Source organism: Argopecten irradians, chromosome 13, assembly GCF_041381155.1.
Source record: "Argopecten irradians isolate NY chromosome 13, Ai_NY, whole genome shotgun sequence".
Lineage (NCBI taxonomy): Eukaryota > Metazoa > Mollusca > Bivalvia > Pectinida > Pectinidae > Argopecten > Argopecten irradians.
In genome coordinates this window covers 14,900,932-14,965,778 of record NC_091146.1, presented here as the reverse complement: position 1 = coordinate 14,965,778, position 64,847 = coordinate 14,900,932, and the positions used below count along the sequence as shown (strand labels likewise).

General features: G+C 34.6%; 3 protein-coding genes across 6 annotated transcripts; 2 read left to right on the top strand and 1 right to left on the bottom strand.

Moving 5' to 3' along the window:
• Positions 1 to 9,268: 9,268 nt before the first annotated feature.
• On the bottom strand, positions 9,269 to 16,150 carry LOC138306228 (SAC3 domain-containing protein 1-like). Its single transcript, XM_069246625.1, has 8 exons — positions 15,989 to 16,150; positions 15,392 to 15,448; positions 14,908 to 15,036; positions 14,583 to 14,744; positions 13,308 to 13,511; positions 12,345 to 12,497; positions 11,659 to 11,848; positions 9,269 to 10,757 (listed from the first exon to the last, which is right to left on the bottom strand). The coding sequence occupies exons 1-8, from the start codon at positions 16,063 to 16,065 to the stop codon at positions 10,641 to 10,643; spliced, it is 1,089 nt and encodes a 362-aa protein (XP_069102726.1). The 5' UTR covers positions 16,066 to 16,150; the 3' UTR covers positions 9,269 to 10,640.
• A 4,398-nt stretch (positions 16,151 to 20,548) lies between these two features.
• LOC138306754 (uncharacterized) lies at positions 20,549 to 51,266 on the top strand. Of its 2 annotated transcripts, none has more exons than XM_069247226.1 (4): positions 20,549 to 20,689; positions 44,407 to 44,596; positions 44,978 to 45,293; positions 46,968 to 51,266. In XM_069247226.1, exons 1-4 carry the CDS (start codon positions 20,671 to 20,673, stop codon positions 46,977 to 46,979), a joined length of 537 nt encoding a protein of 178 aa, XP_069103327.1. In that variant the 5' UTR covers positions 20,549 to 20,670; the 3' UTR covers positions 46,980 to 51,266. The 2 variants fall into 2 exon arrangements, with proteins under 2 accessions (XP_069103327.1, XP_069103328.1); XM_069247227.1 differs by lacking the exon at positions 20,549 to 20,689 and adding an exon at positions 34,733 to 35,597.
• A 4,876-nt stretch (positions 51,267 to 56,142) lies between these two features.
• On the top strand, positions 56,143 to 62,448 carry LOC138306753 (uncharacterized). 3 transcript variants are annotated; one of them, XM_069247225.1, is made up of 2 exons: positions 56,143 to 56,273; positions 57,088 to 62,448. In XM_069247225.1, the coding sequence occupies exon 2, from the start codon at positions 57,088 to 57,090 to the stop codon at positions 58,408 to 58,410; it is 1,323 nt and encodes a 440-aa protein (XP_069103326.1). In that variant the 5' UTR covers positions 56,143 to 56,273; the 3' UTR covers positions 58,411 to 62,448. The 3 variants fall into 3 exon arrangements, with proteins under 3 accessions (XP_069103326.1, XP_069103324.1, XP_069103325.1); XM_069247223.1 differs by having other exon boundaries at positions 56,219 to 56,358; XM_069247224.1 differs by having other exon boundaries at positions 56,224 to 56,363.
• Positions 62,449 to 64,847: the final 2,399 nt, after the last annotated feature.

Sequence of the window (64,847 nt, the reverse complement as noted above, 5' to 3'; positions counted from 1 at the left end):
AACACCAAAAAAAAAAAAATAATATAAAATCATTTGTTCTGCTTTTGGTGCATTCGCAATCAGTACTTCATGCCATATAGAACATAGTGCCACAGAATTTTTTCTTGATGCAATTCATTTTTTTTTTATGTTTTTAAATTGAAATAAAAGTAGAAGCTCAAACTCTTCAGTGTGGTAATGGTGTAAGTAAGTAATTTTTGTAACTGATGGAGACTACTAATTTGTCTGCTCTTGACTTTTATTGAGAAAAAATACCATTTGTCAGTGGTGGAGCATCTTTCAACATATATAGAGTATATCGACAAAAGTCAGGCTGAGTGTGTACGCATGGGTTATATCATACTGAGAGCAGAGTGTGAAGTATTGTGCACATTCAAATTAATATATATTTATACTTTGATGTACTCGGAATGAGGGTTTCTTTCTTTTCTACATCATTTATTTATTGAAATCATTCCAAGATATTGCATCTAGATCTATTTTATAAATTAATAACTTTCTACAGAAGGGTAACATGTTTTTGGTCTATAACTCACATTCATTGACTGCGTTCTATATTTTTCATAAGAATCATTTTCTTCATTCCATAGGAGACGGACAATATATATAATGTTTTCATGTGTTGTGTTATAAAAAGGGGAAAAAATGAAAAAAAAATGTATTTTTGATGATCAAAATCAGATGCCTCTCCCGAATAATTCATTCCTTAGTATGTTATTACAAATATACAAATATAATTTAATTAAATTTTTAGTTGATTTGGTTTTGATGAATTACCTCCCTTGCTCTATGTCTTTTTCAACTGGGAGAATCCTGCCTAGTCATATACTGAGAAAAGAATAGCTATTTGTTGTTCAAACAATTTATGATTTAGGAATTAGTTTGTCAATAACTGAAACCAAGAGGAGATAACTCCACAAAACAGAAACAATAAATTTTGCATTCTGTATTTACGTGTCACAGAGTTATCTACCCTTGTTGGTTTTGCTCTTATTTTGCAAGTGTAATGTCATGTTTTCCAGGGAAATTATCGTATTTTTCTCTAATAAGAACAATGATGTCACAAGCAATACCTATCTACAAGGGCAGATAACTCTGTAACATGCAAAGACAGCATTGTCTTTCTTGAACCTTATTTACAATGTTATTGTTTCACTCTGTCTGTCCGTCCATTGGTTTAATTAAAGAGAGATTATCTTCTAATCAAGAAATTGATTTCAACGCTACAAGCATAAAAGATTGTTTCATTTTAATCTGCTTTTGTAGATTAAATTTAATTCAGTTACACATGTTGTGTGTTATTTCAGCAAAACACATGAATCAGAACAATTTCTTTACTATTCTTGATAACATTTGCGACACATTTAAGAAAATTAAATAATTTTATGTATATACATTTCCAATAGAAACTTGTATCAGGTAGAGCCATCTTTAATATACAGTATACTGTACTAGCAGAAAAAATTACTTAAAGTATTTTTTCATCATATGTTGCTATATTTATCCATCAAATGGTGAAATCCAGCAGAGTTGATCTATTACATTTTAATTGCTCAGATTGTTTGCTGTGGTATTGTAATATAGACTTAAGGGTGTATGCTACCTGACTGACTTGAGGTGAATGCTACCTGACTGACTTAAGGGTGTATGCTACCTGATTGATTTAATGGTGTATGCTACCTGATTGAGTAAGGGTGTATGCTACCTGATTGAGTTAACGGGTGTATGCTTCCTGAACTGGTTAAGGGTGTATGCTGATTGACCTGATGGTTGTATTGCTAAGGGTGTATGCTACCTGATTGAGTTAAGGGTGTATGCTACCTGACTGATTAAGGGTGTATGCTACCTGATGAGTTAAGGGTGTATGCTACCTGACTGACTAAGGGTGTATGCTACCTGATTGAGTTAAGGGTGTATGCTACCTGACTGACTTAAGGTAATGCTACCTGACTGACTTAAGGGTGTTGCTACCTGATTGATTATGGTGTATGCTACCTGATTTAGTTAAGGCTGCTACCTGATGATTAAGGTGTATGCTACCTGATTGATTTAAGGTGTATGCTACCTGATTTAGTTAAGGCTGTATGCTACTGATTGAGTTAAGGCTGTATGCTACCTGATTGAGTTAAGGGTGTATGCTACCTGATTAGTTAAGGGTGTATGCTACCTGATGATTAAGGTGTATGCTACCTGATTAGTTAAGGGTGTATGCTACCTGACTGATTTAAGGGTGTATGTACTGAAGGTGATATGCTACCTGATGATTAAGGTGTATGCTACCTGACTGAGTTAAGGGTGTATGCTACCTGACTGAGTTAAGGGTGTATGCTACCTGATTGAGTTAAGGGTGTATGCTACCTGATTGAGTTAAGGGTGTATGCTACCTGACTGACTTAGGTGATGCTACCTGATGACTTAAGGGTGTATGCTACCTGATTGATTTAATGGTGTATGCTACCTGATGACTTAAGGGTGTATGCTACCTGATTGAGTTTAAGGGTGTATGCTACCTGATGAGTTAAGGTGTATGCTACCTGATTGATTAAGGTGTATGCTACCTGATTGAGTTAAGGTGTATGCTACCTGATTGAGTTAAGGCTGTATGCTACCTGATTGAGTTAAGGGTATGTACCTGATGATATGTACCTGATTGGTTAAGTGTATGCTACTGATTGAGTTAAGGTGTATGCTACCTGATTGAGTTAAGGGTGTATGCTACCTGACTGGTGTATGCTACCTGATTGAGTTAAGGGTGTATGCTACCTGATGATTAAGGGTGTATGCTACCTGATTGAGTTAAGGGTGTATGCTACCTGATTGAGTTAAGGGTGTATGCTACCTGATTGAGTTAAGGGTGTATGCTACCTGACTGACTTAAGGCTGTATGCTACCTGATTGAGTTAAGGGTGTATGCTACCTGACTGACTTAAGGCTGTATGCTACCTGATTGAGTTAAGGGTGTATGCTACCTGATTGAGTTAAGGCTGTATGCTACCTGACTGACTTAAGGCTGTATGCTACCTGATTGAGTTAAGGGTGTATGCTACCTGATTGATTAAGGGTGATGCTACCTGATTGAGTTAAGGGTGTATGCTACCTGATTGAGTTAAGGGTGTATGCTACCTGATTGAGTTAAGGCTGTATGCTACCTGATTGAGTTAAGGGTGTATGCTACCTGATTGAGTTAGGGTGTATGCTACCTGATTGAGTTAAGGGTGTATGCTACCTGATGATTAAGGTGTATGCTACCTGATTGAGTTAAGGTGTATGCTACCTATTGAGTAGGGTATGCTACCTGATTGAGTTAAGGGTGTATGCACCTATGATTAAGGTGTATCTACCTGATTGAGTTAAGGGTGTATGCTACCTGACTGACTTAAGGCTGTATGCTACCTGATTGAGTTAAGGGTGTATGCTACCTGATTGATTAAGGCTGTATGCTACCTGATTGAGTTAAGGGTGTATGCTACCTGATGATGTTGAGGGTGTATGCTACCTGACGAGTTAAGGCTGTATGCTACCTGATTGAGTTAAGGGTGTATGCTACCTGATTGAGTTAAGGGTGTATGCTACCTTGATTGAGTTAAGGGTGTATGCTACCCTGATTGAGTTAAGGGTGTACGATGAGTTAAGGGATGCTACCTGATTGAGTTAAGGGTGTATGCTACCTGAGTTAAGGGTGTAAGACTGACTTAAGCTGTATGCTACCTGATTGAGTTAAGGGTGTATGCTACCTGATTGAGTTAAGGTGTATGCTACCTGATTGATTAGGTGATGATTAAGGGTGTATGCTACCTGATTGAGTTAAGGTGAATGCTACCTGACTGATTAAGGCTGTATGCTACCTTATTGAGTTAAGGGTGTATGCTACCTGATTGAGTTAAGGGTGTATGCTACCTGATTGAGTTAAGGCTGTATGCTACCTGATTGAGTTAAGGGTGTATGCTACCTGATTGAGTTAAGGGTGTATGCTACCTGATTGACTTAAGGCTGTATGCTACCTGATTTAGTTAAGGGTGTATGCTACCTGACTGATTAAGGGTGTATGCTACCTGACTGATTTAAGGGTGTATGCTACCTATGAGTTAAGGGTGTTGCTCCTGACTGATTAAGGCTGTATGCTACCTTATTGATTGAAGGGTTATGCTACCTGCTGACTTAAGGGTGTATGTATGCTACCTAAGGGTTGCTGATTGAGTTAAGGGTATGCTACCTGCTACTGATTGAGTTAAGGTGTATGCTACCTGATTGAGTTAAGGCTGTATATGCTACCTGATTGAGTTAAGGGTGTATGCTACCTGACTGACTTAAGGCTGTATGCTACCTGATTGAGTTAAGGGTGTATGCTACCTGACTGACTTAAGGCTGTATGCTACCTGATTGAGTTAAGGATGTATGCTACCTGACTGACTTAAGGATGTATGCCACCTGTGATAAAAAGAGCGAAAGTGATAGACCATACAACTTGAATGTAACAAACAATTTAACTAAGATTGTATGATTGTTAACTTTACTGAAAGTGTGATACAGTAATGAAATCCAGGATTGTGTTGTTGAGTTATAAAATGTTATGTCTGTTTATTAGAATCTGTTATATTGTTAATATTTCACTATTCAATTTCTGCTCTCCTTATGGTACCATTAACTGTCATATCTTCCGTGATTGTAGCTAGTTGTTAACTACACAATTCACTATAATAATTCATATTATGTGTGCTGTATTTTACTGCCAAGTTATGTATGAAAATGCCATATAATGATATCAGAGTTATGTCCCTTGTTCAATATTTACATTGTTTTATCTTTTGCCAAATCATATTATCCTGAAATGAAATCCTTTGTGGATCTTGAATTCCTTTAGTATGCATTTCTGTTTCTTCCATTAGTTTCTTTGCTAGCAGTATTCAGATCTCAGTATTTTGAAAATCAGAGTTGTTTCCCTTTGGTATTGTGATTTCTGCAAGTGGAAAGCTATGTGTCAGAATGCCTGTCTGAAGTGTTCCTGACTGTTACACTTACCCTGTTAATTATATCAATAAGGAAGAAGACATAACAATTTTGTTATTCAATCTTGAGTGTATAGACATAACAATTAAGGGTAGATAACTCTGTGACACGTTTATTTATAGGTTGTATCATGGTTCCATCAGATTTTGGGAGAGTTAAAACTTTGAGGGTCAAAGCATGACTCTTTGTAATCATTAGAAAATGTTGTAAACCAACTTATTTTTGTGTGCAATTAATTTTCAAGGATGAAAGAAAATCCTCCAAAAAGAAATCACTGCGAAATTGACTCAAACACAAGTACGGTAAGATGATACGAGAAAAATTAAAATACCATGGATAATTAAGTCATTCAGCATAAATTACAAATCAAAATTAGGTCGCTGTGCAAATAATTTACTGTTACAGTAATATGAAGATAATAATGAAAGTTTGTTTATACGTACCGTAGTTGGTTTATAAGCAGAAGGGATGGGGAATAGATGAGATTGAATGTGTTAAATTATTTTTCATTTGTCTTAATATAAACACTGCTTGAGTCTTATAGATATCATAAGTTAGTATGTTTTTAAAAGAACTTAGAAAACTTATGTATGACTTGCCAATATTTGCATATTCATGACTTTACTATATTTTCATATTCATGACTTGCATTGACTATATTTGCATATTCATGATTCTGTTCCACTGCATTATATATTGACATGTAAAAAAAAGTATGATTATTTATTGTACAAAGTTAAAAGTAATATTGTACAGATCAATGTATAAATCTAATAATTATTGTATATTATTGCAAAAAAAAAATCGTTTTATTTCCTATCTCCAAAAAAAAATTATATTTACATGTATATTATTATTTATATTTACTTGTCATGAAGAGGCTTTTTCTAAACATTACAAACATATGTTATGTATCCAAAGTATATTTATCCAAATTTTGTTATATTTACATATTTCAAACTTTAATTTTAATAATTATCAGGTATATAATCTTGTTCAATTTCCAACCCTTTTACAATAAAACGACATTGTTCTTAAGGATACTGTACAGTTATTATTTGAAACACAGATCCTTGAAATCATCCTTTTTCATAGAGGATCATTTCCTGTGCTTAAAAAAGGGAAATGGGAAATGGGGAAGGTGTAAATGCAAATACTTCATATGGTATTCATTATTTCAAATAATATCAATTTTAGGCCCCAAAAAGGGTCATGGATCTTAAAGGGACAACATAGCAATAGGCTGAGTTATGTTGGTGGTAAACAGACCATACCGTGGACCCCATTATGTATAGTAAATTGTACTAGGTAATGGTGTATACAGAAATTGGTTTGATGTATCAGAGGATGAAGAATATTAGATCATCACATTGCCAAGATTTTGATGTGACTTCTTCTCTGTTAATTATGTACAATTACAGGTTATAACTTTCCAAATAAAATGTATTTATTTTTTAATTGATGTTGGGTTTTTATTTCACCAGGCTGGACACTTGCCATGATGCAGCATCATCTTTTTTCATTTCTCAGATTGAACATTGACCTTTATTCAAGGTCAAAAAGGACTAGTTTGATCATTTCTAAAGCAACTTCTTCTCACCAGACATACACATGTATACAAATATATGTAATTACCGTATTCGACCAAATAAGTGCCCAGGGGGTTTAAAAAATTGAAAAGGTGCTAATGCTAATAAGACATAATTATTGCAAATCTAGACATTTTTGGGTTTTTTTGTGTCTTTATTTTCGCGTGGGCAATTGAAATCGAGGCCTCAAAAAGCATGAGGAGCGTTTATAGGGACATGGGCGCAAACTGGGTCGAATATGGTATTGCTAATACTGTAGACAATATGATTTATCTTTACTATTCCTTCAAACAACTTTTTCTCACTTATCTACAAATCAATCAAGATGAAAACTTTACAGATAAAGAGAAAGTGCTAGTACATATATATTTTCTCATGAAAGAGAAAATATAAAGTAAATACACACATTCAAAATTTAATATAATTTTTAATTCCATTAAAATTGTTAATTTATAATGAATCACAAAGCATTTTAAAGGTGATAAAAACAGATTTTAAATATGCTATTTTTGTGTTGATATTTGTTTATTGTGGTGCACTTTATGATTTCCAACAAAAAATACAGGTTGTATTTGACGTAATTTCCATAAAATGTGCTTGAAACGAAGTCCACAACGACCCTTGTCTAGAACGATCGCATCGCTTATCGCCCCTGATATCACCAGGTGGCCGTAGATTCGTGACGTCATCTGAGACCAACAGCTGTGACAAGAGCCGGGAAACTCAATGGGGCAGTGTTGCGGAATTGGCGATTATAGATATTTAAAACAGTCGCGCTACGTGTAGTTGCTATATTGAATAGTGGAAATGAATCCGTATATAATATATAATCTATAACATACAATGATATAATAAAAACGATAGCTTACTCATTCTTATCGTCATATTCTGGGCTATAAAATTGTTATGTTCAATATGTTAAAGATGCTCCACCGCTGACAAATGGTAAATTTTAACTATCAAAAACAGGAGCAGACGATTTAGTATTTTTCTTCAGTTACAAAAGTTACTTACTTTACACCATTACCACCATTGAACAGTTTGTGAGCTTCTAATTTTACTTCAAGCTAAAAACATGAAATATAATTAATTGCATCCCGAAAAAAATCTGTGTTACTATATCCTATATGGAATGAAGTACTGATTGCGCATGCACCAAATGCGAAATAAATTATTCTATATTATTGTTTGTGTTAATTAGACATATATATACACGATCAATTATTGTTCAAATGATGAATATCATTTATGCTCTGTCGGCGGTGGAGCATCTTTAAAAGCCATTTGAAACCGTGTACGTGTGTGTCACTGACTCAGGTTCAAGGGGGTTGCGCTTGACTTTTGTCTGTAACTTAAAACTCAAAACATAGACTTTAAAGTTAAACCAACAAGAAGAAATATAACTTTACAAGAAAATGGACCCAAATTACAATGAGACTACATACTACATGCACATACATGTACATATCGCCACCCTTCATACCCTTTCCAAAACCCTATCATACCGCGATAAACGTGCCCCTATCCCGCCTTATGTACGTACTGCACACCTCTATATTTCCTATTTAAAGCTTAATCCTTCAGAACACCGCACAGAAAGGGCTAGACTTATTTGTTTTCTTAAAGTTCTATAATGAGTTTTACGGATTTGAACGAAATAGAATAACATGTACAGTAGTAACAATACACGCACGGCCGATAAAAAAGACGGGACACAAAACACAGATACTAGATACAATGACCTAATATGGATGACATGTACTCGTGGACAAGATACACATGTAATAGTTCAACTAACACAGGACCATGATACAACATACATTTCTTATAAAACACAAATCATTTACAAGACCGCTTCATTATATTTTCTAACCGTGCGGAGTTTTGGAAATAAGAAACCTGTCGACCTTAGTAAATTTTAAAAGTATACGCACAGACCACAGCACACTAGATAGCCTATTGACCATTATGAGACGATCTAGGGGTCTAAATGAAAAAAAAATCGGTAAAAATTCGCATTCTACATATATAAACGCAAGTGTACTATGTAGAATATAACAGGAAATTAATGAGTACTAAAATTGGCCAAATTTGCGAGCATTGTGGTGTTTTGGGGGTTCGGGGGAGACCCCGATAAAGATATTACAATTTAGAATGACTGAGATATGAGTTTCACGATGTATTTTAATGATTTTGCGAGGGCTTAAGGCGAGAGATTTTGTTTTTTGGGGGTAGGAAAAATATTACTAAATGTATTTACGATTGCTGAGATGAGTTTTACGATGTATTTTGATGACTTTAGAGCGTTCTTAACATGGTAATTTTTCGAATTTAAATTCCTGCAATTAAATAATGATAACTGTGAATGTCGTCATATCATTATGCAACCCTGCTCGATCTGAACTAGTCCGCTAAACCTGCCTATATTATTAGGCTTTTTTTTTCTTTTCTTTTTTTTGCCTATATATTAGGCAAAAAAAAAGATAAATTAAAAAAGCCTAATAATATAGGCAGGTTTAGCGGACTAGATCTGAACATGCCGGTTTCACACCACCGGCACATTGTTGTGTAACCCAAAATAAATATGAAAATCCCTAAAATGAAAAATGTGCAGAAGAACATTTTACCAGTCGGCGAAAATGGGGGGGGGGGAAAAAGACACAACTTATAAATTATTGAATTTTTTCTTTTAATCTGCATGTATTTTTCATGTGTCCGTATGTTTGTAACAGATGATTTTTCTATTAAAACGTAGGTCTAAAGAGGTGGGCCCCAATAATTGTCCATTTTCGCTACGATCTTATTTCGCACATGAAATTACCAGTAGATTCTATGTATATCAAAACTCCTCGCTTAATTTTATGTGTAAACTATAAATTACGTACATGCACAGTCGTATTACTCCAGGGTGGACTGAATAGGAAAGAACTACTTATTCGTTCGTGGTTTAACCCCTGGCACACCATACGCCACATGACATATGTACCCGCGACATTAATGACATCATTATTTACATGTAGTGACGTCATTTCATAGGTTATGACGTCAATAATGTGTCATTATGTAGGGGATAAATCACGCTACCCAATAAGTCGAAATATAATACATTTTTCCGTAAGTACTAAGACATGTGGCTAAAATACACATGCATGTTGACAGTTCCGCGATCGGCACACCGGCTTCCGGTAGTTGATTGTCTCAGATGACGTCACAACTCATCGGAACTCAAGGGAGGTAAGTCATAGAAAAAAATCTGTCGTCGAAAAAATGTGAAGATTGCTTTCATTAATTTTACTATTTAGAGACAAAATATAAGCAAATATCAAACTGGTATATGTTTAGATAGGCATTACAAATGTTTCTAGCGTATTATCTCATTTTCCATGTCCCTTCTGTTTTTATCACAAAGCATTTTAAAAATTACAATATTCCCTGAAAAAACAACAACACTATTTTCTCAACTAAGATTTCTTTTGTAAAAAACCTTAAATTATTAAAACTGAAAGTACGTTGGCATCACCTGTCTTGTAATAAAATTTTGAATACCCAGGTTTTTAAAACAGAACACATGTGTTACACATTTTGTAGCTGTTTGAATTTCCTGCACAAAAATATTCAGTATCGATACTCAATCTATTCATTAGAGAAGGATAAAAAATCTATTATCATGACCATTTAAAAAAAATTGTTACGGAAACAAAATAAAAACAACACATTTTCAGCAACTTGCTATCATTAAAATTCATCTAAAACTCCCTTAAAAATAAAAATCACAATTATTTTTTTAAATCAAATATCATAATTTGAACAGTTTGGGCTTAAAACATATCGAAATTCATGCATTTTAAAATAACATCACAATGAGACCAATAGAACTAAAATATTCGATGGTTAAAGACATGACTTTAAAACATGATATTAATTAAAACTGAGACACAAATCTGACAATTAGAATTTTTTCTCACTGGAAGGACCTGGAGTTACTTCCCCTTGTAAAAAAAAGATGTCAGTTTTAACAATCACAGGCATACCACAATTATTTGCTTAAGTTATTCCGTTTTGTCTGTCGGACCCTGGAGTTACTTCCCCCTGAAGAAAGACATCGGCTAAGGAAATTGTTGACAGGATGTCATCAATCGTTGGATGATGGCTGTGTAATACCTACAAATGAATGAAATTACTGATCATTTCATAACGTAACTTGATAATAGGAGAACTGTGTTTCTGGGTCCTTTGATTGTTATCAATTACATGCTGTGTATGTGATAGATTTGCATGTCTTTATGAAATTCTTTAACTAACTGTTACAATGTATACCTATTTTTTACGAAAAAAAACCTTTATTTCTCAAGAATGTCAATATTTGTAGTGTGCAAAGGTTGGGGTCTTGGGGTCAGCCATCCAGAATATAAACATACAAAAGATGCGACTTTTATTCATTTCTCATGTTCCATTACTAGCGGAATGGTGCTGACATAAGTTTAGTGTTTTGCTCCTCGTGGGATTCCGCCATTTTGTTACTAACAAACGTTCAGCTGCATTGACTAAGGGAGATAATCCAGTGTTCATTTTTTATTTTTAGGTATCGCGATACTAATAAATTACACACGATGCTTCGATGCACCACCAAACGATGCTATACATCAATGCATCAGTGAATTGTTACACCTCTATAAGACACATGTGTAAAAACACTATTATGACGTCACATGTAGTTTTGACGTCATAATCTATATATGACGTAGCATGATTGTTTCAGTAGACGAAAACTTCATATCCAAGCTGGATTTGATAAATTTGATAAATTCTATATCACATAGTCACTCATGTAAGATATATACTTTGGAGACAAATGAAAAGTGAAGTTAACCTTTTAATGAATTCAATCAATATTTCATCCTTTTTTTTCTTTTAAATGGAAATGTTATGCTCAAAGTAAAAAAAAAAGGCAAATGTGAAAGTTTTGTTTCCAAATACATGTACGCATGTGATTTCGCAAAAATTAAAACTTATTTTGTGACCTGTTACCTAAGTAACTACCCAGTACTGTGATATCTCTAACCTTATCTGGATAATGAAAAGCTGATTTTTGGAATAACACAGCTGAGTTCTCCGTCACAGTCAGTCCATGTCGCCGACAGCACTCTGATGCTTGACTTGTGTCAGCATACCGGAGAAGTCTCGTCAGTTTCTCCAGTGGGTAGGTAAAGGATTTCGAGTTAAATCCAGCACTAAATACATGTAGAGATTTACTGTAAAGACAAGGAATTGTATATCAAAATACTTTTACATTTGTGTGATTTCATTAAAATTAGGGTGTTTTTGTTTCATTTGTTTTATCAATGCTTTCGATTTATGCACAATTCCATAATCTAAATCTAAAATTGGAAAATAGTTCAAATTATCTTAAAGTTGTCAGCTCATAAATGTAAAGAGATACTTTCTATTATGAAACCTGCTCAATAACACCACTTTCTCAGTGTCCCAAATGGTCAATTTCACAGTAGTTTTATCAGTATAAAGACTGTTTGTTCTTGTTCCCTAGGGTGGTCTTTATAGACATATTTTACTGTATTTAATAAAACCATATGGCCTACAAGGTAATTAACAAACAAGTACAGTAGTTATATCCATTAACACTTTTGCAAATAATGATACAATTTAGATTTTGTGAAGTTCCTTCATCAATATTAATCAAGTCTGTGAAAATCAGTGCTGAATTTTATGTTTTACTAAAAAGGTTCCCACCTTTGGATGTTGCTAAGGTGTCTGTGTGCTGCACATGCAAACAGAGGATAATGTTTGGAATGTTCAGGTTCCATGAGGCTCAGACATCTGATGGTGTTTGTAAGGATATAAGCCAGACTGGTTCTGTAAGCTCGCTGTACCAGGGGTAACTCCCTAGATAAACACAGATTATATTTTGGTAATTTCATATGTTACACTCATTTCTATTGGTTAGAACTCTGAGGTTATTTTTGCATAGACTGAAAGATTTACACATCGAGTATTATGATGTCATACACGAACAACGTTTTTCGGTAAATTTTAAAAGGGTCACTGGCCAAACTCTAATATGGGCTAAGATATCAATGCACCAAATCTGAATTTGTTTTATTGTAAAAATAAGAAAATAAATGCCTAATTAGTATCACTGAGTTATTCAAATTAAATAATGAACATTACTTTCAATATCTTTTGATTTTGCACCTATGAAGAATGTCCTTTCTTTTTAATGTCTATGACTTCATAAACCAAAACAATATTGAGAATAATGCTTAAATAACAAACTTTAATTCTAAGCTATTTCATTAATGAACAACAACATGTGAATAACTGAGATACTCTACACTTCATAGACTCAAGTATTTAAATTTTTAAATGAACTGATTTTCATGCATTTGAAACCCAGTTTGGAATAAGTTATTTTTTAATTTAAGTCTTTGAATATACTTGTACCTAAATCCTTTTTCAAATGGAATAACTTTTATTATCATAATAGACTCACACTGCACTTGAACCGTTTATATCCACAGATAACCTGCAGGCAATCTGCCAGTATAGGTTATCGGTATATGGAATTTATTTTACAAAATCATAGCCTGACTTTTCCTCATGTGGGCTATACCATATTGCGGGTAATACACAGGAAATTAGGTAGACATCAAAAATATTTTAACATAATAATAAATCTTCATCAGACATCTTTACCTGATGTGTTTAGGGAGGTCATAAAAATGCATCAAAGCATCTGTCTGACCCAGATTAAACATGAGATAGAGGCTCTCAAACTCCTCCTGATGTGGATGATGAGGGGGGACGACTCTATACAGTGAAATAAGCCTCTTGAGGCATTCTTGAGTGTGCTGGTCGTTGATTTTTTGGTCGAAGACTGACATTGGACGGGTACATAGTCTGAAAAAAATAGAAAATTAGAAATAGACTGAATGTACAGTTCTAAACACAATGAATACAAACAATAACACTGAAGAGGTAATATTATTGAAGAATTGAGAGGTTTGTTTTATGGGGGAGTTTTTTTTTTTTTTTTTTTTTTTTTTTTTTTGGGGGGGGGGGGGGGTTCTCATGTCTTACTAGATATGAATGCAGAATCTTGGAGAAGCATTTGATAGAAATTCTAATGTAAATAATCATTATCTTTATTGGATGTACATGTGTATAACAAACAACTCTTTTATGTAGTCAATCATGCATTGAGAATACCTAACAAGATTTGACATAAAACTTTAATAACATAGATTCCGTAAATAAATCCCATCAAATGTAAAATTTCATGCAACACATTAGTTGATTTTTTCAAAGTTTAGAGAAGAATGACAATTACCTCCTTTCTGACATACTGTCTGACCTAACTAGGCCTATGTCCTCTTCATGAAAGAAGACAAGTTTAGTTATGACACAGATCCTCATTTAAGAGAAAATATGAGTATTACACAAGTAACAGAGCACAGGATTTTATAATCACTGTCTTGGCTAGGGATAAAACCTAGTACCTCTGGATTATTAGTCTGGCATTCAACGGATCAAGCTAAAGAGAATTCCTCTACTTTTCTCTATACTTTAGTATAGTTCCCGTGTTCTGGTAGAGTCTGCCGTAGTCGAGAAGGACAGGGAACTGTCACAAACTAGACCATGGCTGTTATCCAATCGCATTCCTAGTAATTATCATATGATGTACTAAAGGTATATACACTGCCCTCCAAAAGTTGTGTTACACATGAAATTTACAGATATACATAAAATATATAAATATGTAAGCCTTGTTAATGAAGCCATCAGTATACATTATTTATCAACTGATTTATACTCATTAATGTATATTTCAAGAGTTTTCTCTGAAATAAAATGTCAGCAAATTGTAACATGTGTAACAGAACTTTCGGATGGCAGTGTGTTGTGGCTAGTTTTGACCATGGTTACAACAATAAACAAACTATCAAATTAGACAATACAAGAGTATCATACCTGTAGCCAGCATAAATATGAAAACGGACAATTTTTTCTAGAAGTTCAATTCCATCCTGACCGCCAATACTCTGTATAACCATGTCTTGTCTGACTGCCCGCAGTCGGTCAAACACAAAATCATACAAATCAGACCAACTGTAGTCAATTCTAACAGCAACCCTGTAACAGATATATGAAATGTGAAACCATTACATATGCTTACTATTATATATTCATTAAAGGAAAGATGGAATAGAACTACAGAAATTTTGTTGTAAAATGTTCCATTTCTATGTCATTTTGCATGAAAGAGTTCAAATGTTGATAAAAGAAATAAACTAACTTTCCTAACAGGTAATCAACAGTCTTTTTAAGTATATGCGGAGGTCGTAGGTCACTTGGCTGTGGGTCTTCCTTCCCCGCTGCTGGGCGACTGTACTCTTTTACCACTCTGGACCGCACACATATGAACCTAGAAAGGAGATCATAAAATATCAATGATCTATGTGACCTAAAATTGTACTTTATTCCACATAAACATTATAATACATAGTATTCACTTCTCCATTTGAAATGAATCAATAGATAAATATACCAGATTTGTAAAGGTTTTTTTAAAAGCAACTGTAGCAGGTTTAGGTGTAAATAGTGATGTGGTTGCCTTCTACCTTCACACCAAGGTAGAATTTCTCATTAGCCGGTAGAGAGACGGACCAGTATTTAGTCTATGCAGGTCAAAACGGAGTCGAGGCAGGGTATGATTATTCGTTTGAGAGACCTTCTGGTGGCACACTTATTCTCGCAGCCTGTGAGAAAAAAAAACCTACCTTCCTCCTTCATCTTTAACGCCTTCTAAAGGATGTAAAAGTTCCTCTTTCTCCCTCCTGAAACATTTTAAGTTAACATAATTTGTCACAAAGTTCTTGGTAATGTATTGGAACATGTCATACCTTCCTATAAATTTGTAAGTACGTAGATAAAGTTACCTGGTTTATGACACCAGTCTTCTAACTTCAGATAGACATCAGTTGTAGAACTATATATATAAGCCCATAACGTTTAGTTTTATTTTACTTTGAAAAGCAATCATTGGGCTGAAGTTTTTTTAATATAATTTGCTTTACTCCTACACGTATATGAGGTCATATTCCGACCTGATTACATTGGTTGGATAACTCCCGTAACATTAGTTGACTGGTCAGACGTTTGTTTTTGTTCGTTGTTGTTTTTATCGGGCGTTATTTTGTTGACTGTCGACACGACGTAATGTTTCAAAAGTGTCTCGTCATGTTAACCTCATCCTCGATATTCCAGGGGTTTCGATCACTTACGATTTCTGGACTTTTTCTTAGTAAAACTGGAGGCAACAGAATAGAACAGGTAATTTAGTCATTTGATGTTAAAAACAAGCAGTTGATACTTACAAATCAATTTCTTTTTCCGGACACATAAATCTACAAGTTCCCTGTATAGAGTTCCCAAATAAGCCTGCATCTTCCATTCTTTTCTGACAGTCGGAGCAGGTGCCCGTGTCCCTCTGACAGCTCGGGGTCAAATTTACGCTTGTATTCTGTACAGTACATAACCTATAAAATCAAACGCATTTGTACTGTAGACACATGAGGGTTAATATTCACCAAAGCAAGCGTGGAATACAAATTCCGGAAATTACATATCCTTTTTCTGATTATTTAGGGAAAACGATTGAGTCCAGTATTCAAGCGTTTATTTAAACCAGAGACTTAGGTTATACATCGCTGTTTAAACTGGTAAATTTTAGAGATTTAAATAGTATACAATAATTTACTACATGTACATAGATATGAATATTTGTAGTCTGTATCATAAATTGATTAAAAACAATGTGCTTTGTTAATTATTACCAATGAAAATTTATCAACTAACCATCAAGATTATACTCGTTTATTCTGATCGTTTTAAAATTATCTTAATTAATTTTCATAATCTCGTTTGCGCTAGATCGTTGATCAGTGCCTTTTAGTGGAATTTTATATTAAAATGTGACGATAGTGTTTTTTTCATTATTTTATGTTAGAATAAAAAATGCATATTTTGATAAAAAAAAGATATCATCTAATTGAGTCATCTATGAATCATAGAATAATGTTCGGTCCAACGAACTCATTATTTTTCATGGGGTGTTACTTTGCAAACGTTATGAAACACATAACAACAAGGCCTATTTCCAGTTATTTCAAACGGTATTTTATTAAAATTTCGATATTTGGAATTGGAAAACAAACTCAAAACTTATATAAATTACTTTCCAAGATACCTCAAAACAAACTAATCGTTGGTACTGGAAACACATTTAATAAATTATTATAAAGAAACTTCTACAGAGAAAAAAAAATACTAAAAATGAAAATTACTGCACCAAAATTTTGAATTTTTGAGGCATATGAAATTGGATGACATGACGCAGTTACTTTTCTAGGGAATGTACAGAAGAACCAATCAAATGAATGAACTATGTGAAAGACAATTTTTATATACATACGGTGACGGATTAGTGCATTTTCGTCTGGCTTTCCTTCGAAATGAAAAACGCAAAAAGAATTATATCGATAATTACCTAAAGTTTTACAAGGTATTTATCCAAAAATTATATAAATGTACATGTATATTGTTTTCTCTTTTATTTAAACTCGTACGTATGAGAGTTGATGTTAAGTTTAAACAGTTTGATTAAATTTGGACGTTAAAGAAACGCTTTTGTATTTTGTTCTTCTTTTGATAGAAACGTGCAGGAAAAGTTCTCGACGTGAAGTAATTTCCTATTTTTTTTCTTCTTCTTGGCGTACTTATTGTGAGAGAGTACGACAATGTTCAATAATTATTCACCATAGTGTTTAGTAAAATAACTATCTGTAAAAGATCCGCGCTGACTAATATGTGCCCTTTATCATTTTTGGCTGCAGCCTGACATCCCGTGACTCAGATCATACTATGTATTTAGCCCCCTCCCCATCACTTCCCTCTTCTAATCCCACATCCGATCATTTTTCAAACAATATTTTTATCCCCGATTCACGGGATTTATCTTGACCCTAGATTACAGACCCTTCATAGGATCAACTCAAGTACTTCCGTAATTCGGTGACACGAGCGGGATGGTGCACGTGTGCCCCTAGCAACGGACCACGCGACTGAAATTGACATGGTGACACGTGACAAATTATAACAATACTGTCTTTATCAGTTCGGAATAAATTACATCCGACATTGGTCCATCAACATGTATAAAGATCTTCTGCAAATAATGGGTCGACTCGCTTTATGTGTGTTCATGTTTTTGTTCGTTTTTAGACAGGCTCAGTTTCGGTTATGAATCATAGAAAAAGTGGTCCATGAATTACTGAATCTGATAGAACTCTGCTATGATGATCGGCCGCTACAATGGACTACAAAATACAAAGTGAGCCATCTAGTTAGTGCTATATTAATTAAATGATAGTTCTTATTATCAGATAATAGTCTAGAAAATATTCTCAAACAATAAGATTCAATTCAATTCTTTGATAATAAGATAAATCTTCCAAAATAACTAGAGAAAATTGAACTTTTATTGACAAACAAATACACTATACATTGTTTTCTAAAGTACACACGGTTGAGCTAATTTTGGTAGCTGACCTCTTATTTTGAACGAAATGATTATGTCAATATAATTAAAATGGACAAACAGTCTCTCAGTCACTTACTGATGTCAGAATTTCAGAGGAGAGGTCATACTGGTAAGATGATATTCTTGAAAATATCTCAAACAATGGGATATTTTTCAAAGATTTATTATTGATAAACAAATACATTTTAAAATATTTGGTTAAAAGTACGCATGGTTGAGTTGATTTTGGTTGTTGACCTCTCGCTGTCCGTTGCTGACGTCAGAATCTCCGAAAAGAGATTTTATTGGTCATTGTTAAAGACATGAGTTAAGAATGTAATTTAAACTACAGCTGATCTAAGCAAGTCCATAGAGGGTGGCATTTATAGACTATTAAAACTTTCAATGTTAATATGAACGCATCAATATGAAATGTTAACCGAGTTCAATGCCTTTCCAAAGCAAAACATAAATTAGGTTTCTTAAAAACAGTAATTACACCAGAAAATATTTTACATATCGATGGCCTAAGATGAGGTAACAACACCAAACATATGCAAGATTCCCGGCGTAAAATATGATAACTTTGGATATATTCAACTACTGCGCGTTAATTGGGACGACAGCGAGAAACATAAGACGACCCGCGTTATGAAAATTTACTTTTTATATATATATTTTTTTCAGAAGATAATGATGAGTCTAGTAATAACGGTATGTTTATAAATTTTGCGATTCTACAAAATTATCGATCTCGTTTTACATCTCTATTTTAAACATAAAAAGCCATTTCGAAAAGGTAGCCAACTGATAATAAGAACGTTTTTTATAGATTTCATAAAGTGCACGTTAGTTTCTTTGACTTTTATAATGTATTGAAAGTGTTAATCCTATTCAGAAATCGGTGTATTTGAACAGAAACATATATACATAATATATGTTTCTGATTTGATTTGGATAACGTCATTTTCTTCATACAGTGTGTCTTATACTTGCTATACTCCTTTCAAGGTAACGTATGTTTCTATTTTTATACGGAATGAAATAAGTGTGTTACACAGATATCTGACATCAGCTAGTATCCCTAAACACGCCGTATTTCAAACTACCCTGGTATCTTTTGTTCACGATATGATAACTACCCTGGTATCTTTTGTTCACGATATGATTGGGAAATGTCACTCAGTATTCGAACTCAAAAGTACAGTGATCGCTATAACCGATTTTCGGGAATCTTTTTAAGAAGAATCAGAATGACTCGCTCAACTGTTCAAATCGAATTTTCATAAAAACAATTAAAATCTTTTATTGCTTTCGTGTTTGATCTACCAGAGTTACTTCCCTTCATTTCACTCCGTCAGTACTGTTATACCAGAGTTATTTCCCTTGGTTTCACCCCGTCAGTACTGACAGAGAGAAACTAATAGAAGTAACTGTAAATAGGAATGCGATATTTGTAGTAAATCTCTTTATACGACGAAAAAATGTATTTTTCTTTAAGAATTTTTATAAAATTATTTAACCTTATTCTTGAAAATTAGTTGACAGAATTTCTGTCTCAGTGGCGGCGTATTGAATTTGTGAATTTGACTATCTGTCAAAATGTCGAATCATGGTGCTAGGGTCAGAGGAAACTCGGGCTTTTCGTGGTTGCTTAACGAAGTTTAAATAATTTGACTAAAACGTGAAACTGTCTGCAAACATTAACTTTAAATTATAGCAGAGATTTAGAACGTATTCTATATGTCTCTGTTTATAGCTAACATCAACAGCTTCGTTCTTTTTAGCTTGTTAAAACCAGAAATAAATATTATGTTTCTATGTTTCTGTTAATACATTACATTTTGAAACAAACTTGATTAATTAATTAGCTTCAATTAAAATGTAATGACCGATAACTTGAAACATATAATAACGACTGAACTTATCTAAACAGTTTTATAAACATTTCAAATAACTTTTAAATAGATTTTAAAACTTTCAGTTATATGTCTAGCTAGCATCAAGGACAAAATTTTGAAACAACCTCTAGTTATGAATTAATTTCAATTCAATTAAAATGTAACGATGTATTAAAAAAAAACTAATTTGAACTTTATACAAACAGTTGTTTTATAAACATTAGTATAAATTGACTCAAAATAACTCCGGAAAGACTACGTGTTGTTGTTACGTGGCTTCTATTTCTGTTTGTCTATAAATAAACACACACTTTCTTTTTGATGTGATAAGCAAGCGATAAACAGTCGGGTCGATTACCGCTGGGGTGAATAAGAATAGCCATCTGGCCACGGTTCACTGACAACCAATCGATTTCATGGCACGCGGCGAGGTCAGAGGTTAACATAGCACATGGCTTCACATACACACGGAAGTCTCACTGTTTATACTTGATAAGGATGTGTTGTATATTGTAGCCTTGGATAAACTGGGAAAATATTGCTCGATTTCGTGATTAAACAGTCTGCGGCGGAAACAATGGCTTCATTTCAAGGAGGTAAGTTTGCATTTACATATGTACATCACTTTTTGTTTTTAGTTTTTTCAGAGACTTATTTTAATCAGAAACAAATCCAGCAAAAGCTAAGAATACATGCGTACATCATATACATATATGCTTTTCTAAATTTCTAATTATGAAAGAATTACTTTTGATGATTAGCAGAGATATAAATATCCATATGTTATCTAACTCTCTGGTTGCATTTCTCTTGATTTTACTAAAAGACGCACATATATATCATATCAGAAACATATATACATATGCATATATGTTTCTGATCATATGCAGTAAGGAAATTGTCTTTAATTGGTTATGAAAGGACAAAACACCGACTAAAAACGGTGTAGGATTTCTTTCAGGACAGTAATAACTTAAACTTCATATCCTGTTCTTTTCTATCCATTGAAATAAACTGCTTCTCACACCTAGAAAAAAAATACAATGTGTCCTACTGTATTTTATCATTTTGTGTCATCCCAAGAAGTTGGATGTTAATTCCAGGTGGACATCATGTCATGACAAGTAGTTACAAATGATAGGTGTCAGACGTATATGTAGGCGCCATGTAAGAAACCATATCTGGAACCAGTACATGTATACCACAGGTGTCTGCTTCTGGTTTGATAAAAATATAATAACCTACCCTTACTATATGAACACAGGGATAGGATATTTTATTTTTCCAAAACCAGATGCAGACGCCAGTGTGTATTTACATTGTATTCATATATGTTTCTGCTGGAACCAAGGATTTATATAGAGACATAGATAATTTAATTACTATATAAATCTCTGGACTTATATACGTCCTTGACACCAAATAGTAAAAAAAAAATAAGCAGAAACATACACTAGAAAAAATGTTTCAAAGATTCACTAAATGCAAAGTTTCATCGATAATAGATGCTTTAGGAGTTCTAAAATTTAACGTATTCGACAGTTTTATCGGTATACGATGGCAGTTTTATTAGTATTACTGTCATCGTTGATTTAAGATAGGATACAATTTCATTTGACAATTAATTTGCAGAAAATACTTTTTTTCTAACAGTGGAATGTATATTATATTTAAAAAGGCAAATTGTGTGCATATGTATGCTTGTCTCTTAGAGATTTATATTACAAAAACAGCAACGTATGCATACATTTCATTTCGTTGCTAAAACTCAATGACAGAAATATAAATTGACACAGATTCAAGAGCAAGATGACGTTACAAACACGATGTCGGCCTGTTCTCAATATACATAACAGACTGGTGCATCTTTTTTCCCGAGAAAAAATGAATGTTTAGTTGAGAACATCTGTGTAAAGTAGATAGACCATCAGCTTAAAAGGACAAAAATCGATACCCGATACAATAAGGATTGATATGTTATATGTATTGTAATATAACTCCCGGAGTCGTACACGTGTTGCACTGTTTATACCTTTTGTGTAAATATTGATAAATAATTCCTCGCAAGTCGACATGTGTACATCACAGTAAATACTATCTGTCCAAGCATTGTCAACTTCCTGGAGCTTACTGATAAGTATTTTAATGTAATATCACAATAAATACCACCAATCCAAGCATTGTCAACTTTCTGTAGCTTACTGATAAGTATTTTAATGTAATATCACAGCAAATACCACCAATCCAAGCATTATCAACTTCCTGAAACTTACGTATTTTGTCTCAATATTTCTATAACGAAATCAAAATTGATAAAATCTTTCCTCATGTAAAAAATATGTGTGATGGTTATATTCTTTTTATTTCCTCCAAAAGTACGAAATTTTCATAAACAGAATAAATTGTCTTGAAAACAATGCCAAGTTTGATCCAAATTCCAGTACCTGATGCCACGAGTTCGTTAAAAATAAGCAATTCATGAGGCAATATCTTGCAACAAAATAGATAGGAATATTTGTATCGAATATTGTGTATCTTTTAAACTTATCGGGACAAATGATGTCTCCGATTGATGCGTTCGCCAGATTCCTGTGGTGATGCGTTCGCCAGATTCAATCTGATCTTTTGTATAAGGAAGCAATGGGTGTTTACACAGAGGATAGGGGCGTGCAGAGAAGTGGGATAAGGGTGTTGTTATCCCTCGGGATTAGGGGCCGCTGTATCAGATTAGGGGCTGGCTATGTTTACTCCACTCAAGCCTAAGCCTGTTCATGTGCTCCTTGCATGGTGATGCCATCCCCGATATTCCAAGGGTTACTATCACTGTTGTGATATCCACAGTAATACCGTATATACGTAACTCATGGAATATCGAGGTGTATAACGGGCGCTATTCTATCTACCCGCCACCCTCACTGTATTCATAACTCCAATTTATGCAATCTAACAACCGTTAAAATTTTTAATAAGTCTGTGTAAGACCACTAAATCGTCTTTTAATTGCAGTTGTCGGTGCACGAATAATGAATAGCGGCTTGATAATTGGAGTTTGCCAATATTTATAATAATATGAATAATATTTTATCCCCATCTATAACCAAATGATGTCTTATGGTGTGAATTTGTTTTATTGTTTTTGCATGCATTTGGTCAACAAACCCGCTCTCACGGCGATCATGTATAAATGCATATCTCAATCTCAATATGCAGTATTAAAACGCTTAATTATGAAAGTAGAAAGTGCGAGTGTCATAGCGACCTTCGCTTAGATAGTTTAAACTCCCAAGATGACAAGATAACAGAAACACTTAACAAACAAACGTCTCGTGAGGTCGTTAATTACCGGATCGTTTTGTTACACCGCGTGTGATCCTCGTGTCTTGTTAATTTGTACGTATGTATATCATGTCTACCGTAGCACGTGTAGGTTACCAGGGTTACGGAGAGACACAGGTTATATACATCCATCACGTGACTCCATCTCTTTGATGTCTACCATCATGACATAGATACAGGTAGGTACATCATGTACAGGTGTATTTCACATGTAGACAGGTACACGGAATTAAGGACTTGTATTTAGCGTATTCGTTCCTGGTTCACGCTGTTTCCCTTGTGTTCAAGTATAACAATGTCGATCAAATGCGTTTGTTTTACAAGACGTTCTTCGAATCGTTTGTATGTTCTATTTGCAGTTTTAAACTTCAAAGAAATCTTGCACGCTACGTTACCAAATGGACAAGCACTCGCTTTTTATGGCTACTAATAATATGTAACCATCAGACTGTGCAGAACTGACAAAATCAGTTTTCTGAATACATTTTTGCGTTTTGTTTTCTTGATATTTACTGTGTATGGACGGGACTTGCAAATACATTGTATATAACAATTGACCATCTCTTTATATGTATACTTGTAGGCACAAAATATATTCAGTACATGTCGACATTTCTGAAGTAACATCAAATAGTTGCTCAGGTTCCCAGAAACATAAATACATAATACATGTTTCTGCAGGTTTCTTCACAATCAGTTATGTTGTTAGGTTGTTGATCGAATCACCATGTGAAATCAAACATTTATGAATGTTTTTTTTTTAAAGAGTCTCGCAATACAAAGAAAATTAAGTATATGAAATGAGTTATATTACCAAGTTAGACCAGAAATACTTTTATATACATAGATATTGCCAACTCCGCCATTTTTAAGATCGGCAGATGTACCTGTAGATATTTCTGGTTAGACCGGCCCATTTCTCACTTTACAGAGAAATCTATATTAGAATGAGAAATTTGCGTTTTTATTGATGTATAGATTTCTTGTCTATAGTAAGACAACTAAAAAGAGATGTGTCCCTCCGGATTACTAGACCCTCCGGATTACTAGACCCTCCGGATTACTAGACCTGAGGAATCTATTGATTCATCCGTCCCCGATATATATCATGTATAATCTCACCGTCTCAGGGCTACAGTAGAACACCAGAGATGTATGTTATACATGTATGAACGTCCGATATCAAACGAACAGGTAACATATTTTATTCATACACCTGTAACCTTTATGAACCCTTGAACTATATAAAACGTGAATTATCCTGCGGCTGCAGTTTATCATCGCATATGCGTATTTATGACGTCACAATTGTGGTCACCCCTCATGAAACTTCCGGTCAGTTCCTTCAAGTTATCTGACACATGGGTCTCAATGTCCACCCCGGGGATGTGTAAAGTCCGTCCAATGTCTGTTTAGGGCCCCCTGGGGTCGGGACTAAACCCGGGCGTGATATAAACCAGTGTTATGGACAGATAAGAGATGTGTTCGGCGATAAAAATTAAATACTAATCTATCATCGGATCAGAGGACAATACTAACGACGACAGACTTTCTATTGTAGATAGATGATCGGCATTGATCGATTGTACTGGTCAAGTATAAATATTGAAATTGACACTTGGCGGAAGAAAAATACATCGTGCTAGAATCAATATACTTAATTTGCTTGCACTAATGGAATTCGTAATGTCCGCTAAACTTGCCTATATTATTACGGGGTTGTTTTTTTGCCTAATATAAGGCGCAAAAAAAACCTCAAAAAAAAAACAAAAAACATCAAAACCTAATAATATAAGCAGGTTTAGCGGACTAGAATTCGTAATGCAAGTTTATAGTAATTGCTGCCGATCAATTCAGAAACTTTATTAAAAAGTTAGGGATGAGGTGCTTTGATATAGATATATTTACACGTAGTGTCATATTTTACCAAAATTATCATATTCTCTTGCGGAAGATGTCCATATGGGGTCTTTAATTTGTTAATTATACAATAGGTGAATTTTGCGAGTTACACAAACCGATCATATGGTGATGAAATGAAAGAAATCGTTAAAATGTTAATTTGGATGCAAGGTCTGTATGTACATTAAGAATTCATTTCTTTTTACACACCATCAACAGTCACTGCAATATTGTAGCTCAAAAGCATTAGACAGAAAATGGTGTCGGCCGAAAGGTTCTACATCGTGATGCGTTAAAGTGTTTTGCCGTTGGTGAAGGGAAGGTATATTGTACAGGTATTTCGCTACATATTGATCTTATGGTATTTAATTGTGATATTCATGTATAGGGTCAAGTTTTGTGAAAATGTCGTTTCTGTAGCTGCAAGTCAACCTTGCAATTGTCATTTCATGATTGTTACATGCATGTGAAAGCCGAACTTCTCGGTCGGTACAAGTACATGTTTATTTATATTTGATTAATATGACACCATATTAACCTGATAACAAGTCCATAATTGAAACCGTATGTTTCAATGATGGCTGACTAGGGTCCGATATCCGTGATCATTAATATGTCAATGTATCTTCCTTTACTTGTAAATCATATCAATCCGCACACACCTGTATTTACCTGTGTTGACGTACCTGTAATAGATAGGTAATGATTAGTTTATCTAAACAGGTGAATCAATATTATCTCTACTGGTCATAATATTACGTCATCAATGACGCGCCGATGGCCAGTCCCTAATCCAAGTGGTCAAGTAGCTAATTTATACGTCAATTGCGGTCAGTTAATTCACGTAAAAATTGACTCATAAAGACTTCTCCACAAACATCAGTACGGCTTTGTATTCCAAATTAAAGCATTGATCATTATACGGGACGTGTACAGTTGTAAGACCACAGGGGCCTGGTTATACATATGTACATTGTAGGATGTAGTCCATGTACATTTGGACTTATCCCGCCAAAAAGACTTTTGTATTGATTAAAATTACGTCACACGATAGCCAAGAATAAGATATAGTCGTAACGCAAGTGTTTCATTTCATCCAAACACAAACATTATTAATATGACATGTACAAACATAAAATGGCGCGGACAACATTGACACTGAAGACAAATATCCATGTCATAATGAGGTAAAAACGATATAAAGCTATAGTATTTTAATAATCTAAAATTAGTTCAAAGTAAACTCTAAAATCATTTCTATAGAATGTATATTCAGCTACTATAGGGCCTTCTTCAGCCCAAACACAATGTAGAAAAGAACTCGTTGCGTTGTTAGCCAGATTTTCAGACCCAATATTCTTTCGTATGATGTTTTTACCAGAACTGATAACATTATAGTCCTCTACCAAATAACATCGTTTAATATATTTGATTCCATGCCCGTAAACGTCTGATCAGAAATACTGTACACAATTTGATACTAATCTGTTTCGCGTGTCCTTGTGATATTAGCTACAACCTTTATACCATCACAATGCACGTGCCATGACGTCACCCCAATGCTGCTTCTAACCAAATATGTATAGTTATTGGCAGTCAGTGTCGTGAATCAAAACATTCAATGTTACACGTATACATGTACAGTAGGCTACTGGTATAGAGTAGTCGGTAAAAAAGAAAGTAAAATAAAAAAAAAACCTGTCTGAGAATAGTTTCATGTGTGTTGCCGGGCCCAGAGTTACTTCCCTTTATTTCACTGCTACATACGATGATGATATGATTTTTTTGATTGAAAAGTGATTCATAAACTGATGTATTTTTCATGATTATTTTCTGATGTGAAGCATTTAGCTGGGGACCCCATAAACATGTTTATCGTCATTTTAAAAATTGATTTCGCTGGCGTATGAATTATGAAATACCAAAATCGGTCGATATATAATCTTTAATTATGATAAAAGCAGCGATTCTACTGAGACACAAGGGTGCATCCCTTAGTCTCTGTTCATCCTATTCTGTCAGAGTTACGTCGACTCCGGCATAAATTCATGAGCTTGGTGAAAAGAAGGGAAGTAACTGTGTAGCTCAGAATGTCTTTTATCAACTCATCTCACCGTAAGGAATACTTCCATTACTAATTTGATTAAAGCTATTGCTGATTACAACAGTTTCCGAGTGTGTATAAATCAGATAGAAAAGATCAAATACGATAATTGTCCTTTGCAATTTCTAATTAAATGTTCTTTAATTAATTATGATAATGTATTGATACTGATCATCGTGATGTTTCAGATTATAAAAACAAATTCAAGTTAGAAAGATCTTTTATTTTGTCAAGCTGTTGTGAACTGAGTGCACAGCATTCAGTATGATTACTGAATTTTCTTTGCTAGCGAAGTTGAGTATTCGATTGTGAAATGGAAAATATCAAAATTGAAAATATAAACAAAGTTATTGCTATTTTACAGAAACACAAATAAAAAAAAATATTAGTTTGATTTCAAGAATAATTCTGTATTAACTTCCATCCATTAAGAAGATAATTCAATGATGTAACTCCATCAATACTAGCTAGTGTCCGTGTTACAGTATCGTAACTGCCCGCTCCAGTTCACCTTCCTTTGTGTCGTAATGATGAATTATACTTTACCATGGTATCTGACACTCTGAAATACCACCCCGGGACTCGCCTGCCCGGGGGTGGGGCTAGACGCGTCTTTATCTGTGACACAACGTGACTTATACTAATCATGTCAGCCGATTAAAGGTTAGGAGTTTACGTTACGGTTCCCGGGGTAATCCACAACACCGGTACCCTGACATATTATTCGATATAGACTAATGGAACTGGATACCTTATACGTGTAACTATAGATTGTATATAGTTCTCTATTATATGCGAATTCATATTAATTCAGGTGACCAGTTGTTCAATTTTGATTTCACAATGAAATCAATTTCATTTTAATTGCTTTATATAATTTAGCATAAGATGACATTACATATATATTTCTGAATCCTTTTATTTTTTATATATAGCGTTGTGATGTGCATTATTTTTTTAGCTGCTGTAGCGGTATTAGGAATGTATAGTGTATATATTTTATTATATTAATTTGACCTTAGGAGTACCCTAAGTCCACAGGGAATAATCTAAGGCAAAATATTATGTCATGCAGAACATCTGTATGGATGTAATAGATTAATTTCTTCGGGGCGTGAAGTTTCTGTAATGGTATTGGAAGACTATTGGGCCTGGGGTGGGATACAAACCCCTGTGGCTGACTTCACGTTGCGGATTGAGACAAGTCCCTGTGGCTATTATTATGTTATTGGATTACAAGAAAGGATTGATGGACATCTGTGAATTATAACGTGTATTGTATAACTTCCGGGATACGAATTAAAACCATGAGTTAAACAGGATGGTCGAAGCTGGGGATGTATTACTGAAATTTATAAGGTAAAGAGCTCAAGGCTGTTCGTACTTCAGGCTCGGAAGGATGTTATTGGCAGTCATTGAAGAGGAAGTTCACTATCGAGAACACAGGGTTTCATTTTGAGATAATGATAAAAAATATGTTTTTGACTGAATCATCACCAAACGTTCATCTAAACTTAAGTTGATGACCGTGGATCGGCCTTATAGGGAATACAGATTGTACATGTCTAGTATAACTCAACTGCCATTGGCTTATCAAGTTATCACACAATACATTTCTTTAAATACTGTTTAAAGATTTAGACGATATCTACAGTTAATTTCGATAAAAAAGTGAATACAAAGTGTAGGTACATCGCAATATTCAAATTAAACTTAACAAAAATGCTACGTAAAAGACGTTATTATTAATTCAGTACCCTCACCTTTGAGTAAAATTTTGTTTATTTGCTTTTGAAGCAAATAAAGGTTCGACACCCTATACCGTGTCCCTGTAACAAAACACTATATAATCACAGAAGAATTGGGATTTGTGTGTGACCTTCACTTATCTAGGATGTGGTCAACCTCCGGTGGTCAATCAAGTAATCAGGGTTGCTGACCGCCCTCGCACGTGATGAGGATGACGGACGGGGTGGTCAGAACCATCCGTGGATGACGGTCGATTGTGGCCAGAATCATGACTGGTCAAGCCGTCGTAAACAGCAAGGACACTGGCCTTTCCGGTCAGTTTACGTCGGATATGCTGTTTGTATTCAAATCCGCATTAAAACTTAGATAGGACGACTAAAGCCGTTAAATGACCATTAGCCGGACAATTGAGTGGTCAAAAGGTTCTCCATCTACCCACGTGCCTTGTCAACTTTATGCCATAGATGGGAGTGTATCTACTATAATAAATGGTTGTAGCTAAATCACCATAATTATCATGAATGATCGTCGGGATGACCTTTGATTCAGGAATTAAGTACTATATGTGCAGTGAAGTGTGAAATGTCTTGTTAATTAATCAGGAAAAATCACAGTGAATGGGACCTCCAATATTGGCTTTATCGGTCATCTTTCAATAACCGTCAGTAATCTTGCAATGACGATTTTTTTTCTATGAATACCACATGTCCATATCGACCGCCTATGTATACCGGCCATGTGTAAAAACAGAAAGCTGTGTATAACGGTCATCGGTTATAGAACACCTGTCTATGACGATCACTTGTAGATATCGACTATCTATTTGTAATTGGAATTGTTTATACCATCTATGATTTATTATTAGTGAATGCGCACGATTTTCAATTCAAATTGCATGCCAGTTTTGACCATAAGCCGATGATTTTTCTCCGGTTTTTCCGGTTTTCCTCCAACTCATTCCTAAACCAAGCATGTCCTTAAATGATCCTCATGGTCAATAGGTTTACATGATGTATATTGTTTGGAGAGATCAATCGTCCCTTTGGCATAGAAGTTTTACTTCAGCGTGATTAGCGGTCGTTAAACTTTTATAGACACACTTTTATTATTTTAGTACTCGAGGATAGATAAAAGTTCTCGGCGGTGGTCACACATACCGGACAGTTAAACCTGGGTAAAGGACGTAGTGGTCATTTTATTACTACATGATCACAATCGAAATCTCCTCATAGAAATATCCATCCTCGATATTCCGGGGGTTACTATCACTGGTATTGTGGCTATAACGGCAGTGATAGTAACCCCTGGAGTATCGAGGATATGTAAAAATCGGAATGGGACATATTCTGACCTATTCTGTCTTATTCCGCGTATCCCGCCAGAGTACCCGCATACTGATTAAATTCCGATTATGTGTTTGGATATTGCAATGCCTAAATAATTTTCTGTTGAGGTCATGTATTTTGCAAAAATTGCGTCGATTTCTCCGAAAATATGAATTTGCGTCCACAAACACTGTGATGGCACAATTAAAGGCCCACTACCTTTCCGAAACGGTTTTTGATTTTAAAATGGAAAAGATATTAATAATTTTGTCGAGTGGCAAAAGTTATATAAATACTACACTATTATCACCTCCTAAACAATTTAATTAAAATAAATAAAATGTTAATTTTCATAACGCGGGTCGTCTTAAAATACCGCGCGGTAGTTGACTATCACTGCGGCAGACGTCTCCCATTGTTTCATATATTACGCAGGAAATTTTTATGTTTGGTGTTGTAACCTCATCTTAGCCATCGGTATATATTTTCTGAGATAATTAATGTTTTAAAGAAATCTTTATATTTTGCTCCGGAAAGGTAGTGGGCCTTTATACTTACCGGAATACCGTGAAACGAAATAGAACTGTCAGAATATATAAATATAAAATAATCAAGAGATCGATGAGTTTTTTTTATTGCCTTTGTTTGTTTATTTGTTTATATCGAAGAAGTCCTTTTATATGTTAGATAGATCTAGAGGTTTCAAGAACTATTGAAATAATTGAGAAATACTTTGCACACTATTCGTTTCATCTCCTAAATCGTTATTTAAAATGGACAACGGTGAAAGACTCCAAGGTTAACATGTGTCTGAACATTTCGTGGTGTTACATTTTAACCGTTAAAATTACAGCGCCAAAGCACGAATTTGTATGAAAGTGAAACAAGGCACAGTCATTAGAATTCTAATATGTAAATCGAATTCAATTTGTGATCCGGAATGACCCGGTCCTTTGTTGTCAGGGCAACACGCCCTCATAAAAAATGGGGGCTCTTTTGTGCCTAGCGAGAAGTGACTTCACCTAGCGTAGTTAACATATAAGTGATAGCCTTCGAGTTTATGTATTTTTTCTTCAAAAGGAACAAACTAATTGAAAAACAATCATGTATCCCAATGCCTGTTGGTGTGAAAATTCTTTTGTTAAAATTCAGTCGACACTCTAGCATATCATGATATATGGAATATAACAAACAGGGGGTATAGTTTTGGGCGTTTTCTCGACTTTTCTTTCAATACGATGCCCCTCGACAATAGCTTTTATTGATAGTTCAACAGTAGCATTTAATCAACCTATTATCGGGAGAAGACTGCAGCGAGAATTGCATCTGCTCTCAAACAATGACGAACGCTTACTGTGAAAATACGAGCAGTTGACAGGTTTTAGCCTTCGACAGACGGCGCTATTGTTCTTCCGCACGCGACACTCGCGTGGCCGAGATTCTCGAAGAAGGCTCCGACATCAGAGAACCAATTCTTATAGAAGCAACCAAATCTCAAAATGGCCGACACGTTGCTGTACATCAATTTCGCTTTTTGAATTTTCTCCAAACTAATGATTGTTCGTCTGGGAAGAGGGTAATTATTCAATCACAGTCTTTATGAGTGTAAATTTGAGAATGACAGTTGGCGTTGTGCTACAACATTTTCTCACATTCATTTTAAACCATGGCTGTTGGCGTTCTTCCCGCATTTCTTGAAATTGAAGTCGTTGGTTCCCACACGCACAATTGCATTGCGATTGTGTCTTTCAACTTATTTATTTCAATAAAGATATTCGCATCGAAATCACCAGTAAATTTTCAATAATTGAAACCACATCTTTTAGTGGAAATGTTTTTACTGTGGTATAGATTCGATTTCTAAAAGAGAATTGACCGATTTCATATACAACCATTCCGTTTGCGAGACACTGTTCAATTAATTACACGAAAGGGGTTAATTAATTGAACCGCATAGTTTGATAATTAATCAGCCGAGATTTGTATCGACGGTGTATTTCGTGTGCAAGTTTTAATTCTGAGGATAATTTCATTGGAAATTTTAGCCACAACAAACAACACGACAAGACCATCTGGAACGAGTAAACAATGATTCAGCCGTAATCCGGGTACTTTTCATCACGTGGATATTTTTGACGCGAGTTTCATCACGTGGATATTTTTGACGTGATGACATCGGGAGTTATTTCTGTAATCATGATAATCTCGTTATATATTTTATTTTCGTATTTGAACGTCAAAGGGGGTCATTGTTTGCGGAGATTTATCAGCTGGAAATGATGAAGTAGGGAAAGTAAAAGGAGTCAGCCATAAACACGTAACAGTTAATGGATTAATAACGGGGCCATCTGGACCAAGGCGCGAGTTTAGTATTCTGTTTATCATTATACAAGAGGCGCGGATGGATGGCATATCTATCATTAAAAGTGGCACAAAAACTCTCATCTCAATACCATTTTTTCTTCCTCTATATTTATAGAAGACATGCTTGATAGCATTTAGAATACGCATTGGTACTTCCAAATAAGCACAAATAAGGAACTAATCGAACAATTAAACTTAACCAATAATGGTATGATGTGATCCTACAATATTTGTAATATGATCACATATGAATATATTACAATTGAAAATTGGACATGGAATTATTCGGTAATTGCATGTGTTGATTAAGTTTCGATTGTGACTATTTCAGAACATTTTGGATTATTAACAATATTAGCACTTAAAATTATAGCTTTTAGTTTCAGTTTTAATTCATTAAAAAATCAAATAAAACCTTATGTGTATTTCTATTTAATGAAATTAATTCGGCAACAATCACGTTCTATTCATATAATTGAAATTGAATCATCTTGTCTAGACGAACAATTTTCACACGCCACGACTGTAATTAGCATTTCATTTTAAACTGCCTTGTATCATCGTCTATCAGTTACGGGGTGCGTTTTACAACACCATCAAATCAAGTTTTACTGTGACTCCATGATGTTTCGCCGATTGATAACTATCTCTGTGCTATGTCTCGCAGATGCCCGCGCTTTTGTTGTCGTGTTTGTCAACTCTCGTTTGATGTCCTAGATCTCGTTCATGGCGATACTTTTTTGTGATAATCTCGTATTAATCACAAAGGGTTTGTTTTGTAATAATATCGCCATGCACTTTAGGTATTGTGACATGCTCTCTGTTTTTAAGTTATTGCCCAAGTTTTGTTTCCGTTTCTGAACTTCTGTTTGTACTACTCCTACGTGGTTGTTTCCCCCCAATGGTATATGCTCATAGTCCTGTTTCGTGCCATGCCATATTCCCTTCTCTACGTTGTTACATCTGATGATCTCTTGTAACATACTCGATAATTAAACAACAGATAAACAGCGGTCATTGTTTGGAGACAATGCTAACATCACAGTTAGTGTCCTTTGTACTAATACCGTGTCATATTACCAATATAATTTCCCAACAAGACTTTCTAACCATTATACACCTGTGTTGGTCAACTCCATTTCAGGTGCATATTTCCTCATTTTACCACATTAACAATAACATTTATGTGATGGTTCAGTAACTGACAGCGCCATTTTCCACTCTCTTTGGGTTCGTCACATATTCTTACTAAGTATTTGAATTGGCTTGATGAATCAGCAGCCCGGAGTTTGACTCTTTTCGATCTCAGTGTTATCAAGTTTTACTAAAGTTTAAGACTATTCAGTTTATCTATAAAACAATCTTCGACTTGCACTAAAATTGAATGGCAGTGGCAATATTTGAAATTTCCCCGTGGTTTCATTCTTCTTTAGCATGATATATAGGTAGAAGTTACTTCGTAAGGTCTTCATATTTGTCAACATTGATGAAAAGCAGATGTACCGCTTATTTAATTTATAGTCCATTCCGAATGCCTTGGTTTTCTTAAAAGCAATTTGTTTTAAGCATGAATATTCATGAGGTCACACAGTGGTCACTTGCCATTAATAATTGGGAGATTATTGAACATACCCGGGGGTAATCCCCACCCGTGTTTGCCGGGTGTATCTTCCTCGTGGTGCGAGGTTTGATCCCCGGAGCCCCTACGGTGACGTCACCTTAGACTCAGTGAGGCATCCTTAGAACCATTTTACCCGAATAATGTATTCGTAATCATCGCTCTAGATCCGATAACCCGAGTACTTGTGTCAAGGGCGTAATCTCTCGCCATTAAGACATTTGCAGCAGTGGTGTGTATATACCCTGAATGATGAACGTCTACATTACGCAGTTTGCCTACAGGCATCAATCCATGTGAATGCTTAAAGAGATGTATAATGCCGGGGTCGCTAAATGAAATCTGATCGTAACGGGTGTGAGCTACACATGCACCACGTGACTTGATGAGGGTACTGAAGTGCATGATGGGTCTTTATGGTGGATGCTGAGAGAGATACACACATCTGTTTGTTTAGTTGGCTTCAGTTTCCTCTCAGCTTCTCGCCGGGTACGTGGCTGGTTCTCTGATCAAGTTTGTGTGTCGTCTGCTGTGCAGCCAGCTGTCGGCTTCTCAATTTTAGGATTCTATCGAAAATCACGCGCTGAAACATTTCTGTCGTCTGCTATCATACCTACATCTATATTGTCTTCGTATCTATCAAGGAGAATTTCAAGGATTTATCGACTGATGTTCGAGAGCAACACAAACTGTCGTCTGCTAGCCTATTGTAGTGACAGTTACATTACTTATCGCCTGTCAACTGAAGAAAGCAAGGATAATTTGACGACTTCTCGTAGGTAACATCCCGCTGTCTACTTGTGTACAATCTCTAATATTGATGACGTCTCGCTGCAATTGTTAACTTTTCATCAAACAAATTAACGCTGGCTATCGTCTGCTCGTTTCCTCTAGTGTGTTGCGTGAGTCTGCAAGAAAACGAGAGACTAGTGTTTTTATGACTTGGTCCAATAACGATGAGATGGAAACTTTTCAAAGAGAATAGCGACCTGTGACTAATTAGAAAGCTTACGTATGAATATTATAAAGACAGTCGATATATCGAATTGAAGTGTGGTGAACTTTGGCCGGTAATACTGCGAGGAGCACTATAGACAAAATGTCGGGTAAGTGAATCCATTGATTTATAAAATACCATTGCGTTTGACTTCCATGACTTGCACACATATCTAATTAATCTAATCCTCCCATCTCCGACACCAAACATGTATATGGTCCTAGAAGGCTTAGAAAAGTGTGGTTTATTTTGTTTAATTATCTCTTCACGGTCTGTGAAACTTTCCATCTAAAAGTGCATGGACCTAAAATAAGTTGTTCTGTATGTGTACAGATATGATTTTCATGTTTACTGATGGTTTTGTTTTAATGATTGGTTTTATCAAGGATTTATAAGTTCATATACGTCTTTGTTTTTATTAAAAACGTCATGACGTGTAAGGTTTTCAAATTATCTGGGGAAAAACAGAGTACTAAGAAAAGGAACACCGACCTACGACCACTGATTTTATACACGGGTTCGTTACCTGAAGCTGATAGAGGGTCATTACCTAGGCCCACAGTAAATAGTATAAATTAACTGATTATACTGGTTCTGTTGCTCTCGTGAAAACATTACTGAAGTTTTGTCAACCATTTATAGCAAGACTATATCTTTATAAACTATATTTGTTATATAATATTACTTACAGAACGTCAAGCACCCATGGAGGTCGGGACTACTAGTATCATATTTCTAAGAATGTGGCATATAAGTCCAATTATCTCTGAAAAACATCAAAGTATTAAATTTAATGCTGGAAACATCACCTCAACGGTATCTGTATCTCTCTGTATGTACCTCATTTGTGTGAACCGAGCTATCACTACACCATGGGTTTGACCACGATATGGTGTAAAAGATTGGGTATTTATAAGTTACTTGATTCTTAAACCATTGCTATGTAAACTTCCTGAGTGCAAAACATGACATTATGTCAATACTGAACAAATTAAAAGGAGACGCAGTTAAAATGTCTATTTATATATTTGACATTGCCACGGGAGACTTCTAAATTGCATGCAAATATTTGCAACTTTGAATTCGATCCTGTTTTAGGTTTTTTTAATTTCAGCTTATCCGGGTGTATCAAATATCCGTTGCTCTTGTTTAAGTATCAGTTACGATTTGCACGTTTTGCTAATTTGATCCAGATATTAAGATCTCTAGGTAAATCTTCCTCTTGCGATTTTAATCTGCCCTTCACTTTTGTGGAAATGTCGAACACAACAAACCATGTAAATTTTATCGGAGTAAATTGATCATCTCTGCCACTAATGTTTAGAACATATCTTCCGCGTCCCAGGAAGAACGACATTATCAACGTCATCACTATGACGTCATTCAATCAATCACATGATGACATCCGTAACGGGTAGCACTTGTTCTGTTATCTACTATATCATGACAATAGCTTAATTTTATGTCAGAAATGTGCATTAAACATTAATTTCACTAATTGGTCCTTGTATCATAAGCGTTTTGCTTATAAAATGAATTATGATTTTTCATATTAATTAAGCAAATTCGTTCCGAAGGTTTTTAAAAAGGTGATTTGCTTTCAAGCGTTTGTGCTAAGCTCGCTGATCATAAAACGATAACGATTACTCCATAAGATCGCTGCTGGCGAAATGCCAATAGCAAAATTAAGTTATCTGCCCCTAAGATCAAACATTTCATCTGATTACTGGGTCAAGCTGTCGTTTAACGAACTACTCCTTCATAAAACTCATCATAAATATCGTCGATAAATGGCGCTCTTATAATCTTGAGTGTATTACCTGTGATTTGTGAACACGTGAATTTTGTGGCTCTCGACCCCATAGAGCGAGCCCACCCCCAACAAATCAATTCCGTTACTCTCTGGTACAACTCCTAACACCATCTTGGGATTTACCTGTAGTAAACACCTGGGTTGATGTTAATTAGGGTTTTATTATCACCCGACACGAAACGTTTACGCCTTTGACCGTGTATCTGACGCGTGCGGTTTTATTGTGAAAGATAACGACTGGAAATGATCAGGTTAATTCGTGTACGTTATCGACCGATTAAATCCTTTTATGATGCTGAAATGAACAAATGTCGTGAGCGGAAATCGACATCGATCTGAATGCCATACCTGGACATTACCTGTAGCTAATTAGCATTTACAAGCAATTACCCAGACTTCCTAACGGTATCAGTTTGTAGGTCGTGTCTGGGTCACGTGCCGAGGTATTACGGGGAACTATTCAGTTGTAAATTGATGCAGTTCAACTGAAGATGATGGAGAATTACACCACATCACTCTAAAACCTGACCTTGTTTTATTACGTAATTCAGATTATTTTAAGTTTTCCATTTTAAAGAAATCCAATTTAAACTTGGAACCCTAATTAGTTTTTACGCACCGCAATTAGCGAACAACTTAAAATATAATTATGGTACAATGTAGTTTATTTTTCCCTCTTACTAACGACGCGCGCGCGCAAAAAAAAAAAGTACTAAAGATACTCAGTATTTTTAGTGTTTTTTTTTTGTTTTTTTGTTTTTGTTTTTTGTTTGTTTGTTTGTTTGGGGTTTTTTGCGCGCGCGTCGTCGTAAACCTGTGCTCCAGCACCATGTATCAACGAAATTTTGACAAATCTCTTGAAAATAAGTCAAGATCTAAAAATCTTGTGTTTTTCTACCTCGTCTTTGTCCTCATAGACGTGTATTTTCTGGTCTCCTGGCAATGTTGGGAGATCTATTGAATGTATCATAATTTATCATAAGTAATTGATATTAAACATGACGCAATTATCCCATTCATTCATTTTCTACATTAACTATGACTAATAGATTACCAAGTATAATTTAAACAACGAAAATACAGAATGCAAATATTGATATAAAAATTCAAATTCCAACCAATCATTTGATAACCCCATGTACAACAATTATGATTAATCCTACCAAATGTCAAATTCTCATTTCCACCAAAGCCATTCTTTGTAAAAACCCAACATGGTAGTTTAGGCCTTATTAGTGAACGTGTCCGCAGATTTTGAATGCAAATGAGGCCCTTCAGTTCCCAGGACTGCCAGACAATTAAGGATGTGTCTCTTTGAACCACATTGTCTCCTCATTGTTCCCATTCTATTGTTCCCTGAGTTCCAGCGGGACCTAAATGTCACCGGGCACGAGAAGGCGCGCGCGCGGTATAAATCAATAATAAAGAATTCTCCCCAATTGTCGTGTAAACGGTTATTGAGGAGGAATAAAAATAACGTTTATTGGCGGGATAACGTTAATTACGGACCCCGTTAGATGCAATTTGTACACCACACAGGACTTGGAAAAATTTGGAAATCAAACCAATGTAACACATGATCATTGCTGAAAAAGAAACACTTTGTTATCATTTTAACACTTTGACCTTATTCCTGTTTCAAACTCCCGTCATAATTGCCTGGACATGAATAATTTGGAAATAAGAGCAATGCTTACTTTGTTTTATAGAGAGTTTATAACATATGATCATTAATGATTTAATTAATTTATTAATTAATTAATTAATGTTTCCATAAGTTACAAAACTTAATTCCTTGTTCTTATTGCAAACTTAAATAGATAAATTTAAGAGATATGATAGATAATTGACTGGATTATATTCTATAAAATGTCTGTTGATAAACGACATATTTGACCAACAGACAAAATTAAAAAAATCCGAAAGCTTATATTTGGAATGGAAAAACTTATCTGAGAGCTGGATTTTATTACCCGATGATTTATATTGCGCAAAGAAAAATATAAGTTTATAAAAAATAAATATGAAATAAATAAAAAAATGAAACAAATGAAAAACATGATGCTTTTAATTTTGTAAAAGGCTAAGGAATATACTTCGAAACAAAAGAAGTTAACATTAAATATTTAAATCAGAAATTGCATTCTCATGATTACAAAACAAAACCTGATATATTAGTTGTCACTTTATAACTCAGTCCATAACATGGATCGTTAGACTTAATTGCGTGAGTCATCATCGCCATTATCACTAGGAACTCTGCCCATCTGTCTGATTCCCCATAAAAAATAAATGTGATGAACTATCATAGGCAACTGATATCAAAGATATCATTTTAAGATAATTAGCGAGATCGCATTACCTCCCTTTAACGAGCTAATTGTCCATCCTAAAATATGATTTATACCAATGGATAGTGTTGCTTTATTTGATAATTTGCTTGTTCGCATTACTTCTCTTAACGAGCTAATTTGAAATAATATTGTCGGCTATCATACAGTATAATTTGGGTCGTTGGATAATGTTGCTTCATTGGATAAATAACTACAAAATATAGTTCAGATTACCAATACTAATTGGTGTAAATGTCATCTACTTTTTGATATTCAAGCAGTAAGCCAAAATAATCCAAAATAATTCTGAATCATTAGATTGTTTTCATGCCCGTTCCAGACATTATGATATCAGATTAACTTTTGTATATTGATTCGGCGTGTACAAAGCGAATCCTGTCTATAAAGACCATCCAATGGACAACGCAAAGAACAGCTTTTATAGTCAATCTAAGTAAACAGGTGGTCTTTATACAGAGGTGGTAACTAAGACAAGTTTGACAATGCCAGGATTTTCGACCACGAACAGAAACCATTATGATGTTATGACTGAGCACCTTTTTTCTTTTCTATCGCGTTACGCAGGGTTTTTAGTTTTTGTGTGTCTGCATAATGTCTTCCCTTTTAATATTAGAGTCTATGGATTACGCCATGATATGATTTAATTGTCAGAGTCAAAGTCAGCAACATTTGAGAGGCTTATTGGATTCCTCATCAAAATGTATATTATATAAGCATATTGTGAATCATTTTACTATACAATACTATTTGACCAAATATATACCTCCGAAATACCGAATTGTTTTATCTAAATTTCGTCTATCTGCTCATAATTTGGCCATCGAAACAGGCAGATATACCGATACTGCTAGAGAACAAAGATTGTGCCCTGGTTGCAATTTAGATGTGGAAGACGAATATCATTTTATTTTAATATGTATTAATTATCATGATTTAAGAAAGAAATATGTAAAACCTTTTTATTGGCGTAAACCATCTATGTACAAGTTGATACAATTATTATGTTGCGAAAATGTAAGTGATCTACGTAAATTAGCAAAATTTATATTTGAGGCCATGAAAATACGATCCCGCCTCCAATAATTTCAGTACAGTTATATTAATGCTGTATACTTAACCTGTAAGTTATGTAGCCTTTATATAATACACATTTTGATTTCAATGTATAGTACATTTGTAACTTGTCTATGATATTTTACTAATTACTATGTGATTGTTTATATATGTATATGTGCGTATTTTGCATAATTCCAATAAGTTGTAAACTTAAGGAAAATAAAGAATTGAATTGTATGAATTGTGTTCTCGTCATGCGCGGGTATCACGTGCCATTGTGGTATCTGCCATCCCGAGGCTACACGTCACATGACATAGCATGTGAATCGTCACTTCCGCTTCAATTACTAGAACAGGTGCTTAGTAGCATTTGTTTATCATGGCGAGACATCTGTAACGGTCTATGTTGTTACGGCCCAACTGTTCCCTCGACACTTTACTGTTGTACTCTTTCAATATTTTCAGATTTATCGATTTTCAAATAATAATTGCAAATATTCTTGCTCTTTAACTCTAAGATATTAGTTTTCTCCACAATCATATTTCCTTGTCGCCTTTATATTTAAATTGACCATAATAGACATCGATGTAGCTATTATATAACGTGAATTATGCCGACATTAAATGACCATTTATATGCTTATATTTATTTGCAAAATGTTTACAAGCTTTTATAAAGCTGATCAAAATACAATGGAAAGCAGCAAACTATTCAATTGTTCTTTTTTTATCATAATTTAGTTTTTCTCGCGATGATCATTTATCATCTTTGTTACTGAAGTGAAAACAAAACAAGTGGCATTTGCTGTTGAATTAATTATGGTTCATGCGACATACAAAATTAAATTAATCGACATAAGCGACGTCGCGGATTCTAATATCACGACTGAGGAAATCTGATACAAAGTGATGCATGTAATTATATTGTTTCCTTATAAATCTTTGGTTAGTCGCTAGTGTAATGGACAGTAGCTATAACCTATAATGATGCTGTCTGGTTAATTAAATTCGGGAGCCTTTCTAATTCTGGTGTGTACAGCTGTACAATAAGGGAGGTCTTTTTGTGTAAACGGGTGCGTAATCTTATTTGTATTGATCAAAAATGGTGGCGAGGCCCCCTAAAGGGAAATTTCAATTAGATAATAATAACAATTAAAGAACAATAATTTTAGAACCTTGATAAAACATAGATATTACAATAGAATGGGATGCGATTCATCTACTATATAGATGATAGAAAGGACTTATATTGCGTATCAAATATCCCTCTGGCGCCTCATTTGATGCGCTCTATCATTAAACGGCTTTTAAGTTAAAGAGGACATATTTTCCGCTACAGATGTTAAACCCTGTAGATCGCATCCTGGGATTCAAGGACCAGCTCCCTATTATCGAGGACATCTGTCATGGGAGAGTGTCGTCTGCTCTTGTTCGGCAAGGTGTTCCGAAGCTTTCGGCGACTCGAAATGATTTCTGTTATTAGAAGTATTATTTTCATCGAAATGTACAGTATATATATTGTAAAACTTATATTACAATTGCTGGTTCGGATGTGCGCATGCACGTGGTAGTGTACGTCCAAAAAGTGATTTTCAATAACCGAACGTTTGACTACCATATCCACCCTTTCCTTCACACATCAGTAATCACTATTATCTCACTATCGCACTGATGAATTGTATCCGTGACACTACGCCACGTGTCTACAGTATAATAAGAATCAAAAGCCTGCGTTCGAACTCAGATCGAATACGTAACAGACGAGTGTATCAGCATTGTGCTTTCAAAATACCTTTTTTCTACATAATTTCTTATCAAAACTGATGTTGAGAAATCTGTTATTATAGGTCTCATAAATTTTGTAGCAATAGATGAACCGTTATTGACCCGAAGTTGCAGGTTTTCGATACAGAAGGGATATTAAGACGATAGCTTAAAATGTCGAGAGTGTCTCCAATATGTTATGATTATATGACGGAAACGCCCGAGCGATTTCCGATGATTTACGGTTATAGAAGCATGTAAACGACAGAATGATGAAACGATAACATTAATCATAAAATCTTTTGATCACAATGCACATAACATGGACCTATACATCATTGGCTACATTCACTTATAATTCTACCCCCGGGACTCGTCCCGACCCAGGGGATAGACAACCATCCGATAAACTTATTGTTTCCTTCGGGTGCAGATTTGTCTTAGCACCTAGACATCTATGTCTCGATTGTAAACATGATGAACATGACGATGATGGATTTAACCTTAACCCGGATAAAATTAAAAAAGAGAAGATCGACATATTGAATTCAGTACCAATCATAATGTATTAATTTCGCATATATTAATTCTTACATTTTCCTCGAAACCTATAAAAATATGGTGAATTTCACCAATGATATGATACGTAACTCTTTGTTTGATAAAATTCCTGTATGTTCTTTTGATAATGAACTGGAACTAATAGGTACTTTGATTGATACGTAGTTGATGCATTAACTCATTCATCCCTGAAATATCACAATGGACCGATCAAGTCTTTGATTTAGAAGAGTCTAAATGCGTCGCCAGGGTGAGTAAGTTAACGAAGGAACGTTTAAACTGTCTATGTATTGAAACCTATTGTGTGTACCAAATTAGGTAAAATGTATTTATTTTGTTTTCTTTCCATCCTTACGTGAAATTAACCCAACACGCGACGTACAATTGATCAAACCAGCTCATCCGGGCATATTTGTAATGATAAAAGTATCTTCTTCTAGTGTAAAATATTCTAATTAAATCACATTATATGAGTGCCGTATTCTCAACGAAGCTGTTTTATGTCCTCGTGATACAATAACACAACAAAAATGTTTACGCATATTTACAGTGGGAATCAAATACGCAGTACCTCACAAAATGGTCTGTTGATGGATCGTGTCTGCTAAATGGAAAATCACGTTTGGTCAGTCTTCTGACGACAGCATTAAAATGTCAATGAAGATTAATTTTCACGTGTTTGTTGAATACACGAGAAAAAAATGCTTCTGTTTTATGTAATAAAAATGGCCATTTAGCTATAGGACGTCCCAGGTTTAAAGGGGAACACGTCGTCTGTTCACACACCTCCCTCCAGATAGATACGCGGATAACGTTGTCAAGTGGTCAATTGATTTTTTATAATCATCACGGTTGATATATATGTTTTATTCCATTGTATAAAGCGTGAATAAAGTGATTTTATGCGAGAGAGAAAAAGATTGATCGACTTTAATATCCAAGATATTCCATATCTCTATCCTATAACATGGTTATTTCTGCTCCTGCATATCAATCGGTATACAGGGAGTGGGACGACTGGTTTATCCGTTGTCAATATAATGTGACTGAGCGGAATGTGCTGTCCGGTGTTTCTAGGTGAAATGCTTCATTAATATATATAGTACTATAAAATGGACAAGAGTTTCCGTTATGGCAAATAGACACAACATAATTATACCGCAGCCTCCAAAACAATGGATATCGACACACGCAGTATACTGCTTACTGGAGAGGCATTCCTTATTGTTAATAGGGTGTACGGCCAATTAACCAACCGAACTTTGGCATTATATGATTGTCAGTTGAAAACACATGTATCGGAGAGTATCTTACTTAACGTATAATATTATGAGTTCAGTTGAAATGAATTTGAAATAATATATTTACAGATATTCCTGTTTCAACGATGTCGCCGTTCAATTCGACGGACATCCTGGTGAATAAGAAGGAGATGAAGATCGAGACCGTTATCATCATTCTGTGGGCCTCGGGCGGCGTCCTTCTCCTAGTACTAATGGTACTCCTCGTCTGTATCCTCAAAACCAACAGGAAATCACTCGTCCACGGGCGGCGAGAAAGGTAAGAGTTATCTCCCTGTGTAGGAGTTATGTCCCTGTGTAAGAGTTGATTCCCTTGACTTGAAACAGTAAGTGGAATTTGTCAAAGAGTTATCTTTCTTGTAATGTTGTCAATAGTTGCACAGTTGATAGAATATATGTGTATGGAATAACAGGGAACTTCATGTGTCAATTGTCAAAATTTACCATACAAACCAAATAATTTGAAATTGAGATAAACAGGACTAGCATCTGTTTGCTTTCTAAAATTCAAAGAGTTCTCACTTATCATTAAAAGCTCGAATCAATACGCAACTGAGTCATATTTCTTGTTATTTTCAACGGAGAATGAAATAATAATTATTGATTGTATAAATTCTTATTGTTTTAATTCTGATTGTAGTCCCAATGTTTTTCGTGTCGGCCTTGACCCCAGTGAGTCACGTGGAGGGGGCGTGAATCCCGCCTTTACAAACTATGACGAGATTTGGACGTGGATACCAGTGATAAGAGGAAACCAGACAGAATGTGCGAACGAATGCGAACAAACATCCACAAATAGAGAAAACACCACGGCAGCATCAAACGAGGCTTTATCGCGGACGTTAGAACCACCACCTTATAGTGTAGCCATAACGACGCCATCTTACCCTCCAGGTGGCGCCACATACACGACAGCCGCCCCTACTTCCGGTGAAAGCTCAAGATATTTATATTCGGTTAGTAATGAAAATACCAATGTATCGTCTACTGTTGTAACCACATGCACACCGGCCGTATCTAGGCCTGTAGTATCATCGTCTGTCTCAAATAATATAGCTAGTTCAGGTGGAGGTGAAAACAATGTCAATTCCTCTGGTAATATACGTCACAAGTCTGTAATTAATGTTGTACATACGAACGGAGACGAATCTGGAAGAAGTTCACAAAGAACTTGGGATGTCAGAGATCCCTGGCGAAGTCCAGGCGTCAGTCGACCTGACGTTGCTATGGTGACTGAAGCAGAACCTCGCATACAGGGTAGGCGAGCACGTGACATGACGAGATCTCGTACACATTATGTGAGGGACGCAAGAAACCACGTTTCTCGTAACTTCGCGAATGAAATAACAACTCCACTGGAACACACCCATGCTCATTACTCAGATGACATCCAATCGTTATATCCTGAATTATTTGGAAACGAGGCGCCAGTTCTTGCGCATACGCAACGCATGAGTAGAGAATTTGTATATGACGCAGAAGCAGGGCTATACTCCTTCAACACGGATAACAATGGCCCCCGTGTTTGGTGCGACATTCCACCTAGTCTGTTGGACGAGGAGGGACCCCCGCCTTACACACCACCACCCGATTATCCGGGCCATAGAAACAGACAGCAGCGCCGCCGAGAGCGGTCTCGGCCTGCACCCAAGGCACATAATTCTGTCACTGACCGTCCGGCTCCTCTTGTTAGGTATTTGAGTATGACAGCATGTTGTGATTGCATTTTTCCCTTTTGTATTTCCTCTCATCCTCCTTTTTGTGTGCTCTTCTCTTTCCGCACATCTTCTGTGTGATCCCACGCTTCATTTGATTCATGCTTTTATTTGAGACAGACGAATGAATTATTCCGCTTCTTGCATGTGAATGTTGTGCCTGTGTTTCCAAGATTCAGTTTAACGTTCACTTGCTTCAAGTTGGCTTGCAACAAAATAGCTGAAGGAAACCTAAAGAGGACAGACCAGAATCTAAGGTTTTGGACTTTTAAAAAACCAGCCTTTCAATACATTATTTTTTGCGATGGATTAAAAGTAATATTCCGTTTATTTCTGACTTTGCTGGAATGATTTGCAAATGCTCAAGAATACGATTTTCCCTTTAATACCAATTTCGCCACCACAAATCTTGGCCATACATACGAACGTACACTGATTTGAAACTTTCATACACTGTTAGTCCAGAATGTCATAATCTTAACTTCTTTGCTCTTGTTTCATTGTGCATCCTACTTCGGTAGGCGAAACACACGAGTAAGTCGAGTGGATTTCCACGAAAGGAAATCATTGGATGACCATGCTTAATTACCGCATGTTTGTTGTGCATTTTGAAGTGTTGTGTATTCATATTTCTGTTATGTTTTATTGAAACAAGTTAGCTACATATGTTTATAAATTTCTAATTCACCTGCCAGTTCTATATAAACTTATTATAATGTAAATGGATCATTTGAAGTCAAGAAGTCTTGATGTAAATATCATTAAGACAGAGGAAGGTTCAAATATGCAAACAAATTAATGGAATAAGAAAAGGTAATATTAATGTGCTTTTATCAATTATCGTATTAGTTGCTTGTTTATCATACCCTCAAATCTCCAATGATCTAAATATTCGTCTCAACCTTCTCCTTTCAGGTTAGAATATGATTACTTTTGACCCTAGCCTTGTGATGAAGACAAAACACAGTTGTGTTCCAAAGAGCATTGACGAGCCTCGTCCCCAGTTCGATTGGACTTCCGGTTAAGAGCGTTGTTTCTGTTGTGATGTACTTTCGATTAAATGCTGGCCAAAGACAAGGAGAAACGTTGGTCCAACACAAACTTCCGGTTTAATTTCGATTAGTACCGGATTCTTTCATTGAGATGATGCTACATAAAATATCATCATGCTGTAGAAATGAGCTGGAAGACAGGCAAAGACGATAATATCTTAGTGCTAAAGAATGGAAGAACATTCACATGGTGCCGGTGACATGACGTCACGAATTCTAAAAATAGTGCCAAATTCAGACAAATCATTTATAATGCATAATGATTATGTATGGGTTGTCAATGTGTTTTATGGTTCAGTCATGGTGCAAGTGTATCTACATGGACATCATAGCTTCATTTTTCGCAATTTCGTCAATAGCATTATTTCATGTTTGTATATTACGGAGTTATCTGCTCTTGCTGGTAGCCATTGTGACTGTCACTTCATTAGTTGTGTGTGGTAACTTCATCGTTTTCTGTGACGTTAGACTCATTATAAACACATCACGCCAATCTCCCACAAGGTTCATTACGGACCCTGGAGCTCATTCAAGGACACAATCTACTTCCCGCAAGGGCACATAACTCTGTATTATGTACACTATCTACAAAGACCAATGTGTTTATTTATAGTATTTATGTTTCGTATTATTGAATATTGAACATAATGTAGAATTTATAATGTTCTTGATTGCCTGGAAGATAACCTTAGTAAGGTTGAAATCGCTGTGGCGAAAACAATCATTTAAGCAGTATTACATAATTCTATTATGTCGGGACCAGTATGTAAGAGAGTATGATGTGAAATATTGTACTAATGACTGGTAAACACATGTATATGTGTATCAAGGTCATGTAAAAGCTCTTACCACGGCGATGACGTCATTACAGAAACGTGATTTACATATCAAAGCAATGCATCACTTTACTAATACAGTTATTCACCAATAAAATCCAAACTTTCTAAAGTTCTAATGTCAGTTTTGCCATGGTTGATTATATTTGAGCTAAATAATCATTTTTGTCTTGCAACCATCTCAGTGGAATGGTTTCTTTTTTTCTTCAATCGGGAAATTCTTCTGAATGAGAGCGGACCTTGATCTATGTATGTATCATTCAAATGTAGCTGTATTAGTAATACTTTTGTAAATTTGTATAATATTGTTATGTGCCTTATATATAACGTTTAAAATCTGTTGTGAACCATTGATATCTATCATTTCTTCTGTTATATTATCATAAAGACTCACAAAATTACAATCAATTCTAATAGCGCTATGGATTGGAAGCTCATGGTAATGTTCTGATTTTCACAAAAAGAACAGAAGGAAGTCGGCAACATTCAGAAAAAAGTACTCTTTTGCCTAAAATTAATTATGTTTGCGACTATGAATGATATTGTTAACATTCGACCACTATCAATATTGCAAACATTGTTACCTTGCGAACTTTCAAATCATTGTTAAATTCGAAAAATTGTAAACTTTCGACTTTAGCAAGTATCATTTTGGTTAGTAACATTCGATTATTGTAGTTTTTGTCTTTAATGAAAACCTGAAACGTGAGACTTATAGTATTTTTTTTACGCAACATCGATTTTGAAAAGGCTAGGGCAAGGATACGTTTGTGAATTCCCGATTCCAAATGTGTATGATGATATTGCGTTCATAAAGGATAGATAATAAGTGGATATTCATTTTTTGTTCCACTTTTTTCTGATCTAAAATAAGAATACATTGTACCATTCAGTTATGTACGTTTCCTTTTAGTGAACATTTCTATCATTGGGTTATTCATTAATTTATTGCATTATTTTATTATATTTGAGTGAAAACTATAGTTTGAAAATATATGATAGTGATATAGTTGTTAATTTTCGCAGATGTAAACTTTCACGATTTACTTTTTCGAACTAATTTGTGGTGGTTATTTTCGCCAATTACCCAGTAGTCTTTGGAAATTCATTTACGTGACACGATGTTAAATTCTATGATTTTTTTTTGAAGAAAAATGGCGATGTATTCAAACTTTTCGCGAATTTAGTAGAATCTTCGAATTAATCGAAATTAAACCCCCCGCGAATATTCACAACTATACGGTATTGTTACGTAAATGTTTGTCTCTGATTTATGGTTAAATGGATAGAGTGCAATAGATTTGTTTGATATCTTAAAAGTTTTATTTGATGGTTCATTTAATGATATCTTTATATAATTTAATTATTAATCAATATTAGCAGTAGTTGATATATATTTCAGCATTATTAATATATTTTCGTTTCAATGTCGTAAAAATATTTGAAATATTTGAAAGGTAATTTAAAGCGTCCTTTAGCCAAACACTGGCAATGTGGATTTATTTGCCTGTGAATTATTTTGCCTAATCAGCTTTTAAATCGTTGAATAATGAAATTGATTATGTTTGGGCATGGACATATTTCAAGAAAGCCGAAATCAGGGGAAATTTTCTAAGAGCGAATAAATCCATTTTTACAGAATCCGAAATGATCGTAAGTGTTGAATGCTACAAAACAGGACAAATAGATAATATGATTAATATAACTCAATATATGTAACACATACACTAGCTATATATCCTTTGTCTTCTATAATTAGATAATATATGTTAAGAAGGTTTACTTACGGCCATTTTTGTCGATCCGACATCGGCAATAGAAAAGTAATATCGGAGGTTTCTCATAAATTACTAGTTGAAAAAGTTTTATCCCTGAACTTATATCACATTTGTTATCAAAAGAGTGCAATCATTTGTTTTATTTTATATGCGTCAATATTGTGTATTTTATAACAATGTGTTTGACACAAAGGTCATTATCTTACAGATATCAATCCTTACAGTTGTTTTATAATATATAGGGGCACATACGACCCTGAGGGCACGTGATATGTTGACCTGACAAGGAATTCCGATCATATAACACATATAAAAATATTATTGATATATCCAATTTAACGAAGTTTGACACAAAGCGGACTTTTCATTACTTTCTAGTCAGAGTAGTCTCTCTTGGGGTAGCAATGTTTTTATTTCAACGTTTAAGCGTCTTGATAAACATCAAAACATTAGGATCAGATTTCGTGAACATTCCCTAATAGAAGGAAATTCATTAACATAAAATTTTCGATAGAAAAGCATTATATAAGCTGAGAAAAGTTCTTCAACGTAAGATTTCCCCTTTAACCTATACAATGATTTCCCAGTGAGAAGTTAAAGTTGAAGAGTTTCCTCGTGTTCATGAGAATGGGGCCAGAAAGTTTATATTTTATATATAAATAACGGAGAAAGAATGTTTAAGGTGGTTTCAATACGTAATCTTTTTAAAACTAGTTGTTTTTGTTGTAAATATTTCCTTTGAGTTATGTATATACCTGTATATCTGTACTGATGTCAAAACGTGATTCTTATAATACTCAATATAGACAATAGCTATATATCCAAATGATCCTTTGTCTTCCATAATGTTATTTATTTTTCATGTATATATTGTAAAGATTTGACATAACATGTTTTATGTTGTCATATACTAGTAGTTGACAAGGAATATGAAACTATCCTTATTACATCGCCATTCACAAATGGATAGTCTGTTTTAACAAGTTGAGGTGGTATACAATAACTTGATGACCATGTGATTATGGTGGCTGATATTCTTCTATATCTCCAATTGTACTGGGGTATCGAAAAAGTTACGTAACGTAATAATAGTATTGTAATGTCATCTTGTAATTTTAACTCTTGGAGTGTGATTACGTCTTGATAACATTTTAAATTGAATTGAATTTTTCTTTGGTCATCAACTCCTCATTCTGTCCGTACGGAGTTGTAATGTTAAAGCTTATCTAATGATTGTAATTGAAAATAAGTTTTGTTTTAATTTTAAAATAACTTGCAAACTGACATGACAATACAAAATACAAACCAGGATAAAACAACAGCGATAACTTGGATGGGAATAAAGCCACATTAAACTTACAGGCGCAAAAATCGGGAAATATAAAATGTACGTGTCACAAGGGTTTCATATGGTCAACAGTCACGTGAAGTCATTGTACTACAGTATTATCTCATTCTTATGTATCAAACTATGTTTTATACCGTAATGCATGCAATTATTGAAATGTGCAATAAAAATAACGACTTGAAATAAAATATGGAACGAATTGTTTATATTTTCACTATTGTTTAAATGGAAAGTGGTTTACAAAACACTTATGAGGTATGAAACGGCTTAAGATGGAAAATGGTTTACAAAACACTTATGAGGTATGATACGGCTTAAGATGGAAAGTGGTTTACAAAACACTTATGAGGTATGATACGGCTCAAGATGGAAAGTGGTTAACAAAACACTTATGAGGTATGAAACGGCTTAAGATGGAAAGTGGTTTACAAAACACTTATGAGGTATGATACGGCTTAAGATGGAAAGTGGTTTACAAAACACTTATGAGGGATTCCCTACTAAATATGCAGTTCATCAGTTATTGCTATACCCTTTTCTCTTTACCAAACATAGAGAAAGAGACTTTTTAAAACAATAATGGAAATATAAATCCTTACATTTGCTTTCTTAATGTAGGGGCACTACGATCTGGCAAAGTCTGGTGAGCTCACGTGATATTTTGAACATTCACCAAAAAATCCAGTCTTTACCGCTTTTTGTCCAATCGACACTATAACAAATATTATTAATATATCCCATTAACTAAGATTGACACAAAACGAAGTTGTTATTACTCACTGGTCAGAGTAGTCTCTTTTTGTGTAGCATTGAGGTTATTTAAAAGGTTTTAGCGTCTGGATATCTTAATCTTTAAGCTATACGAAATAACATTAAAACATTAGGGCCCGGTTTCATGAAACTTCTGTAATAGAAGGAAATTCCTTAACGTAAGATTTTCCATAGAGAAGCTTTACACCTGTTGTTAAGACTTTTTCCCTTTACCTATTTAATGTTTTTCTATCGAGAACTTCAACTTGAGGAATATTCATGAGACTGGGCCAGAAATTTAATATAAATAATGGGAGAACAATTGCTTTAGGTGGTTTCAATACGTAATCTTTTTAAAACTAGTTGTTTTGAAAATAATTTCATTGAGTTATGTATATACAAGATGTACATGTATATCTCTATTGAAGTCAAATTGGAAAGGGATGTGCAAGTATACCAAGTTTTTGATGGAATTGCCATGAAGGGTTTGTTCGCCCTGGGGTCAATCTCCTGGGCAATATTGTTCTCAGAAGGAATAACTCTCGCTCAGCATTTAAAAAAAAGAATGTTATTACGACTTAAATTTAGTATTATAATGTTATTGAAAGAGCACGGTGTTTAGGAGAGTGAAAGAAAGAAAGTCAAAATTTTGAAAGGACCATCCCTATATAGCATTAATAATGTAAATACAATTAAAGCGACATCCCTTTTTGAAATGTCAAAAACAGATTTTTAAGGATTATTTACTTTTTTGTCAGCTTAATGTTTCGGGATTTATTGTATTTTTGTGTTTGTAATAATAAACAGAATGAATTAATTGTTAAAACAAACAAAAACTAGAACACACTTAACAAAACTATAGACAAACACACCAGCAAAAGCAAAAAGGACTCAAATATTACATATGAAATACTTCAAATACAGCTGATTGCCATATTTCAATAACAACTCAAAATTATCTTTCCAGTTCACCTATATTTGATTAAATTTCTCAATACATTCATTTTTAATTGACAATTTAATTTCAACATCATATTTTGTGTACAAAAACCCACTCAATCCATATTTATGGTTTAGTTTTCCTTGATTATGCATAACTTCATATAAAGAATAATACAATTTAGCGGTATTGGAAAAAATATCAGTCTAACCAAATAGTATTGTTTCTAATCTAAATTCCACCATATTATCATACATGTTTTTTTCTTTTCATATCTTACTATATTCGAAAGTATATTTTGGAAATACCAAAAATATGTTCTATGGTTTCAGTTTCTGTATTATAGATAATTATTACAGGTACATGTATTATTTTCTGATATTTACAATTTTGGGTAGTTATTCAAAGGGAGTATGCGATGCTGTAGTCGATATTGAATCCAATATATGTACTACTAGTACATGTTTTTTCACCTTTTAACACTTTAAATTAAAATATAAATTTAACCAGATATGAATGGTCTATCTAGTTTATCCAACACACTAAGGGTTAAATTCAGATTACTACTCGTTTCTTGATGCAACTACATGTACATATATTTTGGTAAAGCAAAACAATTTTCTGATTCTATACAAAATCTGTGTTTGAAATCAATAAAAGAAAGGAAATTAAAACCAAAGATTCATGATCAATGCCAAAATATGATTTTACCAAGTAAATTAAATTTTGTTTTAGCCTATACAAGTTTCCATCTATGATGGTATAGATGAGCATCGCTTTTTTTCTTACCGATCCAAATAAATTTAGTTACGTCAATATTGTCTTTCAAACCAGATCCATCTAAACTTACTGATATGTCATTTGAAAACTGTGAGAGTTAATAGTCTGATTGATAAACTTCAATTCCCTTAATAGGGCGTGTCAAATAACACTAATACTCGAAAGTTTGGTGGATTGTAGGTGGATTGTTTTGTCTGGAATTGCGTATTTAGTTGTTTTCTTTTAGTTTCCGTTTCACAACGAAGTTTGAGCTTTGATACCATTTCCGATCCATGCAATTTTGTCACTTTAAAATATCCCTTGCCAATATTTTCAGAGTTGCCATTGATTACACAGAGAATAACCATATAGAGAAAAGCGAATTCTCTCAATATGGACAGATAACAGTAGAGATCAATGTGATCTATAATCGCTGCATATCGCTGGTCTTTCTCTGCTTCGTTTTCCGTTTCTGTAGGTTCAAGTAGCTGCAAAATCTCTACCTCTAAAGCACCAAAAAGCTCTGATCCTGTTGACCAGGGTAATTCGGAGCACGCGGTTATGATGTCAGGGTCGCTTCCACGGAGAAAGGACAGACACTTCAAGGAGTCTTCGAGCTTCTTTAGAAAGCCAAACGCATCGCTCCGGACCGAGCTAAGAGATGACTGCTCGTTTGGGATATCAAGATCGTCCAAGTAATTTTCAGAAACATATTTGAAGACCGAAAGCAGAAAAACATCTTCGTCTTTGTTTTCCTTCGAGATATCGAATTCTAGAGCTAAACCAACAGCTTTTAGGACAACATCTTGCAAATCTTGTTTGTCCTTTTTCATTAACAAGTCAAGCAGTTCCTCCGCGTCGAAGTCGACATTTTTTATTTTTCTCAAATACTCCTTTATCCGGCGAAGAACAATCGAAAGATCAATGCATTCCAGTTCGCCACTGGCCATAACGCCGATAATCAAAACTGTAAAACAAAACAAAAAAGTTTCATGTTATGATTTCATCAAGATATTTTCATCCAAACAAAATATATAAATGTGTCCAAATTACATTTTATTATTAAATACTTCAACAAACAGCCTTATCTTTGTCGTTTTGCCGATTATGAATTGGAGTACCAGGGTTATTCGCAAATGACCCTGCACACATATTGGGTTTGTATGGATAGTGTTTTCACGTCCTATTAACAACAATTGTCATTTAAGTAATGTAACTTTAAAACAACAAGTGAATGTCCTTTTAAACACAATCTCAAAGAACTGTAACAATGACGCCCCTTCTAAAACGATAAAACATTGTATCGCCTTCTACGTCCTTAATTATTACCGTGGTCTAATCATATACTTTTACAGAATTTTGCAGAATACATTACTAGCTACGTGTTACAGGAGTACAATTACATTAGGGGCAAATGCTTTTTTTAAAGTTGAAAAAAAGTTTTTACACAACCTCAGCGGATAAAATACAAATTGATAGTAAAACAAATATGAATAAATACCAATACGAAAAGGACAAATATTTCTATCTTCCTAAATATAATGGATATATGCTAACAATGCTTGTGTATGGTAATGCACAACTTCCGTAACAAATATAAACAAAGAAATACTCATGAGCACAGAACAAGAAGCCCGAAAAATACATTCATCGACTAACTTGACCGTAAATATAGCGAAATATAATCATATTAATCTAAAGAAAATTAAAAACAACTACTAGTTTAATAGTTCTTACAGTATGTGTTCACAGAATATCTCAAAACGTCTTTCTCAATGGTCACAAGTTATACATTAGTAGCTAAATGTGAAATTGATATTTTAATCTTAATTATCGTTACTCGTTCTATATGTCTGAAGCCACATCCAGCTTCATGTGTTAATGAAATGCACGTTTATTATATTTTTTGAAAATCAAATGTTCCCTGTGAACAACTTTTCTCTCATAGATTTGAGAAAATATAAATTAATTTCTATATACAAGTGTAATGTGACAATAGTGTTGATAGTAACCTTTCCACGAAAGAAACATCAGTGAATAAATATTGATTTTTTTTTGCTGAAAAAAATACCCTAAAGTTCTATGTGCCGTATATGTAAATTGTAATATAATTTCAGCTCTGATCTGTATTTGTAAAAGCTAAATCAATGCATTGAAGTAATGTAATTCTCAAAATGTTGGATATATGTGATGGTGAATGAAATTTGAAAAACTCTTCTTGATTCATGAGTATGAAAATTACTACGCATATAACTGCTTAAATATATGTCATGGAGAATGCTTCTCCCTATCCCTAAACATGTTATGTGATTAAATGAACACGGTAGTGTTTTTAATATTATCTAAATACAAAATAAACCAAATTGACCAATTTGGATATAACGTTTGAATGAATTACTTACCGAATGTTATTAAGTGCCTTCTTCCTTCAATGACTTTGCCTTGGAATACCACACATTAATAACATGTAACCGGTTTGATCTGGCTAGAACCGTACCGTATGGGTTTTTATATCCATGTTCATGGCAGTTTCAACAGACAAACATGATATTATACAGCATGTTGGGACAGCAATTAATTATTATTTCAAAGATCATATAAATTGACTGATAGGAATTATATTATGGATTAATAATTGAAAGATGGAATGATCCCCCGACACTTTCGGTGTAGATGGATACGAAGCACAATCGACAACCGTGAAACCTATACAGTACTACCTGTACTAAGTAATATGACTTAACAAACCGAATACCAGGTATGCCATATGAAGCAGAGGATAAGGAAGTTTTAAACAATCACTTTCAAAGATTTCAACTCCGACCTGAACAATCATCATAGTGGTAAGGTATATAAAGTTAATATGTCATGGTAACGTTTAATAAGATGAAATGATGAATCAACACTTTTGAGTGCGTACAAATATAAAATCGAATGAAGAGCGGTAAAGGGACAATTCAGTGAATTTAATTTTGTGTATATATGGGATGTTGTCTTGGGTTTTTCTAATACAATTCTCCATTAGATTTTATATTTGTATATCCTTTACATATGCTGCCCGGCAAAAGGCGACTTAATTTAGGACTTTGCTTCTTTGCCAACACACCGAGGAGATAGGCGAATAAATTTACATCATATACCAATGAGCATTATATATATATATATATATAAAGTTCGGCACAAATTTGACGTCACACGTGGCACGCTTTCCTATCATCGCTCATATTTTAGCATTTTGCCGAACATAATGGATATATTTTGGTAGATCCGGCCTTCGGCTGCCACTTATCGAAGGGTAAATTGCGCTCCATTGTGCTGCTTAGTTAAATATTTGTCTACTTTGTCCCGCATTACTGTTCGTATCCTATAATATAACCTTGTTCGTTTTGTATGTCTTGATAAAGGGGCAGATCGCCTCGAAAATTTGACAATTTTCTTTGTCAACACGGTTGGAATTACTTCCTTGTCCCATATATACCTTCAATGTAATATTGTGAATCTCTGGGAAATGAACTTTCATGTGGAAATATGTAGGTTATAGAAATATTTATGAAACGGTTATTGTGTTTCAGATGGCGACTTCAAAAGACGGGGAGACACTACAGAAATTTCTGCAAACAAACGGATTGACTGAATGCATGGAAAAATTGGAGAAAATAGCAAATGACTTGCCGTCCACGCGGAATAAAATAAAACGCATGTTTAAAAGTCTGATAGAGAAACTGAAACGGAAGATAATCGAATATAAAACCGATCCTACAAAACTCATTATAATAATAATCTCAGTAGTACTCGCATTAATACGGACACTGATACCGGTCGATGGTGTGTTGGCTATCGCTATATATGCAATCCAGCCATTTCTAACTTTGTGTGAGTTTTTTGGGGTGAAAGTGTTTAAATTGAACATAACTGAAATGATCGAAGAGCAAAGTCGCATTGGCCTTGAGAAAGAAGCACATGCTGCACAAGGTGCGTTAGCAAGTTCCATGGGTTTTTTAATGGCTATTCCAAATGGTGAATTCAACAAACATGAAATCGGCATAATACAAAACCATGTACCGAAGAATTTGGGTACCGAATTCATCGGAAAGCTGGAGGACAAAATAAGAGAACTCTTGCGGTTTGGAAAAGAAGGAGAGAAAGAGGAAGAAACCTTGAATAGGTGCAACAGAATCGTCAGACATATTGATCGGTATTGTATACTCTCCTGTTTGAGAGAGTTAGTCATCTCTTACCTTGTAACCATATTCATCAATAATGGAGTTCCTCAAAACATTACTGACAGCTATCTCGAAAGACGAGAACGATTTAAAGGAACCAGAGATGATCTATTGAAAGTTCTGTATCGACCGGATCCAAGAGATGCATGCGTCGCAGCTTCCTTCAACAATATTGAATGGCCATTACTTAGCGAAAAGATCGAATCGGTTTCAGAATCGAACGATTTTACAGGGAAAAGATTTAGAATTCGCTCGGCTTCTCAATGTGCTTTTTATATGTTTCGTTATGACCCTGAAACATTCCATCCGTTCACGCTCAAAAAATACGTTCGTGTTATGAGATTTGAGACAACAACATTTGTATTCACAAATCTTGCACAAAACCGTCAATTTAGAATTCACCCCGAAGGATACCCCGACTATCAGTGGAAAGTTTCTGGGGAGGAAAATGCAGAGTTAAAAGCTATCGACGGTAGTTCGACAAATGAATGCACAAGTTTCATTATCACTCAGCTGTCCAATGGAAAAGTAATGTTTTCTCCTACAGTTCATCCTACATTCTTCATCAAAATGAAAGAAGCTGATGATGATGCCTGTTTGTGTTTGGAAAACAACGGTTACCATAGTAAATGTCAGTGGAAGTTAGAAAGAGTATACGGCAACTATGTTTAGGATAAGACTGTAATGTCGGCTCGGTGGAAAGTAAACTCAACAAAGGTAGCGTGTATGATCTTTTTAATTATGATTCCTAGAGTGAGCTAAATACACAATACAGGTTGCGAACATAGAAAATTCAGCTTGCATTAGTTAATAAACATGCTAGGCTAAGTCTATAATACCTCGTTTCTGTATCCACGTGTAGCTCTGTCGAAGGTCTCGGGCAGAGAGACCCCCGGTCACACAACGCACAGGTAAATACACCTGTATAATAGCATTAGCCAATGAGACTAGACTCATTGTGATCAAGCATTACACCCTAAAAACGCTACTCACTGTGATCAAGCACTACACCCCACAAACGGTACTCACGCCGTCATTACAAGACGTTACTCATCAAATCCGAATGGTATAGTCAAATGAAAGGTATCTCAAAAAAAAGTCAAAATTCCTGATGATATTTCCACTTGGTTTAAGTTTATGTACATGCAAGACAAAAAGACCAACCAACCATATCCACAATTTTGATTTTTGACCCCGTCATTGTGAGTCAGCGTAGCCATTGGGGATGCTTCGTTTCACAGTAAATTTGTTTTTATGAATGTGGCTAAATTGAACCTTTTGGACCCGCCCATTAGGTCCACGGTGATATGCCCAACCGTTTGGACAATATTGAATCATTGAATCATTTAAGCATCGAACTGTATACAATAGGCAATCATGGGAGTACGAATGCCAAATAGCCAATATCAAATTTAATTTTGTATTTATAAACCTATAATTACCAACAGAATACGGTTTGAAATTTATATCTAGATTTGATCTCGAGATATTTTGCATCTATAATGAATAATTTATAACAATTTATTACCGTCAAGTTATTTCATCTGTCATTTTGCATGATCCCTGGTAATGGCGTCAACACAAACGAATATGGCAGTTCATGGCCTGAACAACACCAACTGCGTTTGGTAAAGTTGTTGCAGGTTTTAATTGTACATAGTTATACGGTTGCCTTAACACTTCGTGCTAGAGGGAATTTCCCTATAGCTCAGTCAGTAGTGCGGTGGACCAGTAAGTCCGGGGTCGCGAGTTCGAGTTCGGCTGTCGGCACACTACTCTCGCCCTGTTACAATGTGAAATGAGGGAGGCGCGTAGCGGGATTGGACTCGATCGATCATCGGTGACCACTGCTCCAGGTAGCTAAGTCGGTAGAGCACTCGGCTAGTGTTCGGAAGGTCCCGGGTTCTAATCCCGGCCTGGACGATTCATTTTCTCCTCTTCTGTTTCAAAGTTACATATTGGGGCTGTAGTTCAGTTCTTTTCTTCAGTCGAAATGCATTTCCATTTTGCTGTGATCCTTCAATAATAAATGTAGGTTCCTACCATGTCTCAAAATGACGATATAGTCGTGTAGATGTGTCATTACTCATTGAATCTATGGTCTACATAGATGCCAGAGCTTTGTAGACAATCTTCATAATACGCGCTTGCGCATTATGGGTTAGACCATAGATTCTATACTCATTAGGAAGATATGTTTATGTTTAATTTATCAACTTTTTTTGGGGGTCTCTGCATTAATATTGTTTAAGTTAGACTGGGAAAACAGTTTATCAACGACGATTTAATCCACAAGATTGAACAGCCATTTTGACGGTGATCATTTTGCATTACCATGTACGATAAGTAACATCATAATGGTCACGTTTTGGTGTCAGTTTCTGTTAAACCCCCATGGACTTCACTTTGCCTTGATTAGTTTATTTACTGTTGGGTTACTGTTATTCGCGGTTTTTTTTATCGCGTTTTGTTTATCTGTTTAGCCTTTTAAAGCATCATTCTTATCACATACTAATACATGAAACCATTGTTTTGCGAGGTACCAAATTTCGAATTTAGCGAAATTAAAACCCCCGCGAATATTACCAACTGTAGAGAAGTAGAAGCATCAAGTGAATGTTTATCATTATGAAACGATTAAAAATGTCACCTAATTCCAATATACTCTCAGGCTTATATATCTATATAAGTATTTGTGTGTGTGGGTTTTTTTTTATTTGTAAATGCATTTATAACGTTTATCTGAAACTGTAAAACCAATCTGTAGACTTATGAACAGACTTTATTAAATTAGGTAATCCACATTGGTATGACTTGTTCGTGAAGTACAAATAGTTGGTACACTGAACAGACATAAAAGATATGCGATCTTTGCCAGACCGCATGGGGTTTTCCGAGAACCCAGTTCATACTTTAGTCTACGTCAACATGTATATCTTTGTGCATGCGTGACCGTTGGTGAATTGTTTGATTTATAAGCGTTTGTAATTATCACGTGGATCTGATCATATATCGAGATACACCGTCTTTACAATCAAGTTTACAACAATAGACCGGCATCGAAGACATGTTTAAATGTTCGGGTAGCACAAAGGTTTGATTCACATAACAGGTGGGGTCGTTTGCTTAATTGTATAGGGTGGTTTTATCTCCCCGAGAACCCTATTCACATATACATGTATGTGTTTTATATTTTATCTTTTATATTTCATAGCTTCATTCTCAGTCATGTATTGTTAATTTACTTAATTGTGTAATACTTATATACTAGTATTGATAGCATAAGTTACAACCCTCTACCCCTCCCCACCTCTCTCTCTCTCTTTCTCCCCACTCTTTCTCTCTCTGGACAAATTGCGTATACTTGTATATTTTGTACCATATTGTGGAAAGGGTGTGTATATAAGTTGTAATAACTTATACAACTAAATACCCCATCCGTTTGTTAATTAATGCAATAAAATATGTTTTTTTAAACTACATGTGTAGGTGCGTCAACAGTTGTTTCGCATTTGCGTCAGATCACTACTTATATTTATTAGTAGTACATGTACTTTTAACCAAGATAAAAGCCGGATAGCCGATTGACTACACCATTCTACAATTCAAGGTACAAGGGATGAATGCTTAATTGTAATAATTGTTTATATTCATTCCTGGCAACGTCCCACTTTTTGTCGAAACATGAGAGAACAAACTGTTCGAAAAAGGAGTGACGAAAAAACAGAATACCGAAAAACGAGTCTATCAAACATTTCGTGGTTTTGTCTAAAACAGAGAACATTTATTGTTTATCGTTTACAACTTGGAAACGTGTCTGAAATCAATAATGAATGTAATTTATGATGAATTTATGAATGTTTAATGAATGGTGATTTTGATAAATGATGAATTAAATTATCAATATTAACAAATTTAGAACTGCTGAAATAATCATGAAGGTGTAATAAGATGCATTTTACTAAAAGACTGAATTTGAACATGCCCTGCTGGCGCCCAACTATGTGATTTTGTTTAGAATTTAAAGCTGTGTACAAAGCCGTGTACATTCTTTTAAACTTAAATGATAAAATATATAAATATTGAGGATTGTTGTTGATGCGTATCTTTTCGTCAATAAAACATATTATTTACCAGTTATTTATTTCGCAAATAACACAACATCGTCAGCGACAACTACCGTCTTATACTACAAGGAGGCCAACTCAATGAAAATGGATGTTGTCATGAAGATATATAACAGTCATGTCTATAGATAAAACAGAGTTTATAGTAAATACATGTATTCTGTGGGGTTTTTTGAATAATTTTTCTAATCTCGTGTTTTCTGAAAAATCACATGACTGTTTGGTATATTCATTAGTCCATCCACCAAATACAAAAATGTATGACAACATCCATTTTCATTGAACTGACCCCCGGTGTCTTATACACATGATGTTACTATTTATTATCATACCTACATATTTAGAATGTTCTGACAGGATTAAACTTGATCCCGTGACATTGCATAATTTAGATTTTAAATTAAGAATAAGTCTTTCCATGGAGACAATTCGAAATGTATCCTTCCACAGAGGGCCATAATTGTACATCGTTATTCACAAAATGTATATATCACTTGTGTACAAGAAGATGGAAAAATAAGCGCAGTGTTTGTTTTTCTTTCGAGTATTTATCACAATAAAATGATTTTTATGAAATATAGAATATATTGTTGATTCTTTTTCTGTCGGGAACGTGATCTCGCTAGCCCTTTACATTGGTATTTAGTGAGAAACTTTCGTTGAAAAAGAGAGTATCATCAACAAAGCGATCAGATTCATATAATTCTTCATAATATACATTAAAGAAGATGTTGATGTTTGTCAAAATAGCATTTGGTAACGATGGCTATATATAATATACATTAAAGAAGATGTTGATGTTTGTCAAAATAGCACTTTGATAACGATGGCCTAAGTAATATTAATAAATTTCTCCGAGTAACTACATCAAGGCAAACAAGATATTTGCCAAAAGTATTTCTGTTTCAATATTTACAAATATGAGTAGTAGTTATACAAATGTAGAACAGTTTGATAACGGTAGCGTAAGTCTTGCGATAGTGCTGAATACTGGATGGGATTCCTTAAAGCTAAGAATGTTCGCGAAACTGGGCCCTGATTATTATGATGTAGGAATCAGAAAACAAAATGAAGAACAAACAACAACACGATGAACTTGTCAGATCTGTATTACGGTTCAACTCTGATACAAGGTGCTCAAATCATCAAATCATTCATAATAAAATCAGGCAACGATCATAGCAGAACGAAAAAAGTCTTCTAACGATAAACTTTCGCTAAAAATAGTCCCCTAACGATTAACTTTAGCTAAAAATAGCCCCCCAACGATAAACTGTCGCGTGAACACTCAGCTTTCCACATCACCTTATCATAAAATAATGTTTTCCTGCCATTGCTGCGGGTTAATCATATATGAAGTATTACATGAAACTACCGATTACTGATTTTACATATAAGCTTTGTTACAGAAATCCTTCCCCGTTCTTATTCGAATTGTCCTATACTTCGCTACAAATCCTTATACTTAATACTATATCTAATCTCTGGCATATTATTGAAACCCAGGTAGAAATGAAGGAACCAATTATATACTAAAGACTCTCTTGAAGATTTCAAAGAAGCAATGTCCAAACTTATAGCTAGTATATCCCAACCTTATAGGTAGTATGGTGTATCGTTATTCAATCAACAATTTTCTCTAGATGAAGACCAAAATGACCAAATTATCCATCTCATCTGTTCTCACTTACAGCCTTCAGTTTCCCATGACCTAGTCCACAGGTGGATGTTAAGAGCGTTGGCAGCCTTTGGATTATCGACGATGACAAAGGAATTACTGACATGTTTTAGAACGTTGTATTATGTCGATGGACAATGGAATTGTTTGATCGGCTCCTCTCGAAGATTTATTATTCAAAAGTAGTAGGATTTATGGCACAGTGTTCCTATGGCCACTTCATTTTTGTGTCAAGAAAAATATTTTTTGTTCTTTTAAAACTATCACTAATCTATTGCAAATGAATTTTTATGACGAGGAACATGCAAAATATGAAATTAATCATCAATGAAAAAGTCATATTTCAAAACCCATTTGTCAAAAAAATTGGCGAAAAAGCTTCTCAATATAATAAACACCCATATTCATCCTTAAAGATGTTCAGCCGCCGACAGAGCAAAAAATGATACTCATCATTTTAACAATAATGGGTGTTTAATCATGAATATATACATCTAATTAGCACAAAAAATAATATTAAATAATTTGTTTTTCTTTTGCATTGGTGCATACACAATCAGTACTTCATTTCATATAGAACATAGTGCCACAGAATTTTTTCGGGATGCAATTAATAACTTTTGATATTTTTATCTTTTCAATGGTGGTAATGGAGTAAAGTAACTTTTGTAACTGAAGAAAAATACTAGTTCGTCTTCTCTTGCTTTTTATTGAGAAAAAATACTATGTCAGCGGTGGAGCATCTTTAACTGAAATATTCTGTAATTGTACTTATTTCAGAATGTTATGCATTCTATACTTATAGGACAGGCAAAAACACATTCAAATATGATTGCACGAGAACAATTTTCGCATTTCTGTTACAGCTGATTACTTGAAGGTCAATATTACTGTATTTATACTTGAAATTAAATTACATCACTTAAATATGTACGAATACAGTAAATGAAAAAAGAACATGAAAAATATAATGTGCAATTAAAAAAATATTTTTGCATAAAATATCCCCATCAGAGACCAATGTTTTAGCATTTTCACAGTATCAAGGTAAAATAACTTCTACAAACTAAACAGTTTACCTCCCTTAGAGGAAGTCTTCATAAATTACCTCTTTCACATTCTATAAACACATATGTAAGTGATAAAATTTGTAAATGTGGAGTATGTACATGAACACATGAATATGCAAATGTTTAAATTAATTTACTCATGAATATTAAATGAATATACAAACGCAAAAATGTTAATTAATTTAATTCATGAATATTCATGAGTTTTTTATGTACGTTAGACTATACAAATAC

Coding starts and splice junctions, on each gene's coding strand:
- LOC138306228 (XM_069246625.1), bottom strand. CDS start 16,065: ATGGAAGATGCAGGCTTATTTGGGAACTCTATACAGGGAACTTGTAGA. Junction 13,512..14,582: donor CATATTTATGCTGGCTACAG/GTATGATACTCT, acceptor TATTTTTTTCAG/ACTATGTACCCGTCCAATGT. Junction 10,758..11,658: donor CTTTTCATTATCCAGATAAG/GTTAGAGATATC, acceptor ATTCATTTGTAG/GTATTACACAGCCATCATCC.
- LOC138306754 (XM_069247226.1), top strand. Junction 44,597..44,977: donor GTCCACGGGCGGCGAGAAAG/GTAAGAGTTATC, acceptor TTCTGATTGTAG/TCCCAATGTTTTTCGTGTCG.
- LOC138306753 (XM_069247225.1), top strand. CDS start 57,088: ATGGCGACTTCAAAAGACGGGGAGACACTACAGAAATTTCTGCAAACA.